Raw genomic sequence first — 63,057 nt, 5'->3', positions numbered from 1 at the left:
ATTGTCTTTCAAGCGTATCTATCTATCTATCTATCTATCTATCTATCTATCCATGTTTGTCTGTCTGAATCATTTGATTCATTGTCTTTCAAGCGTATCTATCTATCTATCTATCCATGTTTGTCTGTCTGAATCATTTGATTCATTGTCTTTCTATCTATCTATCTATCTATCTATCTATCTATCTATCTATCTATCTGTTTGTCTGAATCATTTGATTCATTGTCTTTCAAGCGTATCTATCTGTTTGTCTGAATCATTTGATTCAGTCTGTCTATCTATCTATCTATCTATCTATCTATCTGTGTTTGTCTGCCTGAATCATTTGATTCCTTGTCTATCTGTCTATCTATCTATCTATCTATCTATCTATCTGTGTTTGTCTGTCTGAATCATTTGATTCATTGTCTTTCTATCTATCTATCTATCTATCTATCTATCTATCTATCTACCCATCCATCCATCTTTTAAAACATGCAAATCTTGTTGCAAAATTGTTCACAAGTAGGTTAAGTTTGTATTAACTAAATCTATAAGAATTATCTATTTGGGATAGCAGTTTTTTTGTATACTTTTTATGTATTTGTTGTGAATTGTACAGTTCATGATAAAATTTCCAAGAATGTAAGAAATTGTCTTACCCACATTTGCCAAATTGGGTTTTCCAAATACAATTTTTTTTTAGTATTTACGTCTGCAATAACTTTAAATTGCCTCTCTATAACTATTTATGTGGGATTACAGTATTTTGTGGGCTATTTTGCATATGCGACGCCTCTGTCATTTGCATGTCTTGCTAACGCCTTAATTATTGGTTGATTTGTAACGTGATTTAAAGCTGAGACATGATTTGCATGTGTAACACTCTTTAGTATTCTGTGCATCTTGTCATGTAGTCCAAGAGGCTTTTCCACTTTCTCACATAGATTTTATTTACAAAATACTTTTTACATAATATACATATATTACAGAAATATTTGAACGGCATCATTGCATTATGCCCTTAAAACTGCCGTTCATTAATGCACAACCCCAAACCAGACATTAGGGCTGTGCAAATGATCCAATTCATGTTCCCACTGCAGTCGCTGAAGTCTTCCAGTAGGCGGCGCTGTGTTTAAGACTGACATAGACAGGAAGTGATGGCCAGAACGGTGCGGATTTGGCCGTGTTGACTGGGGAAAGTGTGGCTCTCGTAGTCTTGAGGAACACAAGCGTTGCCCTGTCCTTCCGCCCACAGCAGACATTCCCCGAGATCTGACGCACTCCTGCAGAAACACATGAAACAACAGGAGAGTGTGTTAGCGAACATCTACAAAACACTCACTGCACTCAAATCAAATCAAAGGTGCACTACATAACCTTTCCACTGTGTAAAAACTGTTTCACCCCTAAAATGAGTAATACTTTTAGCAAATCTGTTTAAAATGCTGTTCAATACTGATCAGCTGCTGATTAAACTATGCAGGACAAATGTGTCTGTGAATAGAGTATTTGCAACTTTTACTTTTGCATCTTGCTGCATCCACACTGATGGTCAGTATGAAGTCCAAGACAATCAGTCATAAAAACAATAAAAAAGCCAACATGATCAAGATGTAATATATAGCTACACATCAAACATTACTTGCCAAGTGTAAATCATTTTTCTGACAGTTTTTGATAACTCACTGTACTTAAAGGATTAGTTCACTTCAGAATTCAAATTTCCTGATAATTTACTCACTCCCATGTCATCCAAGATGTTTATGTCTTTCTTTCTTCAGTCGAAAAGAAATTAAGGTTTTTGAGGAAAACATTCCAGGATTTTTCTCCATATAGTGGACTTCACTGGGGTTCAACGGGTTGAAGGTCCAAATGTCAGTTTCAGTGCAGCTTCAAAGAGCTCTACATGATCCCAGACGAGGAATAAGAGTCTTATCTAGAGAAACAATCAGTCATTTTCTAAAAAAAATAAAAATTATGTACTTTTTAATCACAAATGCTCATCTTGCACTGCTCTGCGATGCTCCACGCGTGACGTAGGCGGAAGTACCAAGCAAGTGTTTACAAAGGAAACATGCAAAAGACTAAGTCAAACGCCCTTTACAAAAAAACAACGATGTCGGACGTTTTTGAAGTTGAAGGAGAAAATGAGATGGAGTTTTTCACCCTACCGCAGTACTTCCGCCTACGTCACGCATGACCTTTCCATGATTACGTAATGCGTGGCATTTGTGGTTAAAAAGTATATACGTTTTCTTTTTCTTTTTTTTTAGAAAATGACCAATGGCTTTTCTAGATAAGACCCTTATTCCTTGTCTGGGATCGTGTAGAGCTTTTTGAAGCTGCACTGAAACCCGTTGAAGTCCACTATATGGAGAAAAATCCTGGAATGTTTTCCTCAAAAACCTTAATTTCTTTTCAACTGAGGAAAGAAAGACATAAACATCTTGGATGACATGGTGGTGAGAAAATTATAAGAAAATTTTAATTCTAAAGTGAACTAATCCTTTAATGAAACTTTAAAAATTAAATTACCATGATACTTTTCATAATACATTAGAAAACAAAGGCAGTTTCATGTATACAAACTAACTAAAAAAAACTGTTTCTGCTTTGGATTAAAGACTGACTTAAGTGTCAAAGCAAACAGTGTTGTGTTTTAGTGTGCACTGTAAAGTGTGTGTGTGTGTTTGCTTAGCTGTGTGTAAGGTCGGATATTCCGGCGTGTACCTGAGAAGACAGCGGCTCCCTGAGGTGCAGCTTCCCAAACATCTGCCCACATCTATTTCCTGTAAGAAAATTAGCAACACAAGAGAGAGAAGCAATCAGTTCACCACCTGCTGTTAATGCGGGACGGCCTGTTAACATGCTAAGTGCTTTGATTTGGCACCTGCAGGGACCATTTGTGGCCTCCTCGCACCTTTTGCGAGTGAGGCGACAGACAGAATATCTGACACCGATGTGTTCAATAAGCACACGCTCGAGTTTGATGCAGATCGCATTAAACTTCAGAATCTGAAGACTTAACATTATTAAATGGCTCCGAATCTGTTTTAGAAATTAAATTTTACTTAATACGATATCTGGAGCTGATTTTCTGGGGCATTTTTACCTGTCTATATTTACCTATTACCTACATACATATAAAAATGTCAAAAACTTGATAGGTGTATAACAGGTCTATAACAGAATATGTTGAAAAACATAAAATATGAAGAATTCAGGAGCATTTTTTTAATGTGCATGTTAAATATTTGGGACATTTTGTCACTTTTCATAGCACTTTGCCTCATGCTGGACTCGTGTTAAATTCATGCTTTTGCATTAATCAAGGCATTTCTTATGAAATTTTAGCATGGCCTCTATGTAAGGTGTGCTATGGGATTTTCTAGCACTAAGTAGTTATTTAGTGTGTAACAACTTCATGCATATCGACACTTGAGTTCAGTGTTGTCCAATTAGGGAAATGTCAATTGGAAATGTTCGGAGGGGGGGAAATGGATCAGGATCTTGATCTTTTAGTCTAACAAATGGAAAAAACAAGTACGGATCACTTGGAAATGACTAATTTCCTCTTTGGCTGAAAGCATTTAGTGGTGTGAGATCCTTCAGCATTAGATGAGTGAATTTCAGGTCAGTAAAGACTGTAATAAAATGATATGATCAATATGTTTTTACGTTACTTTAACTCATCAAAATAAGTAAGCAATTTTCAACTTTGTTATACAAGATTCAACTCATTTTTTTAAAGTCAGTTTAATATAATTAAGTTGAAACATTCTATTTTATCATTTGCAAACATTATGGGAATGTTACTTTTGAATGTTCTCTGAACGTTCTGAAACATTAAAAAAAAAACATGATCATGAACAATGTAAAAGATATTTTGGTGCTAAAATTTTTAGGACATTATTAAAGACCAGATAACTCTCACTGAACATTCTATTAATGTTACTGGAAGAACATTTGTTCATAACTTTGAAAGAACCTTTCCAAAACGTTCTGAGAACGTTAGCTGGGACGCAACCAAATCAGACAGAGATGAAATATGAGCAAATGAACCACAATTAGAAACAATTCCCTGTTTGAAAAGCATTAAAGACTAATGCTGTGCAAAAAACACAACCTGTTTATTTACATTCACACAAGTGGAAACTCAATTTATGCAACTTGTGCAATTGTTGTTTTACTCACCCTCAGACTTTCTACTTGGACTCCATCATCGTTGTACGTGATCTCGTAATGATACTCTACATACGGGATACGGTAACATCCCTCCATCAGTTTGCATTGAGCCACTGTTTGGATCAGCTCCACTTTGTTCGGAGTTTCAATGAGGGTGGAATCAAACTTAGTGGGAACGCAGGAAAATCCCTCTGTAAGTTAAAAAAGAGGGTATAGCAATTATTATTTACTATTTAAATGTATACATAATTGTTCCTTGAACCAGTAGTATTAATTATTATGGATTTATTCTAATGCACGGTGATTGTAGAAGAACTTTGACTCTTTTTTCCCCCCCATTCTTACCCGGTGCCCCTTTGGATCCAACACATTTGCCTGCGTCTATAACGGTCTCGTACGGGGTCTCAGAGTAGTATGTTTTCAGCGATGGTGCTCGGACACACTGGCTCATTTTGGCTTCGCAGTGACAGTCCTCAATGATCTCAACCTCCCGCAGACCTTCATACAGCATCACTCGGTCCACACGAACCCCGGCCGGCTCACAGCTGGAGCTCAATCCGCAGGACGGGGAACCGCTCATGGGGTCTGAGGATGATGATGATGATGGATCCAGACGCCTCATCTATAACGGTTATTGGAAAATATTAAGTTTGGCTTCTAAGATATTTAAGCAACTAATTATTTTAGATACTTGCTGACTGATTTGAGAAATTAAATTTGACTTTACCCAGCTTTTATATATATATATATATATATATGTGTGTGTGTGTGTAATGAGGGAGGGAAGGTCAATGTTATAAAAAAATATATACCTTTTACTTTTAATTATTTGAATCTAATACACAATAATATATTGCATGCTTGTTTTAATTTCGACAAATGTCGCCATCTTGTGGTCAGCTGTAGAATCGCTTTACCTTTTTGTGTCGCAGGAAATCGAGCATTGAGGAATATTTGGAAGCCCTTAGCCCCGCCTCCAACGACGTACCACGCGCTGATTGGCCACAGTGCGTTCTGCACACGCCCACATCAACATTCACTGGACTGCCAGAAATATCTGATACATAAAAATAAAGGTTTCTATGTCATAAAAAATGTTTTTCAAATGATGCAAGCTACTCAGTACAGCAAGACAGATTTTTGGCATAATTAAAACTGCAGACTATTTCTATTGCATTTCACCCAGCAGGCTCCTGTCTCACCTTTGCCGATGTAGATGACGTGACTCTGGCGTCTGCAGCAGGCTCTCTCTGTGAACAGGTTTCTGGAATCTGTGTTTTTACCTAAAACAGCTGTGACTAAATGACACAAATAAGTTATATTAGTTCACATTAATCCTCATGGTAACCAGTTATATGTTACTCCAAAAGTATTTCATTACTAGCTACTACATCTTCAACAGTGTAATTAGATTACTGTACTAATTACTCTCTCTAAAAAGTATTGCATTATTTATTACAAATTACTTTCTAAATCCCATATCAACTTCGACCAGTTGAACAAAACAAGGATAGACATGAAACTGCTATTTTAGTTCTTTCAAATAAAAAATATAAAATTGCATAAATTATTCTTGAAATGAACAAAGTATTTAAAGGGAGAAGGTTACATTACAAACATACATTTTAACATTAGACGTTAAATTTTGATGTTAAATCCACTATTGTTTTATATAGAATTGTTCTATTGTCTATACAGTATTTAATGCAATTACATCAGAAGTAACTAATTCAATTACTGAAAAATTAAGAGTAATCCCTCACTTTTTCAAGGGAAAAGTAATTAAATTACAGTAATTAATTACTTAGTAATGTATTACACCCAACACTGATAGATAATGAGAAAAAGCAAACATTTGCAAAGAATGAAATTGCCCTAATATAAGTCGATATCAAGACTGCATGTGACCATAGTTAAAACATTAAAAAAAACATTTTAGTTAAAATATAGAAATAAAATATATATTTAAAAAAATATATATATTTCAGCTATTTGTCAAGGCTCCATTTCTCATTTTCATTTACTTTAATTTGAAGTACTAAAATAACTGAAATAAAAATTATATATTAAAAACACTAATAAAAATGACAAAAGCACAACAAAATTATTAAAACTTTAAGTAAAATGAAAATGAAAAATATAAAAATAATTCAAAATGAGTAGTGAGCGAAGGCCAAACGTATTTACCTTTTATTTTATTACTTTTATTAATTATTTTATTAAAAATAAAAACTAATTCAAAATATTTTCATTTAGTTTAAGTACTAAATAACTAAAACTGACATAAAACTGAATTAAAACTATACAGACATATTTAGAAAAAAACTAACAAAATGACAAAAACAAAAATATAAGTAAAATTACAATGAAATTTAAAATATTAATAAAAAATAGTATGATACTAAATGTGACACAGTATCTCATGAAAAAATTGTAGTCCATACAAAACATGGTACCTTATCTGTCATAAATTACTGTGGTAGTACCATGGTATCATAATGGTATGAATCATACACAAATGTCCAAAAACATGCTCATATACATTCTGTGTACTTTATTAATAACTGGGTAATAACTAACCCTGATCCTACCACTTAACCTAACCTTAACCCTTATATTACCCAGTACTTTCCTATGTAATTATACTGTAAGTACACGTACTGTAAAATAAAGTGCAACCACTTGGTCTTTCCATACCATGCATACTGAAAAATACAGTTCCTGCTCAAATTATCAAGTGTCATTTTAACTTTATATTTCAACAGTGTCATATCACATGACAGATTACATTCACATATGTCATTATATCCCTGCAGGGTTAAACAGATTAGATTGTAATCTAAGGATGATCTTGCATAATAACAATAAAATTGATCAATACTCACAGGTCTGATGGACGGCGCAGAGCAGAAGAAACACGAACAGCGGCTGTAAATCCATCGTCATGTTCTTCACACACACCACGTCAGGTCTGTCCCTTCAGTCCTGTTCCTCTGGGATATTTATACCGGCATCCACGAGTGTCCCTGGTTAAATGCTCGTGAGCGGTGTTAGGTGAACGGGAGAGAACTAATCAAATTTCCATCACTCTAATGCCTGCTGTTAGGAGGGAAGCAGATCAAAGAGCATCTCAGAAACACCTCCTCACCCGACTGTCTCTGACTGTGAGAACGCTCTGCTCGTGTGTGCTGTCAGGCCCATCCTTTCACTAATTAAGTACTTAAGGGACTTTGAGCCACTAAGCGGCCCTCATTCAAAGGTATTAATCATCTTTTATCTCAGGGGGAAGGTGTTTAGCACCTCCACTTAAAACAAAACGGGCTCAAAGCACGTAAACGGGCCCCTGCCCCCTGTAGAGAGAGAGAGAGAGAGAGAGAGAGAGAGAGGCTTTGTGTTTATTCCACATCAGGCCAAATGGTGCGTGAGTCTCTAAATGTGTCACGTGTCTTCTCTCTTTACTCTGAACATGTTCATGTTTATTAAAGATTAAAAGTTTATTAAAGACCCTGTCTGTCTGTCTGTCTATCTATCTATCTATCTATCTATTTATTTTTCTATTTATCTATCTATCTATCTATCGGTCTATACGTCTATCTATCTAATTATCTATCTATTAGTCTGTACGTCTATATAAAGCCTATCTATCTATCTATCTATCTGACCATTTCTATCTATTTATCTATCTATCTATTGGTCTATACGTCTATCTATCTATCTAAAGCCTATCTATCTATCTATATATCTATACGCCTATCTATCTATCTATCTATCTATCTATCTATCTATCTATAAGCTTATACGTCTATCTATCTATCTATCTATCTATCTATCTATCGGTCTATACGTCTATCTATCTATTTATTTATCTATCTATCAGTCTATCTATCTATCTATCTATCTATCTATCTATCATCTGACCATTTCTATCTATCTATCTATTGGTCTATACATCTATCTATCTATCTAAAGCCTATCTATCTATAAGCTTATACGTCTATCTATCTATCTATCTATCTAAAGCCTATCTATCTATCTATCTATCTATCTATCTATCTATCTATCTATCTATAAGCTTATACGTCTATCTATCTATCTATCTAAAGCCTATCTATCTATCTATCTATCTATCTATCTATCTATCTATCGGTCTATACGTCTATCTATTTATTTATCTATCTATCAGTCTATCTATCTATCTATCTATCTATCTATCTATCAGTCTATACGTCTATCTATCTATCTATCTATCTATCTATCTATCTGTCTCTGTCTAACTATCTATCAGTCTATTTATGAATTGCTATTAAAAAGTTAATTTAACACATTATTAGAAAATATAAATCATTATAAAAGTGTGAATCCATCTTCCTGTAAAAACGTATTAAACACTCATTTCAATCTCAACTCCATTGTATTTTTGATGTTGCGTTTCCTACAGTTTAATATTGTGTGTGTATTGGGTTTGTTTCTGCGCTTTGATGTTTCCTCCACTTGAGCTGTTTTCACCTCAATCATTATAATCACTAAACAGGTTACGCCTCACACAACAAAGACCAATGCTAACTGATTACTGCAATACCGGCCGCTGATTAATCCACTAATCTATTCAAAGAAACTCCAATCAATCATGATTATCTTTCAACTAGTATACCATTTGCCATGCTGTTTTCATCCTCCAGATCAGAGTAGTTTCAGACAGCAGAAGACACATGCAACAGCATAAGTGAATATGGGAATGAGCTGGTTTGGTCTCAATAGCAGCCATTTTTCCATGATAATGTCATTCCGAGAGCTCCGGGACCCTCCTCCACATAATGAATGTGAATTGAGGGAAAGTTTCAAAGAGAAAACAAGAGAAAAGCAGAGATGAATGAAGCTCAGATGCTGCTGGAGGCCCTCCGTCGCCCCAGACCCTTTGAAAGAGTGTTACTACAACAATAACGATTTCAATCGCAGGTGCAGAGGAGAGAAATTGAAATTCAAACTAGAGATTTTACCAAAAATAAACACAAACATACAAACTGGAACAAAACTATGGACTGTGGAATAATAATGAATTGACTGACTTCAAAAGAACTAAAGTTTCAACACTCTCTTCACAGGTTTTGTTACTTGGAAATTTCACATTACATACGGTTATTTTTCTTTCACTATGATCCAGGTCTAGAGTATATAGTTAATGTTATTATTTTATTTATTTTATATTTTTTTTCCCCCCTTTAATATCCTATGTATTGTAAAAATGCCATAAATAAAATTTAAAACTATGTTTTATCTAGAATTTTTCTGTGAAACAGAAGAAAAGCGTCTACCTGCTGTGACCCTCTCGGCAGAATGAACTGCAGCAGATCTGATGTGAGTCACTGTCTCTGTGATAGACAGACATCAGACAGACAGACATTAGACAGACAGACAGACACGTCCAGCTCCCTCTGATGCCAGACGTCTGGTTCTGATGGGGATTGTGGCTGTTTGTTTATCCTTCGGTCTGAAAGTGCTTAAGGACACATCCTATTAGAAACTATAGTCTTGTATAATTAGGTCACATTATGCAGTTATATGTAAGTAACCTCACATTCATGTCATTCATGTGTGAGGAGCGTACTGGAGAAATAGACATTAAAATAGTAAACTACTAGTGGTGTATGATAGCCTTGTAATAGAAGCGTGTAATAGAAGTGTGCCTTGTAATAGTGTGCTATATAGTAATAGAAGTGTGCTATTACTAATACTTTTACATTCATCTTTTACTTTTCACCCATGCAGAAAACCATAGAATCACCTAGAAACAACATAAATCACCCTAGCAAACACTTAGAACACACTATCAACTGCATAGAAACGCCTTAGCAACAACCGAGTGATGTGTAGCAACCACTCAGAACACATGTGCAACCATGCAGAAAACCATGGCAACAACCTATAAACAACTTAGAACACTCTAGCAACCACTGAGAACACCTTGGTGACTGCATAGCAACGCCCTAGCAACCACCTTTCAAATGTTGTAGCAAACACCATAAAACACCTATAAACATCACAGAACACCCTAGCAGCAACTTAAAAACACACTATCAACTACATAGAAATGCCCTAACGGCCACCTAGTGATAGCCACCACTCAGAACACCATAGCAACATTCAGAAAACCATGGCAGCCAGCTAGAAATGACACAGAACACCCTAGAAAACACTTAGAACATACGCATAGGAACACCCTAGCAACCACTAAGTGATAGCCACCACTCAGAACACATTTGCAGCCATGCAGAAAACCATGGCAACCACCTATAAACAACATAGAACACTCTAGCAACCACTGAGAACACCTTGGTGACTGCATAGCAACGCCCTAGCAACCAACTTTCAAATGTTGTAGCAAACATCATAAAAACACCTATAAACATCACAGAACACCCTAGCAACAACTTAAAACACAATATTAACTTCATAGAAACACCCTAAAAACTATCTAGTGATAGCCACCACTCAGAACACCATGGCAGCCAGCTAGAAATAACACAGAACACCCTAGCAACGACTTAGAACACACTATCAACTGCATAGAAACGCCCTAGCAACCACTAAGTGATAGCCACCACTCAGAACACATTTGCAGCCATGCAGAAAACCATGGCAACCACCTATAAACAACATAGAACACTCTAGCGACCACTGAGAACACCTTGGTGACTGCATAGCAATGCCCTAGCAACCACCTTTCAAATGTTGTAGCAAACATCATAAAAACACCTATAAACATCATAGAACACCCTAGCAACAACTTAAAAACACACTATCAACTACATAGAAATGCCCTAGCAACCACTAAGTGATAGCCACCACTCAGAACACATCAGCAACCATGGCAACGAAACCATGGCAATCATCTATAAACAACTTAGAACATTCCAGCAACCATGTAGAACACTGTAGCGACTGCATAGCAACACCCTAGCAACCACCTAACAATATTGTAGCAACCACCTCCATAAAAAAAACATGGAGCCAGACACACAAACCTAAATTCCTCTTGCACGTGGAGCGAGTGACAGACAGCTGGACGCTGTAATCCCACGGCTGGAGGGGTCAGAGGTGAGTCACCTGTCTGTAGGTGAGTGTGTGAGACAGGATTACACACACATGATCCAGCAGTGCGGAGAGGGAACAGCACTCTGTGTGACGGGAGCGAGCAGACTGTCTGTCAACACTCATACAGCAGAACGATGGAAGATTCTAGTTCATTGAGATAAACTTTAGTCTGGTTGAATAAGACTGATCTGCGGATATATGATAGACAATATTGGGATCTCATGGACTTCTGGCAACCTGGAACTATAAATGGGCAGATCTGAGTAAACTGAAGACGCATTCGGACACTACTGGACATATCTGACACTGTGAGGAGAAACCAGGATGTTTTTAAATAAGAAGAGCAGCATTTTACCCCAAAAGACTGAGAGAAATGGGAGAGCACATAATCTGTGTAAGTTGTGAAACACATTTTTAAAACCTGAATGGACTTATTTGAGTTTTTATCAGTGCTGTCAAATCGATTAATTGCGATCAATCGCATCTAACATAAAGTTTGTTTGTATGTGTGTGTGTGTGTGTATATATATATATATATAATGTATGTACGTGTGTGTGTACATATTATATATTTACAACTTTTATGTTAGATGTGATTAATCGTGATTAAATGATTTGACAGCACTAGTTTTTATTTGATGTTATTTCTCAGATGATGTTCTTTCACAGCTCAGGCAACTTAATGGAGTTCTCACAAGATTGCTTAGTAGAATAAGTAAAAAAAGACATGAAAATAGACAATTTGTAAATTTGTATAGCATAACTCAGACTACTTGGATTTGGAAGCATTTGATGAGAAATGTTTGAGTTCATATTTTAGAAGTAACATCTGAGACAAAGTTGATACTTAAATATCCTCTCTTACTGAGAAAAATGGGAGAGCACAGATCATGTGAGAGTTTGAAAACACAATTTCAAATCCAGAATGATCTTATTTGGATTTTTAGGACAAAACATGTTAGTGCTCAGAGATTGCTCTTTCATAGCTCAGGAAACTTTATGATGTTCTCAGATGTTCTCCTAAGGTTACTTAAAAGAAATAAGAATAAAAAGACCTGCAAAAGACAGTTTAGATCTATATAAATGTATATAGCATAGCTTATTTGATGAGAAATGTTTGAGTTCATATTGAGATCTCCACATAGGCAAGAAAATCTCACATTAGATATTTGGATTTTTTCACCTAGACAACAATCATGACACTAAATGGAGACGTTTGCTGAATTCTCTTGAGAAAAACACCCCAGTAATCTCAGAAAAGATCTCAAAAAGATCTCAAACTGCGCTCAGATCTCAATATGAACTCAAACGTTTCTTATTTAGTTCTCCCAAGAACTGTATGACAACTTGCTTGGGTCTGTTTTTCTCAAAAGGAATTTTATGGAAAACATCAGAGACAAAGTTCATATTGGAAAATCTCCATTAATATTATGGCAAATTCTGAGCACATTTTGAGATGTTCTCTTCTGAAAATCTAAAGGAGACGTGTGAGATTACTGCGGTCTTTTTCTCAGAGAAGCATCTGAAGAAGAAGGCGACTACAGCAAAATTCTCCATTTAATTCCATTGCTTTCTATGAGAAATACCTGGGATATTAAAGAGATCTCTTTCTCCTTACAGGGCAGGTGGCCAGGCAGACGATGCCATCTCACCGCAGAGAGCTCATGCCTCAGCTGGCCTGGATGGAGGTTGGAAAAATAACGGGAGAGAAGAAGACAAGAGGTCAAGGACTGGGCAGAAAACCTTCAGCAGTGAGTCCAGAGGACAACGAGGAGCAGACGCCTTTCGAGAGAGCCGTCTATGACCTCGGACACAAGCAGAAGCTTGTCGATGACCTCACCTTCGGCAGACGGATCGGCTTCTACGAGCTGCGTGGGGAAATAGGCAACGGAAACTTCTCCCAGGTCAAACTCGGCATTCACGACCTGACCAAAGGTGAGAGACACTTTCTGAGTATTTGTTCAATTAAGTCACTAGTCTAAATGTCGGCACATTCGATACAAAATATTTAAACTTGCCCTAAAACCATCTTGTGTTGTGGATAATAAATGAACATGTGTTCATCACGTCTGCTGCTGTAAATCAGGGGTGAGGGGGTGGTTAAATCTAGGTTAATCCAGAAGATTATAATTAATCTGTTTCAGGGTGTGTTCATTTCTATAAACGCCCCAAGACACCCACCTTAATGTCCTGTAAAAAGTGTCAACATAGGAATGTCACCTGTTCAGGAACAAAACAACAAAAAACTAGAAAAATCAAAAGGATGTGATGATTACGCGCGATCCCGAGAGCCTCTCTTCAGTTCAATCAATCTATCATAACAGCGTAATTTGAATTACCTCATCTGTCGACAGACATTGGCAATGCATTTTCTCCCCATTCTCTCTTTTATTCCTCTCTCTCAGAAAGGGTTGCTGTTAAGATCCTGGATAAGCTGCGTTTGGACAAGCGCTCACAGAGGTTGTTCTCGTCTGAGATACTATGCATGGAGAGACTGTCCCACCCCAACATCGTGCGTCTGTATGAGGTGGTGGAAACCTTTCGCCGGCTTCATCTGGTGATGGAGTACGCACCTGGAGGAGAGCTGTTCTCCAGGATCGCCACCAGAGGACGCCTGTCTGATCTGGAGACTAAACTGGTCTTCTCTCAGATACTGTCTGCTGTGAAACACATGGTAAGAGGACAATGTGCTGCTGACTTCCTCAGAGTTCAACCAATATATTTTAAACTTTTTTTATTTTAACTTACTTTATTTTTTTATATAGCCAAAGTCTAGGGCAGTCTGTGCACTACAATAATTGTGTAGCCCTACAAACTAGCAGCTATGGATGCTTGTTTCCACCATGGTATAAAAACATTTAAAAGATAAATGCGACTTTTTATCTCACAATTCTGGCATTTTTCTCAGATTTGAGATATAAAAACTATTATAAAGTTATAAAGTCAAAATTGCAGGAAATAAACTCACTATTTCAAGAAAGTCAGAATTGACTTTTTTCTCGCAATAGCGAGTTTATATCTCACAATTCTGACTTTTTTTCTCGCAATTGCGAGTTTATACATTGCAATTCTGACTGGTTTTCTCAGAAAAAAGTCAGAATTGGGAGAAGACCAGTCAGAATTGCAATGTATAAACTCGCAATTGCAACTCATAAAGTCCAATTCAGAGGACTTATATCTTGCAATTAACACACAATTGCGACTTTAGGCTATATCACGCAATTATGACTTGACAACTCGCAATTCTGACATTCTTCTCCAAATTCTGACTTTTTTCTTGCAATTATGAATTTATATCTCACAATTCTGATTTTTTCTCTTGCAAATCTGACTTTTTACTTCCAATTGTGAGTTTATATCTTGCAATTCTGACTTTTTTCTCACAATTGTGAGTTTATATCTCGCAGTTCTGACTTTATAACATGCAATTATGAGTTTATATCACACAATTGTGAGAAAAAGTCAGAATTGTGAGATATAAACTTGCAATTGCGACTTATAAAGTCCAATTCATAGGAAAAAATACTTTTTTTCTCCGAATTGCAAGTTTATATCTCGCAATTATGACTTTATAACTTGCAATTATGACTTTTTCCTTGCAATTGTGAGTTTATATTTCGCAGTTCTGACTTTATAGCATGCAGTTACGAGTTTATATCACACAATTGTGAGAAAAAAAGTCAAAATTGTGAGATAAAAATTCGCAATTACCTTTTTTTATTTTTCTTCAGTGGTGGAAACAAACTTCCATATGCAACAAACCTGCTTTTTTTTTTTTTTTTTTTTTTTTAATATCTTTATATTAATAAAAATTAAAAAAAAATATTAATTCTTTAAGTCTTTAATTCAGAGATATAAATAATATTAGAGAGACCAAATGTAAAAGTAGTCTATAAGAAAACTGCATAACTGATCCTGCAGTTTTTTTTTTTATCTTTTATCTTTAGCATGACAACAACATCATCCACCGGGACCTGAAGGCTGAAAATGTCTTCTACACCACCACATACTGCATCAAGGTGGGCGACTTTGGTTTCAGCGCTGAATGCAAACCCACCGACATTCTCACCACCTTCTGCGGCTCTCCGCCCTACGCGGCCCCTGAACTCTTTCGGGACAAGGGTTACATCGGACCACTGGTGGATATTTGGGCTCTGGGCGTCCTGCTGTACTTCATGGTGACGGCCACGTTTCCCTTCAACGGCTCTAGCATGAGAAGACTTCGCTTCTGTATCCTCAGGGGTTCCTACGCCATTCCCACCTATGTCCCTGATGTCTGCCAGTATGTTATCAAGGGCGCACTGAGGCTCGTTCCTGCCGACCGCATTTCCCTGTCGCAGATCATGTCCAGCACTTGGCTGAGGGGAATTGAGTACCCGCAGCCGTACCCACCTGCTTTGCCCACACCGGCGCACCTGGCTGACCCCTCACGGACGCTTTCTAGTGATGAGCACTCGGTCAAGCTCGCGCTCGAGGAGCTGGGCATCACCGAAATTCACCTGAGGAACAACGTGGTGTTGGACTGCCGTAGCCCACTGACAGGGATTTACCGGATACTTCTGCACCGAAACCAGAGGAACAGATCCGGAGAATCTGCGGGATATGCAACGCTCTGTCCCTCCAACACCCGCCTCGGCAGGAGATGCTGGTCTCACCCTACGACCATCTACAGGAAAGAAGAGCAGTCCGCGTTCTGTGCCATCCTATAGACAATGTAAAGAAACAGACAGAGAAATATGATTGATTGGTTGGGTCTTCTTTTGTTCTTGTTGAAAATTTTAAGTCTTTATGAGCTATTTAATGTGTTAAGTGTTCATTAATTGCATGCCAAGCTAAATTAATACATTTTAATATGTGTTGGTGCATAATAATAATAACAGCATTGACAGTAACACGGTTGAGTTTTACTGTATAATTTTATATTACAAGCCTTTATCAATCAGCATTTATCATTTACTGTAAAAATTGTATTATTTGATAAATAAATATACCTAAATATTCCATAAATCTTCTTGTGGAATATTTTATGTTTTAAAAAAGGGAAAAATATAATGAGTAAACTGGACACACAATTCCAGTCTTATTAATACACTTTTTTTTGTCATAACATCAAATTAGAAAATTCTTCTATATCTATATTTAAAAAAAGAAAGAATAAAAGGCAAGATGAAGAAAGAAGAAACACAATGAAAGATGGAGAATTAATGAAATCACAAAACACTAGCTTTAGTTTTCCATGTTTGGTATTCAAAAGGTACAATACTGATTACTAAAACTATTAAAAATTGTTTTCAGTAATTGAAATAAAGTTGAAATAAAATATACATGTTAGATTTAACTTAAAAACCTTGAATGAAAATTAGAAATGTTGCATTGGAAACTAACTAAAATAAACAAATTTTTAAATTTTTAAAAAAACAAAAAACAAATGTAGGCTATATTGAGATAAATGAGACCGATTTTGTAGTTCCACAGTGTAAAAGATATTTTAACGATACACACTGTCTATGATAAAGTATATTTTCCTAGAGAGTGCACATTTCAAATTGTGCTTTTTTATGAACTGTATTTTTTCATCAAAATTCTGAACACATCAGTCATTTAATCACAGCATTTGTTGTTTGACCTTATAACCTGACTTCAGGCTGAACTTCTCCAACACATATTGAGCTCTTATTGATTGACTTTTGAAGTGATATATGATCATTAATTTACCCAGAATAAAGTTAAAAGCAGTAAAGTAATGATACTGCACTTTAGAAGATGTTAGAGCTGTTAGAAGATGTTTCTGTGAACATTTATTTGAAATCATTAATGCCGTTAGCTGGGTCAAGCTGCATCACTATTACACTAATCATTGTGCAGTGAATTGAACAAACCGCAAACTCCCGTTCAAACCAAGAATGATAACTATAACGATAACTATATTTGCGTCCACATCAACGAACGATAACGGTCTGTTTATTATAAGCTCACGCGCTGCGGGTTCAAAGTGTTTACATTACAACATATTTTTCCTGTTCTTGTTGCATTTACACAGCTTTAACCAGCAGATGTCCTCAGCATGCTATGTTTCGAGTGAATAGCTAGTGTAATCGATCTAATCTAACAGAGAATTTAGCTGACAAAGTCAATAGAGGGTATGCATCGACGTCACTTTCCCGCCGGAAAGCGCTCCCTCAGTTTGACTGAGTGGTAAAAGAACCTGCTGCATGACTGTATTTAATAGGGGAAACTGCGAAAACGCGAGTAAAACAAACGATTACACTAAAGGTTGGGCTCGAAAGTGTTTCTTACAACTTCTAATTAAACATAATCCATGGATATTGACATGCAGCCAGGAATTGTGTTTTACTTACATTTATATGTGCCTGATTTCGACGCCGGGGAAATACATAAAGCAAATCTGCCTGTGAATATTTTATATAACTACAATATAGGTAGGTTTAAATCCGAGTAATCACTTTTATCAATGTTATATATATCGTCATACTGTCCAGCCCTAAAACTTGTATAGTTTTTGTCAGTGTTTATTTAAAAACACTCAATTATGCAGAATATAATAAGGTAAATATTTAATTGATGATTTGTCAACACAATATATAACAATACAATATATACGGCATGATTTTACCTCAAAATCCAACATTTTGACACAAAATGATAACTGCAAATCCATTTCTCTGCCTGGAGTTGTATCTGTGAATTGCAGCAATCCATTCGCTTCTTTTTTCTGTAGCTTTCGGCAGTCTTTAAAGGGTTGGTTCACCCAAAAATAAAAATTCTGTCATTTATTACTCACCCTCATGCTGTTCCACACCCATAAGACCTTTGTTCATCTTAGGAACGGAAATTGAGATATTTTTGTTGAAATCCGATGGCTCCGTGAGGCCTACATAGGGAGCAATGACATTTCCTCTCTCAAGATCCATAAAGGTACTAAAAACATATTTAAATCAGTTCATGTGAGTACAGTGGTTCAATATTAATATTATAAAGCGACGAGAATATTTTTGGTGCGCCAAAAAAACAAACAAAATAACGACTCATATAGTGATGGCCGATTTCAAAACACTGCTTCAGGAAGCTTTGAAGCGTTATGAATCAGCGTGTCGAATCAGCGGTTCGGAGCGCCAAATTCGCGTGATTTCAGCAGTTTGGCGGTTTGAAACGCGATCCGAATCATGATTCGATACGCTGATTCATTATGCTCCGAAGCTTCCTGAAGCAGTGTTTTGAAATCGGCCATCACTAAATAAATAAATAATTTTGGTTTTTTTTTGGCGCACCAAAAATATTCTCGTCGCTTTATAATATTAATATTGAACCACTGTACTCACATGAACTGATTTAAATATGTTTTTAGTACCTTTATGGATCTTGAGAGAGGAAATGTCATTGCTCCCTATGTAGGCCTCACGGAGCCATCGGATTTAAACAAAAATATCTCAATTTGTGTTCTGAAGATTAACGAAGGTCTTACGGGTCTGGAACGGCATGAGGGTGAGTAATAAATGACATTATTTTCATTTTTGGGTGAACTAACCCTTTAAATATATACCTCAGATTTTGTGTCAAAGCTATTTGTACAGTCAATCGCAAAGCTCATTCTTGTTTTGGATGTGTTTTGTGTGTTTTTCGCGGCATTCACGCTGAAAACCAATGCTGCCACTCAGTGGGCGTGACCGCAGTCATAACGGTCGACGGTGACGTCACGTGCATACCCTCTATAGTGGAATAAAAACAATGGCAACAACAGCTAGTCTTTTCACTGCAACTTCACAGGAAGCAAGATAATGTTGTCGAAACTAGCGCTGGATATCTGAGGTAAATTTACACTGTTTGCTAGCCTGGCATACTGATCTCATAGTTAATACTTCTCTCACCATTTTTTCCCTAAGGTATGACCGAATTGTTTTCCATATATCCATTTTCTTTAAAGTATCCTCGAAAAGGGTGTTAGACTTGTCAAACTGGTGGATTTTTCTGGACCTTGATTAACTTCTCCACAATGACTTCTGCCATCTTAAATTAGAATGGATTCTGATTGGCTGTCAGTGTTTTATCGTATGGAAAAAAATCGTTCTGAAAGTGATCCAAACAATATAGTTTCTGTATCGTTATCGTTATAGCTGTGGTGTGGACAGTGCTATTCTTTTATATCTAAAACTATTTTTAGAATTATATCTTTATCGTTATCTTATCGTTCTTGGTGTGAACGGGCCTTAAATACTATAATTCACATTAAAATCATGCGGAGAAAGTCAAATAGACTTACTAAATGAGGCCAGCAACCACCTGGACGCCATAGCAACACCCTAGAAACCGACCAGAACACATAGCAAACTGCTAAAAACAATCGTTTTGCACAGCAGCATCACTTATTCTTCGAGCTCATTTATGACTGACGAACAGCAGAGGGCGACAGAGACTGAAGTTAATGCACAGACACAGTTTGATGTCAATGCTGTGATAGTCATATAGAACTGATATAATGTGCATTGCATCTGTAATAATTTCCTTTAATCAGACTTACTGAAGAACATGAATTATAATAATTATCATGTCACAAAGATGAAACACTATATTGATTCATGAAAGCTACCATCAGTTGTTAGTTTACACAAACATGTTTTATGAAACATGCTTCTTGCAGTTTGATGAGGTCAAGGATAAGTGAGCATCATTTACACTGCAGGACTATTTATGGAATATGGCCAATAGCAAATATTCAAAAATAAAAGAATCAGCTAAAGAATCTAAAAATATACACTTTCTTTTAAAGTGTACATAAATGACAAAACTTGATGCTGACGTGAATGTGAACATTTGTGCATATATTTTAATATGAAGTACACCCCCTTGTAAAATAAATATACATATATATATTTGTTTAGAAATTTTAATAAAGAAATTATATTGAATGAAATCGACTACAATACATAATGTTAAAATACTTTTATTTGGAATGCATTTAACTCAGTTAACTAAGAAAAGTGGCAATTTTATGTCTACTTTACATAGAGTTTTGCATACTCTTTTGTTTAGACTTATGGGCCACATTGAAGTTTTGATAATTGGCAGAGACTTGAAGACAGGAACTGCAGGAGATTTTAAGGCTGCTGCTGTGAATGGATCAGTTAGAGACCAGCTTGTCAGGTCTGGAAATCAATTTAGGTATTCGAGGCATGGGAGGCCACACAGACGACCCATCTGACAGCCTGTCCAAAATCACACCCACATCTCAAATTACAGTCAACAAAAACTGGACAGAACCAAGTCGCTGCACCAACAGTTGTTACTTTCCCGATAATCTGTTGCGCAAAGATGTATGTCAAAATACGAGAAAACATATGAATCACTACTGTCGTTTCCTGAACATGTAGTGGAAGTTGTAAACAAGATGTTTTAACAGAAAAGGCTTCTTGCATATTTTGTTCTAAATAGCAGCAGGAATTAAACATCAATTAGCACTATAAAATATAACACAATTTTAGCAATCATGCGAGCATGAGTTTCATCAAAGCCCACAGTCAACATAAATGTGGCTTTTGCCGCATGGTTTGATGGTCAATTGGAAAGTCAATCAACTGCAATGGCCAAAAGTGATGTCCGGCATAGGAAAATTTGTAAAAATTTGTTAAAATAAGCATGTTGTGTAGCTGTGCTTGGAGTCAACTGTTTCTTGTGTGATAATGCAATGAAACATGAAATTATGCATACATTATTTTTGGCCAGGCTGTCATACAAAGACATTATGAACACATGCAAAAACAAGAGGACCAATGAAATAGTAAAAACTGATTATGTTGTAGTCAATGTGTCCTTTTTTCTGAGCTTTTTGTTTTTCTGAAACCTGTAGCTGTAGTTTGGCTTTTTTGCCAAATAAATTTGAGCAGATAAATACCTTTGCTTAGTGTTTTATTCTTCCCTCATATTTTAAAACGTTTAAATAACATAAAAAATACATTAAAAATTACATAAAAATGCCATAAAAATATTTTAATACCACTTTACAAAAAGGTTCATTAGTTAAACATTAGTTAATGTATTAACTAACATGAACTAACCATGAGTAATACATTTGTTACTGTATTTACTAATCTTCATTAACGTTAGTTAATGAAAATACAGTTGTTCATGTTAGTTCACAGTGCATTAACTAATGTTAACAAGATTTTAATAATGTATTAATAAATACTGAAATTAACATTAAAAAAGATTAATAAATGCTGTATAAGTGCAGTTCATTATTAGTTCATGTTAACTAATGTAGTTAACTAATGTTAACTAATAAACCTTATTGTACCAATATTTACCAATATTTTCCTCATATTTTGATGGTTTAAGCAAAATTGTTGGGTCATTAAAAAAAAAAAAAAAAAACAACAACTTTGTACATCAATTTTGGCCACAACTATATGTGGTAAGTTTAGCAATTGTACTATTTAAGAGCCTGTCATCACCGGTGCACTGCTGCATTTTTCCAGTCACCAAAAAATTCACTATTTTTATTTCTACGGATAGAGCATTGATTTGCAGAGTGGGATAAATTATTACATTTAAAATTATAAAAAGTTTATTCAAAGTCATTAAATTTATTCAAATGTATTAATGTATTAATTATTGTTTAAGTAATATTTATTAAATTTATGACCTTTATTTAATTAGGTCAGTTACAAAAAGAATTGTCAATCAAGTTTATAATGTTTTATCAACTCCATGTCATCATATAACTCCAATACATCAAATCTTTATTAAAAAGTGTGTGTCTCCCCTTTGCTGCCATCTTGTTACTCCTAACTAGGTTAGGAGACCTCTCCAGCACTCTTAAATAATTTAGGAGCTGAGACCTAGTCTTAACACTTAGGAACCTTTATGAATCATACTTATTCTTAAGTCTAGGAATAAGAGTAAAATTACGTCATTCTTAGAGTTTTGACACACTTAAGACGCACTTGAACGGCTTTATACATATGGCCCCTGAATTCATGTATTTGATAAAAATGATGCTTTGTTTATAGTGATTTTGTATTATATTAATATATTTTGTAGTATATTCATTTAATTGGATAGCTGAGTGGGAAACCCTCGGGTGATCTCCTACCCAAATAAAATTGGAGGGGCGTAGTCAAGACAAGAGCAGTAAAAGGGACAATATTTAGTTTTTTGCCACTAGAGGTCACCTATTCAAAACAAAGGCGTAGCTTGAGCGTGGAATCATGGGAGATGTCGTCTTCACCTTACAGCCAGGGGAAAACAATCCGACAGGCCTCGGGCAGAATTTGTGTTCATGGATGAGATTATTAACGTTAATGTAGTATGAAGTAGAGCAGGGCCGAGTGATGTTGGTGTGTAACGATGATATGATGAATGTTACAATGTTATGATGAACTATATGCCTTTCTCTACTGACGTTCTGAGTTATTCAATGCGTTTCAAAGAATACTTATTGTTAGAAGGCAGCTGTCTGACTCTGAGATGGCGAACGGAAACGTGTTTGTGTAACATTAGCAACACATTATTAGCTGTTTAATAACATATTCAATCAAAATCGAAATGGAAAAATCTACTACGATTACTTTGCACAGCCCTAATTTACAATATGTTATATTCAATTCAATTCACATTTATTTGTATAGCGCTTTTCACAATACATATCGTTTCACAGAAGCTTTACGGGGAGTGCATGTCAACATTACAATTTAGACTAATCTGTTATCAGAGTTGACGGTATCCAAATTATAATTTCAGAAATGTAAATATATAATCATGCAGTTAGCTAACAATGTAATAATTTAGGCAATTTAATTTACAGTCACTGTTAGCAAATTAATTTAAGGTAGAAACAATGAGCTCATGGAAGTAATGAATACATGTTAACAAAAATTAGGATATATAGCAATATTTCTTTCTTTCTTTCTTTCTTTCTTTCTTTCTTTCTTCTTTCTTTATGTCCCCTAGGGGCAATTGGTTTTACAGCAAGACCAGCATAGAAAAAAGTCAATTTACAATGCATTAAAAATTACATATTAAAAAAACAAGACAACAACAAGCCCAAATAACTACCTACTTCCACCTACTCCCCACATGCCTGAATTTATCAATAGAAGTAGGAATAAATTAATGTTTGTACCTGTTACTCCTTACAAAAGGAAATTTTGACCTTAATTTTTTTATTTGTTATAGATTATGTTAGTTATAGATATGTACAAACTAAAAAAAAATCTCAGTCATTAGTGTTTACTTGATTTGCTTGTAAAACCATCTCACTCATATTTATGGTCTCGAAAATTGATCTCACTGACTGTGTATTATAAATACTGTGAATGGCAAAATAAATTGCATGCAACCTGTCAGTCAATCACTGACTGACTTGTTTATCCCCTTGAATGCTATACATCAAAAAATTAATTTTTTAAATAAAAATACATTTCTGGCAGGGCAGTGTGTTATGCATACTCATATGAAATTGATGTGGAATATGGAATATTTGAATATTTGAACTTTTAAAAAATATTAAAATAAAATACATTTACAGTGCAGGACTATTTATTGTCAATAGCAATCATTCAAAAATAAAAGAAATAGTGACCAGCTATAGAATCTAAAAATATACACTTTCTCTTAAAGTTTACATAAATGACAAAACTTGATGCTGACGTGTAAACATTTGTGCTTGGATTTTAATCTGAAGTCCACCCCCTCCCAACAAAAAAAAGATTGTTTAATAACCATAACCATATAGAGAAATTTTAATACACAAATTATATTGAATGAAATTGACCACAATACGTATAGAAATAAAGGTAAAATATTTTCATTTATTTTTTTTATTTGGAATGCATTTAATTCACTTAACTACGAAAAGTGGCAACATTATGTCTGCTCAGTGAGTGATTGGCTTGGCAAGTAAGTTTTCATTTATATTTCATTTAGGCTACATTTATATTGTATGTGATTATTTATGTCCTTTATATTCTTCATTTTAACTTTATTTTTGTGTATTTAGTTCTCATGGTATCTTGAGTTGGATGGTTATCCTCATGGTGAACCAGTCAATAAATCGCCAATCATTCAGAGAAATTACTAGGGGGAGCTACACAGGCGTTCAAGGCATCCGAGGCATCCGAGGCATTTCAGGCATCCGAGGCATTTCAGGCATCCGAGGCATCCGAGGCATTTCAGGCATCCGAGGCATTTCAGGCATCCGAGGCATCCGAGGCATTTCAGGCATCCGAGGCATTTCAAAAATCCAAGGCATTTCAGGCATGCGAGGCATTGTAGGCATCCGAGGCATTGTAGGCATGCGAGGCATTGTAGGCATCCGAGGCATTGTATGCATCCGAGGCATTGAGGCATCCGAGGCCTTTGAGGCACCCGAGGCCTTTGAGGCATCCGAGGCCTTTGAGGCACCCGAGGCCTTTGAGGCATCCGAGGCCTTTGAGGCACCCGAGGCTTTTCAGGCACTCGAGGCCTTTCAGGCACCCGAGGCTTTTCAGGCACTCGAGGCCTTTCAGCCACCCGAGGCCTTTCAGGCATCCGAGGCTTTTCAGGCACTCGAGGCCTTTCAGCCACCCGAGGCCTTTCAGGCACCCAAGGCCTTTCAGACACTTGAGGCCTTTCAGGCACCCGAGGCCTTTCAGGTATCCAATGCATTTGAGGCATTTCAGTCATTAGAGGGATTTCAGTCATTTCAGTTGTTCCTAGCATTCCAGTTGTTTGAGGAATTTCAGTCATTTGAGAGATTTCAGGGATTTCAGTCATTTGAGGGATTTTAGGCATTTGAGGAGTTTGAGACATTTCAGTCATTCCAGGCATTTCAGTCGTTCCAGGTATTTCAGTCGTTCCAGGCATTTCTGTTGTTGCAGGCATTTCAGACATTTCTGTGATTCGAGGCATTTCAGCCCTTTCAGTCAGTCGAGGCATTTCAGTTGTTTGAGGCATTTCAGTCATTTGAGGCATTTCAGTCACTCGAGGCATTTTAGGCATTTCAGTTGTTCGAGGCAATTCTGTTTGAGTGATTTCAGGTATTTCAGGCATTTCAGACATTTGAGGAGTTTGAAGCATTTGAGTTGTTTGAGGCATTTCAGACATTTCAGGCATTCCAAGCATTTCAGGCATTTCAGACATTTGAGGAGTTAGAGGCATTTCAGTCGTTTGAGGCATTTTAGTTGTTCTAGGCATTTCAGGCATTTCAGTCTTTCGAGGCATTTCAGTCGTTTGAGGTATTTCAGTCGTTTGAGGCATTTTAAGCATTTCAGATATTTCAGTTGTTCGAGGCAATTCTGTTTGAGTGATTTCAGGTATTTCAGTCGTTTGAGGCATTTCGGACATTTTAGACATTCTAAGGATTTCAGTAGTTTGAGGCATTTTAGGCTTTTCAGTCATTCGAGGGATTTCAGGCATTTCAGTTGTTCGAGGTATTTCAGACATTTTAGGAGTTCGAGGCATTTCAGTCATTTGAGGGATTTCAGGCATTTCAGTTGTTCGAGAAATATCAGGCATTTCAGTCGTTCGAGGCATTTCATTAGTTTGAGGCATTTCAGGCCTTTCAGTCGTTCGAGGCATTTCATTAGTTTGAGGCATTTCAGGAATTTCTGTCGTTTGAGGGATTTCAGGCATTTCAATCATTCGAGGGATTTCGGGCGTTTTAGTTGTTTGAGACATTTGAGGAGTTTGAGGCATTTCAGTTGTTTGTGCCATTTCAGGCATTTCATTAGTTTGAGGCATTTCAGTCGTCTGAGGCATTTCAGACATTTCAGTAGTTCGAGGCATTTGAGGCATTTCGGCCGTTCGAGAGATTTTAGGCATTTCAGTTGTTCGAGGCATTTCAGACATTTCAGTAGTTCGAGGCATTTCAGTCATTTGAGGGATTTCAGGCATTTCAGTCGTTCGAAGGATTTCAGTCATTTCAGTCGTTCGAGGCATTTTAGTCGTTTGAGGCATTTCAGACATTTCAGATGTTCTAAGGATTTCCGTCGTTTCAGGCATTTCAGTTGTTTGAGGCATTTCATTAGTTTGAGGGATTTCAGACATTTCAGTCATTCGAGAGATTTCAGGCATTTCAGTCGCTCCAGGGATTTCAGGAGTTTGAGGCATTTCAGTTGTTTGAGGCATTTCAGGCATTTCAGTTGTTCGAGGCATTTCATTAGTTTGAGGCATTTCAGGCATTTTAGTCGTTCCAGGCATTTCAGTCGTTCCAGGCATTTCAGTTGTTCGTGGGATTTCATGCATTTCAGTCGTTCCAGGGATTTCAGGAGTTTGAGGCATTTCAGTTGTTCGTGGGATTTCACGCATTTCAGTCGTTCCAGGGATTTCAGTCGTTCCAGGCATTTCAGTCGTTCCAGGCATTTCAGTTGTTCGTGGGATTTCATGCATTTCAGTCGTTCCAGGGATTTCAGGAGTTTGAGGCATTTCAGTTGTTCGTGGGATTTCACGCATTTCAGTCGTTCCAGGGATTTCATTAGTTCGAGGCATTTCAGGTATTTCAGTCATTCGAGGGATTTCAGGCATTTCAGTCGTTCCAGACATTTCAGTCGTTCGAGGGATTTCAGGCATTTCAGTCATTCCAGGCATTTCAGTTGTTCGTGGGATTTCATGCATTTCAGTCGTTCCAGGGATTTCAGGAGTTTGAGGCATTTCAGTTGTTTGAGGCATTTCAGTTGTTTGAGGCATTTCAGGCATTTCAGTTGTTCGAGGCATTTCATTAGTTCGAGGCATTTCAGGCATTTTAGTCATTCGAGGGATTTCAGGCATTTCAGTCGTTCCAGGGATTTCAGTTGTTTGAGGCATTTCAGTTGTTTGAGGCATTTCAGTTGTTTGAGGCATTTCATTAGTTCGAGGCATTTCAGGCATTTTAGTCATTCGAGGGATTTCAGGCATTTCAGTCGTTCCAGGCATTTCAGTTGTTCGTGGGATTTCATGCATTTCAGTCGTTCCAGGGATTTCAGGAGTTTGAGGCATTTCAGTTGTTTGAGGCATTTCAGGCATTTCAGTTGTTCGAGGCATTTCATTAGTTCGAGGCATTTCAGGTATTTTAGTCATTCGAGGGATTTCAGGCATTTCAGTCGTTCCAGGCATTTCAGTCGTTCGAGGGATTTCAGGCATTTCAGTCGTTCCAGGCATTTCAGTTGTTCGTGGGATTTCATGCATTTCAGTCGTTCCAGGCATTTCAGTTGTTTGAGGCATTTCAGTTGTTTGAGGCATTTCAGTTGTTCGAGGCATTTCATTAGTTCGAGGCATTTCAGGCATTTTAGTCATTCGAGGGATTTCAGGCATTTCAGTCGTTCCAGGCATTTCAGTTGTTCGTGGGATTTCATGCATTTTAGTCGTTCCAGGGATTTCAGGAGTTTGAGGCATTTCAGTTGTTTGAGGCATTTCAGGTATTTTAGTCATTCGAGGGATTTCAGGCATTTCAGTCGTTCCAGGCATTTCAGTCGTTCGAGGGATTTCAGTCGTTCGAGAGATTTCAGGCATTTCAGTCGTTCCAGGGATTTCAGGAGTTTGAGGCATTTCAGTTGTTTGAGGCATTTCAAGCATTTCAGTTGTTCGAGGCATTTCATTAGTTCGAGGCATTTCAGGCATTTTAGTCATTCGAGGGATTTCAGGCATTTCAGTCATTCCAGGCATTTCAGTTGTTCGTGGGATTTCATGCATTTCAGTCGTTCCAGGGATTTCAGGAGTTTGAGGCATTTCAGTTGTTTGAGGCATTTCAGGCATTTCAGTTGTTCGAGGCATTTCATTAGTTCGAGGCATTTCAGGCATTTTAGTCATTCGAGGGATTTCAGGCATTTCAGTCATTCCAGGCATTTCAGTCGTTCGAGGGATTTCGGTCATTTCACTTGTTACAGGCACTTCAGTTGTTCCAGGCATTTTAGGCATTTCAGTCATTTCAGGTATTTTAGGCATTGCCGACGTTCGAGGCATTTCAGGCATTGCAGTCGTTCGAGGCATTTCAGTCGTTCGAGGCATTTTAATTGTTAGAGGGATTTCAGTCATTTCAGTCGTTCCAGGCATTTCTGGTCTTTGAGGCATTGCAGTAGCTTGAGGCATTGGAGGCACTGGAGGCTCCGGAATTCTCAGAGGCACTAAAGGCCCTGGAGGCGGCGGAAACCACTTAGGCCATTCAAGACCTGACAGTCCCTCCACCCACTCCATGAGGGAACGGACCCATCTTTTCCTGGGATTAGCACAGAACTTATGGCCATTATCCAATATGAATCTGCAGGACAATTGCATTAAACATCACTAATTGTGTTGTCTGAAAGAATCATAAAAGTTTTTCAAACAACTTCACATATGGAAAATGGGACAAACTTCCGATATGGAAAAGATATATGAATATGAGTATCATTTAAACGAGTAAGAGAAAGAAACATAAATTCTAATTCTAAATTCTAATTTCACATAAACATTTTCTTTCCAAATTATATCATCAGTGAAACAATCTGAATAAAAAGTTTAATTAATTGTGAAACTTTTTTGTTTTGGGGTAGCTAAAATCTGAATAGAAATGGTGGATGTATGTGTCCAATAAACATACCAATGCATAGAAAATAATACAGCTCATTATGGGAAACACAATTTCTTTACATTACTTGCAATTTCTTTATAACAGTTAGATTTGATTCATATTGTATGAACAAGTTTCATACCATTTTCATAGTGCTACTTATACAGACGGGTATTTCTTACACAATAGCAGCGATCCTGCAGCGTCTGCTCGGATATTGTATTATGTAGCTGGTCACTCTATTCCTTATGGACAGGTTAACACTTGTGGCATACTGCAGACAACAGCCACCATCTAAGGGACACACAACAAAGACATTAGATGTGTTAACATTCATTTACACAAACTCACATGCAATACAACTACTTTTATAGTCCACTAGAGATGGATGATTTAGTGCCTCATAAAACTGTAAATATCTGCAAATGATGTTGTGCAATGAAAAGATGGAAAACCAACAGATATAAGGACTGTAAGCAGAGCCTCCCAGATGATTTTCACAGAAGTGAAAGTAAATTCAGTGACTATTTAAAGTACACATATGTTTGAGAGATGAGATTTACACTGCAAAGAAAACGAAATGTTTGGTAACCAGTGAGGCTGAGCTTTAAAACATCATTAGAGGAACATGGAGAGGTGGACACACTGTCCAGTTTTGTTTTGTTTGTTTTTTTTTCCAGGATTTTTCTATAATAATAATTTTTATAATTTATTTTATTTATTTTTATATATTATTTTCCATAAGTGCTCTTCAACAGAGAATGAAGTATTTATCTGTAATTTAATTCAAAGCTTGTATCAAAACACCGAAACATCTCAGAGTGAAGCACTGTTCCGGAGCTTGATTCATTTTGCCATAACCACGTGATCTGTGACGTCCGAAGCTTTGTTTTCACACACAACCATGTGACTGCTTCGTATTCTGATTCAAAAATAGCACAAACTCCTTTGCGCAGATTTCAAGAGTCATTCGCCTCTTTTATTAGAATAAATCATAATGCAAATTTACATGTGTAGTTTTGTGCATGTTCAATTTGTAATAATGCCTAGTTCACAAAGCACTTTCAACTGACAACTGAAATGAAGTTTGAGCACCTGTTAGACAAGGTTAACGGAGGCCGATCGGAACGAAACGGTGGGCATGTTCGACTCATGGCCTTAGAGGTCTGTAAGAACTTTGAAAGAAATAGGCCACTAGGTGGCGCTAACGAGTTTTACGCCTCTGTAATCACGTGGTGTTTCACAGATCTACACAATATGCATATCATTTGATAGATCGCCTCATGCTGAACAACTTTGCCTCAATAACTACTGCTGTCAAAATCAAATCATTCATTAAATATTTGGGATGCAAAGGCAGCTTTCCCCCCTTTTGACCACAAGATATCGTTAGTGTGCACCGTGTTGAAAAGCATTAAGTAATGAATCATTTTATGATACAGTTGAGGGGAAAGCTTCTGTGCTTCACAAAGCTTCATTTCATCATCAGTTTTACTCTTATATGTTCCCTGTGTCTCATCTGTGTCTCAACTTCCTGTTGCCTGTCCCTGGTTCCATGTTTGTAGTCCCTTGTAATCTGATTGTTCCAAGGTGTGTCTTGTTTTCTTATTAGCTCCCTATGTATATTAAGCTCTTGTTTCCAATGTTCTTTGTCAGTCGACGTTTGCTGTAGGTTTGTTCATGATGCATATTCCTGTTCCCTGTACACCCTGGTTCTCTGTGTTCCTTTGTTTCTGTTTTATGTTTCTGTTTATTTAATAAATACCCCTTGCCCTTAGATCCGCTTTACGCCTGCCATCTTTTCTGTTTCTGCCAGACATTACAAATATTACATATTTTTACTTTTTGTATTCAATCCATTTTGTTCATTACTGTTCAGATGTACAGTATGTCTGCAGTTTCAAAGTATATTTCATTCTTAAACTAAGTTATTATGAATTTCTTGCCCAAAATATTTTGAATATTTGAATTTGCAACTATTTTGCAGCTTCCTAACCATGAACAACCCTGGAAACAATCTGTGATAGCAATCTAATTTTCTTCATGTGTGAGCGTGATTTGAACTCGAATAACATCCTGTAGTCCAGTAACTTCCTTTAAAGTTTAATAACAAAATTAACTGGAAAAAATGTTACACGGTCAAAAAACTGTATCGCTCCAATATTGCACACACACACACAAAAATAAACAGTCATTGCCAGAAGTGACATCATCGTCATTATGAAATATAATACACATTAAATTATTTACTTTTCGGATCCCCTGTTACCAATTAATGTCACACTTTGTATTACACTATTATATGCTATGCTATGCTATGTTTGTTAATTGTTCTATTTTCAATAATAATAAAAAAACATTAAATTATTTACTCATAATTATTTAACAATTGCTTAACACACACAATTATGTATTCCACATCTATATAAGAAACAAATAACATGGCTCTTACACAGTCTGTTCACCCTCATCACGAGATCGCTGACCCAGCGGTCTGTAGGATCAGCGCAAAACTCGGAATTATCCAATTTGAAGCTGCGGAGAGAGAATTGCATTAAACGTCATGATCTGTGATATTTGAAAGAATCACATACAAAAGCCATATAGAAAGCTTTTGTAACAATTCTTACTGACCCTGAACTTTTGAACGGAAGTGTAGCCTTCTGTTTAAGATAAATACTGTTCTTTTGAAATTTCTGTTTATCAAAGAATCATGAAAAATCAGAAACTTTTTTTTTTTTTTTTTTTTTTTGAGCAGCAAATCAGCATATTAGATTGATTTCTGAAAGATCATGTGACACTGAAGCCTGGAGTAATGATGCTGAAAATTCAGCTTTGATGACAGAAATAAACTATATTTTACAAAATATTCACATAGAAAATGGGTATTTTAAACTGTAAAAAAAAAAAAAATTAAAAAAAAATCACAACATCACAACACATACTGTTTTACTGTATTTTGGATAAAATAAATACAGCCTTGGTGAGCAGAAGAGACTTCTTTTAAAAACATTAAAAAATCTTACCGACCCCAAACTTTTGAACAGTATGTATGTGGTGTTTCTTACATGACAGCAGGGAACGTGCAGTGTTTGCCCATCTCTTGTATTCTGTAGCCTGTCACTCTTTTCTTTTCAGAGGGTTCAATTTTAGAGACATAGTGCCAACAGCAGCCCTTAACTGAGAGACGCACAACAAAGACATTACACATGCTGATAAACATTGACCCAAAACTAGTGTTACTTTAATATCACTTTAATATAGTTTATTATTATTATTATTATTATTATTATTTATTTAGTTGTTGTAGTACATCAAGTGAAACTAAATGAAAATGAGAAATGTTCCCATGGTAACTAGCTGAAATAAATTTATTTTATTTTATTTCATTTAAACTTTATTTTACTTCAAGTAACAAAATTTTTTTTATGTAGTTTTAGTTAACTATACCCAACCCAAAACTGTATGCAGTTGAACTACTTTATACTTCAGTATGTTCCAGTATGTTTTTTATACTTCAGCATTGCCATTTCTAAAATCATTTTCTGCATAAGGCAGCTCAAATATCTACTTCATATGAGGTGTTTTACCTTGAGCCAGTGTGAAGTTGATGAAGCCCAGCAGAACGATGATGAAGATGCTAAACCGCATGATATTCCAGTATCTTTACTTTACAATTACTTTACTCAAAATCATGAACTGCTTCACTAGATACGCTTACAATAATGAGGAAAATCACACCCACATCTCAAATTTCAGTCAACAACAGCTGGACAGAGCCAAGTCATGCTTCTACAGTTGTTCCTTTCCCGAAACTGTTGCACAAAGATGCAAGTCAAAATATGAGGAAAAAATATGAATCACTACTTTCGTTTCCTGATCATATAGCGGAAGTTGTGAATAAGATGTTTTGACAGAAAAGGCTTCTTGTATGTTTTGTTCTAATTAACAGCTAAAATTTTTAATCTATACATTTTAGGACCACACAAAGTATGCAACTTCCTGGACTACTGGATAATATGTTATGCATTTGCGTAAAAATCGCAAAATCCAAAAATACATTTTTGTTTGTTTTCTTTGTTTGTTTGTTTTGTTTTTTTGTTTTTTACAATCACTGGAACCCAATTCTCGATTTCAGTAAGCAGAATAGCAGTCTATGTGGGCTATGATCAGAAATGGCTGTCCCCGAAATCGCCCCCATACCCTTAAATAGGGAACTATTTGAGGGGACAATCATTTGTAGAGTTGTCCGAAATCATAGTGAATGTTATTGAGTCGAGTGCACTCATTCAATCCCATAATGCACTGCAAAAAAAACAAATGTACAACCGATATACGCTCAATTGCTAAAGAATACCCATAATTCACTGTGAGGATCGCGCCGAATGAATTCCTGTGTCTTGCCAGAGGATGTCACCTGCAGCTGAATCATTTATCCATCCATCCATTTTCCAAACCGCTGGCCTAATATGGCTACATTGTAATATCATACAGGTATATATAAATATTTCTTTTTAAATGATTATTTCATGACAGAGATCAAGATAAATGTTTTCATTACTGAAGGTGCCAGTTTGCAAAGTTTCAAATATTTATTAAATAGCAAGCACAAACTATTCAAAAGCGGCAGCTCTTCTGGTGCACAAATTGTGCTTGTATTGCAGATCATTTTAGAAATTCCTGCAGAAACAGCAAAAGCGCGCGCACCACTGATCTATATAATGGCTTATTTCCACCGAGTATGGTACAATTTGGGACGGTAAACCCTGATCTGGCTTGCGTTTCCACCGCCAACAGTACTCTTACTTGATAGGCGTGGTGTGATTCTCTGTCAACCAATCAACGTTCTGCGTTCTGTATTTCTTACCTGAATAATAGCCTGAACCTGAATAATCCATGATGCCATGTATCTGAACAAAATGTCCAAGACCTCTGACAGAAAACTAGGCCCACAACATTAAAGATACAGCAGTGTATTTCATTTTACACATGGGGTACTTTTTTTATCCTTGTGTGCACCAAACCCATCTTAAAGTCGTCATGAAATCAAAATTGACCCTATTTACTTTGTTAGCACATATTACTAGTTTTGTGGTGAACAATTAATCCGTGCAAGTTAATACACAAAAAAAAATTGTTTGTCGTGGTAATCTTTAATCAAAAACTGAAAAGTTACTTCCGGTCTGGAATGCCGTTCCTCCTCTGATGACGTCAGTTTACGGCTTGGGTTAAAAACACTTAAACCACTCCCCTCCAAGTGTTAGTCTGCTATGACCAAGAGATGGAGAGGAGGAGCGCTAAAATAAAACCCTGCCCTTTATTCAGTATTCTGTTTCACTTAGAAATAAGTCACAACACTGAAGAAAAGTTCCGAGGGAGAACAATCCAGTGTCCTGCAGTGAGACAACTTTCAGTCAACTTTCACTCCCTCTAAAACAATTTTTATATAGTATTAATAATTTTATGCATATTCATAGTAAATTGAGCAACTATGTGGAATATTTGAACTTTTATAAATATTAAAATAAAATAAATTTGCAATGCAGGACAATTTACTGTTGTCACAACGCTGTGTTGTAGAATACTCATGAACATGCTGATGTTTATGAAAACTTTTGTGCATAGATTTTAATCAGAAGTCCCCCCGCCCCCAACAAAAAAGATTGTTTAATAACCATAACCATATATAGAAATTTTAATACACAAATTATATTGAATTAAATTGACCACAATATGTATAGAAATAAAGGTAAAATATTTTTTTTTAAAATGCATTTAATTCACTTAACTAAGAAAAGCAGCTAAATTATGTAACATTAAGTGGCAACATAACTCAATAAGTTATCGGCTCGGTAGGTCTGGGATGTCTGGGATGCAGTTGAGGCATGGAAGGCATTTGAGGAATTTGAGGTATTCCAGGTGTTTCAGGCATTTTATGCGTTTCAGGCATTCGAGGCATCCAAGGCATTTTAGGCATCTGAGGCATTTCAGGCATCCAAGGGTTTTTTGGCGTCTGAGGCTTTTTAGGCATCTAAATCATTTCAGGGATCCGGAGCATTTTAGGCATTCGAGGCATTTTAGGCATTTCAGTTGTTCGAGGGATTTCAGGCATTTCAGTCATTCAAGGCATTTCTGGCATTCCAGGGATTTCAGGCATCCCAGGCGTTTGAGGCATTTCAGTCATTTGAGTCATTTCAGTTGTTCCAGGCATTTATGTTGTTCAAGGCATTTCAGGCATTTCTGTCATTCGAGGGAATTCCGTCATTTCAGACTTTTGAGGCATTTCAGACATTTCAGGAGTTCGAAGGATTTCGGTAGTTTGAGGCATTTTAGGCATTTCAGTCGATCGAGACATTTCAGGCATTTCGGTAGTTTCAGGCATTTTAGACATTTCAGTCATTCTAGGCATTTCAGGCATTTCAGTTATGCGAGGCATTTCAGACCTTTCAGTTGTTCGAGGCTTTTCAGTCATTTGAGGCATTTCAGTTGTTTGAGGCATTTCAGTTGTTTGAGTTATTTGAGGCATTTCATTCGTTCCAGGCATTTTAGTCGTTTGAGGGATTTCAGGCATTTCAGTAGTTCGAGGCATTTTAGGCACTCCAGTTGATAAAGGCATTTCAGGTGTTCGAAGGATTTCAGGAATTCCAGTCGTTCGAGTCATTTTAGGCATTTCATTCATTCGAGGCATTTCAGTAGTTCGAGGCATTTTAGGCATTTCAGTTGTTCGAAGGATTTCATACATTTCAGTCATTCAAAGGAATTCAGGCCTTTCAGTTGTTCAAGGCATTTCAGTCATTTCAGGCATTTCAGTCACTCGAGGCAATTCAGTCGTTCGAGGCATTTCAGACATTTGAGGAGTTTGAGGCATTTCAGTAATTTCAGTTGCTCAAGGCATTTCAGTCACTCGAGGCGTTTCAGTCGTTTGAGGCATTTCAGTCACTCGATGCACTTCAGTTCTAGGCATTTCAAGCATTTCAGTCGTGCAAGGCATTTCAGACATTTCAGGCATTTCAGTCATTCGAGACAGTTTCAGTTGCTTGAGGGGTTTCAGTAGCTTGAGGGATTTCAGTCATTTCAGTCACTCGAGGCGTTTCAGACATTTCAGACATTTCAGTTGTTCGATGAATTTGAGGCATTTCAGTCGTTTGAGTCATTTTTGGCATTTCAGTCATTCGAGGCATTTTAGGCATTTCAGTAGTTTCAGCGATTTCAGTCATTTCGTTTGTTTGAGGCATTTCATTGGTTTGAGGCATTTCAGTCATCCAAGACATTTCAGGCATATCAGTTGTTCGAGGCATTTTAGGCATTTCAGTCCTTTCAGTCAATTGAGTCATTTCAGGCATTTCAGTCGTTTGAGGCATTTCAGATATTTGAGGAGTTTGAGGCATTTCAGTAATTTCAGTGGCTCGAGGCGTTTCAGTCATTTGAGGCATATCAGTCACTTGAGGGGTTTCAGTCGTTTGAGGCATTTCAGGCATTTCAGTCGTTTTAGGCATTTCAGTCATTCGAGGGATTTTAGTCATTTCAGTCATTCGAGGCATTTCAGTTGCTCGAGGCGTTTCAGTCGTTTGAGGAATTTCAGGCATTTCAGTCGTTCGAGGCATTTCAGTCGCTTGAGGGGTTTCAGTCGTTTGAGGCATTTCAGTCATTTGAGGCATTTCAGTCATTTGAGGAATTTCAGGCATTTCAGTCACTCGAGGCATTTCAGTTGTTCTAGGCATTTCAAGCATTTCAGTCATGCAAGGCATTTCAGGCTTTTCAGTCGTGCGAGGTATTTTAGGCATTTCAGTTATTCGAGGGATTTTAGTCATTTCAGTCATTCGAGGCATTTCAGTCGATCGAGGCATTTCAGGCATTGAAGTCATTTCAGTCGTTCGAGGCATTTCAGACCTTTTAGTCTTTCGAGGCATTTCAGTTATTTCAGTCGTTCGAGGCGTTTCAGTTATTTCAGTCGTTCCAGGCATTTCAGTCATTTCAGTTTTTTGAGGCATTTCAGGCATATCAGTTGTTCGAGGCATTTCAGACCATTCAGTCGTTCGTTGCATTTCAGTAATTTCAGTTGTTCGAGGCATTTTAGGCATTTCAGTCATTCGAGGCATTTCAGGCATATCAGTCGTTCGAGGCATTTCAGGCATATCATTAGTTCGAGGCATTTCAGTCATTTCAGTTGTTTGAGGCATTTCAGGCATTTCAGTCATTCGAGGCATTTCAGGCATATCAGTCGTTCGAGGCATTTCAGACCTTTCAGTTGTTTGAGGCATTTCAGTCATTTCAGTTGTTTGAGGCATTTCAGGCATATCAGTTGTTCGAGGCATTTTAGGTATTTCAGTCGTTCGAGGCATTTCAGGCATATCAGTCGTTTGAGGCATTTCAGACCTTTCAGTCGTTTGAGGCATTTCAGACATTCGAGGAGTTTGAGGCATTTCAGTAACTTCAGTTGCTCGAGGTATCTCAGTCGCTCGAGGCGTTTCAGTCGTTTGAGGAATTTCAGTCGCTTGAGGGGTTTCAGTCGTTTGAGGCATTTCAGGCATTTCAGTCGTTTGAGGCATTTCAGTCACTCGAGGGATTTCAGTTGTTCTATGCATTTCAAGCATTTCAGTCGTTCGAGGTATTTTAGGCATTTCAGTCATTTGAGGGATTTTAGTCATTTCAGTCATTCGAGGCGTTTCAGTCGTTTGAGGAATTTCAGGCATTTCAGTCGTTCGAGGCATTTCAGTCGCTTGAGGGGTTTCAGTTGTTTGAGGCATTTCAGGCATTTCAGTCGTTTGAGGCATTTCAGTCACTTGAGGAATTTCAGGCATTTCAGTCACTCGAGGCATTTCAGTTGTTCTAGGCATTTCAAGCATTTCAGTCGTGTGAGGCATTTCAGGCATTTCAGTCGTCCAAGGTATTTTAGGCATTTCAGTCATTCGAGTGATTTTAGTCATTTCAGTCATTCGAGGCATTTCAGGCATATCTGTCATTTGAGGCATTTCAGACCTTTCAGTCTTTCGAGGCATTTCAGTTATTTCAGTCGTTCGAGGCATTTCAGTCATTTCAGTTGTTTGAGGCATTTCAGGCATATCAGTTGTTCGAGGCATTTCAGACCTTTCAGTCGTTCGTTGCATTTCAGTAATTTCAGTTGTTCGAGGCATTTTAGGCATTTCAGTCATTCGAGGCATTTCAGGCATATCATTAGTTCGAGGCATTTCAGACCTTTCAGTCGTTCGAGGCATTTCCGTCATTTCAGTTGTTTGAGGCATTTCAGGCATATCAGTTGTTCGAGGCATTTCAGACCTTTCAGTCGTTCGTTGCATTTCAGTCATTTCAGTTGTTTGAGGCATTTCAGGCATATCAGTTGTTCGAGGCATTTTAGGTATTTCAGTCGTTCGAGGCATTTCAGGCATATCAGTCGTTCGAGGCATTTCAGACCTTTCAGTCGTTTGAGGCATTTCAGTAACTTCAGTTGCTCGAGGTATTTCAGTCGTTCGAAGCATTTCAGTTGTTTGAGGCATTTCAGTATCTTCAGTTGCTCGAGGTATCTCAGTCGCTCCAGGCGTTTCAGTCGTTTGAGGAATTTCAGTCGCTTGAGGGGTTTCAGTCGTTTGAGGCATTTCAGTCACTCGAGGGATTTCAGTTGTTCTATGCATTTCAAGCATTTCGGTTGTTCGAGGTATTTTAGGCATTTCAGTCATTTGAGGGATTTTAGTCATTTCAGTCATTCGAGGCATTTCAGTCGCTTGAGGCGTTTCAGTCGTTTGAGTAATTTCAGGCATTTCAGTCGTTCGAGGCATTTCAGTCGCTTGAGGCGTTTCAGTCGTTTGAGTAATTTCAGGCATTTCAGTTGTTTGAGGCATTTCAGGCATTTCAGTCGTTTGTGGCATTTCAGTAATTTCAGTCGTTCGAGGCATTTCAGTCATTTCAGTTGTTTGAGGCATTTCAGGCATATCAGTTGTTCGAGGCATTTCAGACCTTGCAGTCGTTCGTTGCATTTCAGTAATTTCAGTTGTTCGAGGCATTTTAGCTATTTCAGTCGTTCGAGGCATTTCAGGCATATCAGTCGTTCGAGGCATTTCAGACCTTTCAGTCGTTTGAGGCATTTCAGACATTTGAGGAGTTTGAGGCATTTCAGTAACTTCAGTTGCTCGAGGTATTTCAGTCGCTCGAGGCGTTTCAGTCGTTTGAGGCATTTCAGTAACTTTAGTTGGTCGAGGTATCTCAGTCACTCGAGGCATTTCAGTCGTTTGAGGAATTTCAGGCATTTCAGTCGTTCGAGGCATTTCAGTCGCTTGAGGGGTTTCAGTTGTTTGAGGCATTTCAGGCATTTCAGTCGTTTGAGGCATTTCAGTCATTTGAGGAATTTCAGGCATTTCAGTCACTCGAGGCATTTCAGTTGTTCTAGGCATTTCAAGCATTTCAGTCGTGCGAGGCATTTCAGGCATTTCAGTCGTCCAAGGTATTTTAGGCATTTCAGTCATTCGAGGCATTTCAGTTGATTGAGGCATTTCAGGCATTAAAGTCATTTCAGTCGTTCGAGGCATTTCAGGCATATCTGTCGTTCGAGGCATTTCAGACCTTTCAGTCGTTTGAGGCATTTCAGTTATTTCAGTCGTTCGAGGCATTTCAGTCATTTCAGTTGTTTGAGGCATTTCAAGCATATCAGTCGTTCGAGGCATTTCAGGCATATCAGTCGTTCGAGGCATTTCAGACCTTTCAGTCGTTTGAGGCATTTCAGACATTTGAGAAGTTTGAGGCATTTCAGTAACTTCAGTTGCTCGAGATATTTCAGTCGCTCGAGGCGTTTCAGTCGTTTGAGGCATTTCAGTAACTTCAGTTGGTCGAGGTATCTCAGTCACTCGAGGCATTTCAGTCGTTTGAGGAATTTCAGGCATTTCAGTCGTTCGAGGCATTTCAGTCGCTTGAGGGGTTTCAGTTGTTTGAGGCATTTCAGGCATTTCAGTCATTTGAGGCATTTCAGTCATTTGAGGAATTTCAGGCATTTCAGTTGTTCTAGGCATTTCAAGCATTTCAGTCGTGCGAGGCATTTCAGGCATTTCAGTTGTCCAAGGTATTTTAGGCATTTCAGTCATTCGAGGCATTTCAGTCGATTGAGGCATTTCAGGCATTGAAGTCATTTCAGTCGTTCGAGGCATTTCAGGCATATCTGTCGTTCGAGGCATTTCAGACCTTTCAGTCGTTTGAGGCATTTCAGTTATTTCAGTCGTTCGAGGCATTTCAGTCATTTCAGTTGTTTGAGGCATTTCAAGTATATCAGTCGTTCGAGGCATTTCAGGAATATCAGTCGTTCGAGGCATTTCAGACCTTTCAGTCGTTCGAGGCATTTCAGTTATTTCAGTCGTTCGAGGCATTTCAGTTATTTCAGTCGTTCGAGGCATTTCAGATATTTCAGTCATTCGAGGCATTTCAGTCATTTCAGTTGTTTGAGGCATTTCAGGCATATCAGTCGTTCGAGGCATTTCAGGCATATCAGTCGTTCGAGGCATTTCAGACCTTTCAGTCGTTTGAGGCATTTCAGTCATTTCAGTTGTTTGAGGCATTTCAGGCATATCAGTCGTTCGAGGCATTTCAGACCTTTCAGTCGTTTGAGGCATTTCAGTCATTTCAGTTGTTTGAGGCATTTCAGGCATATCAGTCGTTCGAGGCATTTCAGACCTTTCAGTCGTTTGAGGCATTTCAGGCATATCAGTTGTTCGAGGCATTTCAGACCTTTCAGTCGTTCGTGGCATTTCAGTAATTTCAGTTGTTCGAGGCATTTTAGCTATTTCAGTCGTTCGAGGCATTTCAGGCATATCAGTCGTTTGAGGCATTTCAGACATTTGAGGAGTTTGAGGCATTTCAGTAACTTCAGTTGCTCGAGGTATTTCAGTTGTTTGAGGCATTTCAGTCGCTTGAGGGGTTTCAGTCGTTTGAGGCATTTCAGGCATTTCAGTCGTTTGAGGCATTTCAGTCACTCGAGGGATTTCAGTTGTTCTATGCATTTCAAGCATTTCGGTCGTTCGAGGTATTTTAGGCATTTCAGTCATTCGAGGGATTTTAGTCATTTCAGTCATTCGAGGCATTTCAGTTGCTCGAGGCGTTTCAGTTGTTTGAGGAATTTCAGGCATTTCAGTCGTTCGAGGCATTTCAGTCGCTTGAGGGGTTTCAGTTGTTTGAGGCATTTCAGGCATTTCAGTCGTTTGAGGAATTTCCGTCACTCGGGCATTTTCAGTTGTTCTAGGCATTTCAAGCATTTCAGTCGTGTGAGGCATTTCAGTCGTCCAAGGTATTTTAGGCATTTCAGTCGATCGAGGCATTTCAGGCATTGAAGTCATTTCAGTCGTTCGAAGCATTTCAGGCATATCTGTCGTTCGAAGGCATTTCAGACCTTTCAGTCGTTCGAGGCATTTCAGTTATTTCAGTCGTTCGAGGCATTTCAGTCATTTCAGTTGTTTGAGGCATTTCAGGCATATCAGTCGTTCGAGGCATTTCAGACCTTTCAGTCGTTCGTGGCATTTCAGTTGTTCGAGGCATTTTAGGCATTTCAGTCGTTCGAGGCATCTTAGGCATATCAGTCGTTCGAGTCATTTCAGACCTTTCAGTTGTTTGAGGCATTTCAGACATTTGAGGAGTTTGAGGCATTTCAGGCATTTCGGTAGTTTGAGTCATTTTAGACCTTTCAGTCGTTCGAGTCATTTCAGGCATTTCTGGCCTTTGAGGCATTGCTGTAGTTCGAGGCTTTGGAGGCACCAGAGGCCTCTGAGGCTTTTGATGCACTGGGATCACCGGAAGTGTAGGAGGCCTCGAAAGCTCTGGAGGCCTTGGAGGGCTCGGAGGCCTTGGAGGTCTCGGAGGCTCCGGAGGCCTTGGAGGTCTCGGAGGCCTCGGAGGCTCCGGAAACCACACAGGCCACCCATCTGACAGCCCGTCCAGCCTCTGCATGAGAGAATTGACCCATCTTTCCATGGGATCAGCACAGAACTCCTGGTCATTTTCCAATGTGAATCTGCAGGACAATTGCATTAAACATCATTAATTGTGATGTCTGAAAGAATCATAAAAGTTTCTAATATTTACTACGGTTCAAAGCATTTTATTGCACCACTGTCTCAATTGCTCTCCAGTGACGTGAATACATTTATCTAGTAATTATTTCACAGTCAGACACTCTGGGCCCAAACATCTTATGAACACATTTCCCAAATGGAAAATATATATGAATATGAGAATTATTTAAATGAGTAAAAAAAAAAGAAATTCTAATTTCACCTAAAAATTTTAATTCCAAATGATATCATCAGCGTAACAGTCTGAATAAAAAGTTGAATTAATCTTAAAACGTTCTGTGGTTCTATACATCTGAATAGAAAAGGTGGATGTTTGTGTGTCCAATGGATAGAAAATAATAAAACTCATCATGAGAAACTTAATTTCTTTACATTACTTGCAATTTCTGTATAACAGTCAGATTTGATTCATACATGCACTGTATTGACAAGTTTCATACCACTTTGATAGTGCTACATATACAGACGGGTATTTCTTACACAATAGCAGCGATCCTGCAGCGTCTGCTCGGATTTTGTCTTCTGTAGCTGGTCACTCTATTCCTTGTGGACAGTTTAACACTCGTGGCATACTGCAGACAACAGCCACCATCTAAGAGACACACAACAAAGACATTAAATGTGTTATCATGCATTGACCCAAACTCACATGCAATACAACTACTTTCATAGTTCACTAGAGGCAGATGATTTTGTGACTGTATCACCTCACATCATAAAACCGTAAATATCTGCAAATGATGTTGTGCAATGAAAAGATGGAAAACCAACAGATATAAGGACTGTAAGCAGAGCCTCCCAGATGATTTTCACAGAAGTGAAAGTGAATTCAGTGACTATTTAAAGTACACACGTTTGAAAGATGAGATTTACACTGCAAAGAAAACAAAATGTTCAATAACTAGTGACTGAGTTTTAAAACATCATTAGAGGAACATGGACACACTGTCCAGTTTTGTTGTTTTGTTTTTTTGTTTTATTATTTATTTTATTTATTTTTATATATTATTTTCCATAAGTGCTCTTCAACAGAGAATGAAGTATCTGTAATTTAATCTTTTAAATGAATTTAAAATGATTTAGTTTAAAAAAAGGCCAGAACTACTTTTAATTTTACTTTTATATGTTCAGTGTCTTATCCGCATTTTTTTAAACTTCCTGTTGCCTGTCCCTGGTTCCATGTTTGTAGTCCCTTATAGTCTGATTGTTACCAGGTGTGTCTTGTTAGCTTATTAGCTCCCTATGTATATAATGCCTTTGTGTTTCCTGTGTTTCCAATGTTCTTTGTCAGTCGACGTTTGCTGTAGGTTTGTTCATGCATATGCATGCATTCCCGTTCTCCATGTTCCTTTGTTTCTGGTTTATGTTTGTTTATATATTGTTTATTTTGTTTGTAATATTACATAACTTATTATATTCAATCCATTTTGTTCATTACTGTTCAGATGTATATGTCTGACGATTCAAAGAAAGCTTTTCTCCATTAGAAAAATATCTTTCATGCACCATCTTAATTTTGAATTAGTACATTTCATTCTTAAACACTCTTTCTAAATCATTCAAATATTTTTGGCAAGAAATTCATAATCTGCACTATTTTGCAGCTTCTTACCCATAAACGACCCTGGAAACAATTTGTTCACCCTCCTCACGAGATTGTGGACCCAACGTTCTGTAGGATCAGCACAAAACTCGGAATTATCCAATTTGAAGCTGCGGAGAGAGAATTGCATTAAACATCATGAACTGTGATATTTGAAAGAATCACACATAAAAGCCATATAGAAAGCTTTTGCAATTCTTACTGACCCCAAACTTTTAAAGAGTAGTGTAGAATTTTACAAAAGCCTTCTATTTCAGATAAATACTGTTCTTTTGAACTTTATTCATCAAAGAATCATGAAAAATCAGAAAAGAGCAGCAAATACGAATGATTTCTGAAGGATCATGTGACACTGAAGACTGGAGTAATGATGCTGAAAATTCAGCTTTGATCACAGGAATAAATTATAGTTTACAAAATATTCACATAGAAAACAGTTATTTTAAATTATAATAAAATTTCACAAAATTACTGTTTTTACTGTATTTTGGATCAAATAAATGCAGCATTGGTGAGCAGACGAAACTTCTTCATTAAAAAATCTGACCAATCCCAAACTTTTGAACAGTATGTATATGGTGTTTCTTACATGACAGCAGGGAACGTGCAGTGTTTGCCCATCTCTTGTATTCTGTAGCTGGTCACTCTTTTCTTTTCAAAAAGTCTTATTTTAGAGACATAGCGCTGACAGCAGCCCTTAACTGAGAGACACACGACAAAGATATTACACATGCTGATAAACATTGACCCAAAACTAGTGTTACTTTAGTATCACTGAGATACTATTATATATTTTTTATTAATATTCTGTATTAATTTTTATTTTTTAATAGTTCCTTTTAGTAATTTTGTTGTGTTTCTGTTATTATTTAAAATATAGTTTTTATTCATTTTTATTTGAGTTTTAGTTGTTTAGTACATCAAGTTAGGAAATGTTGCCTTGGTATAATAAAAAATGTTTTAATTTTTTATTTTATTTCATTTAAACTTTATTTTACTTCAAGTAACAACATTTTTTTTTTAATGTAGTTTTAGTTAACTATACCCAACCCAAAACTGTATGCAGTTGTACTTTATACTTCACTATGTTCCAGTATGTTTTTTATACTTCAGCATTGCCATTTCTAAAATCATTTTCTGCATAAGGCAACTCAAATATCTACTTCATATGAGGTGTTTTACCTTGAGCCAGTGTGAAGTTGATGAAGCCCAGCAGAACGATGATGAAGATGCTAAACCGCATGATATTCCAGTATCTTTACTTTACAATTATTTTACTCAAAATCATGAACCGCTTCACTAGATACGCTTACAATAATGAGGAAAATGATGACGAATAATGGGCAAATCACGCCCACATCTCAAATTTCAGTCAACAACAGCTGGACAGAGCCAAGTCATCCTTCTACAGTTGTTCCTTTCCCGAAACTGTTGCACAAAGATGCAAGTCAAAATATGAGGAAAAAATATGAATCACTACTTTCGTTTCCTGATCATATAGCGGAAGTTGTGAATAAGATGTTTTGACAGAAAAGGCTTCTTGCATATTTTGTTTCTAAATAACAGCTGAAATTAAACATATATTTTTAATCGATACATTTCAGGACCACACAAAGTATGCAACTTCCACGCAGGATGTGGGAAACCCTGAATCCCACTCTCTACAGGCCATCCTTCAACAGGTAGTCCTTTGGATGCATGAAAAATTGTTATATTTATTGCCTGTATCTACTGGATAATGTTATAATTGGAACACAATACTTGACTACAATTGAACTATAATTTTTATCATGTAATTTGCAAACAGTAACAAACTGGTATATGAGAAAATAAATGAAGTGTAAAGAATTTAACTGATCTGACCTAATTTTATCTGATATGGAACTTAAACGCAATGAGCTTCTGACCCATTTTCAAAACAATAAAACTCATCGTTTCCTCAGTAAAATTACATTCTTGGACATTGTGTTCAAGGTCAAGACACTTCAGGGTGTTTAATAGGAAACAAACAAAACGTCTCGGGTTACGTCTGTAACCCTGGTTCCCTGAATAGGGAACAAGACGCTGCGTCGAGCGCTTTGGGAATGCCTCTGCGTGATTGCGTCGTGAAGCACTTGTGAAATTGAACCAATAGGGTGACGGGACGTCAGAGCGGGTGACGTCACGGACCAGGAAACTATAAAGCACTCCTGAGAACAAAGAACGCCAGCTTCTGATTGGCTGAAGCAAGATGTTTACAGGCGTGCAGGGAGTATGGCTAGGCGACGCAGCGTCTCGTTCACTATTCAGGGAACCAGGGTTACAGACGTAACCCGAGACGTCCCCTTTCATGGGAACATCGACGCTGCTTCGAGCGCTTTGGGAACCCTATCCCAACTACGCCATAATTCCAAGTGTCTGTCTGTTATCCTTAAGACGAGAGCACCGAGGACCCCGGAGTGGAGCCCAAGTCAAGGTTGTAAAACCTAATAAAGGTATGCTGAGGGGGGACCCCCGAGATCAAAGCCTTTGAGGCAGCCATACCCCTGTAGAGTGAGCCCGGACAGCCAAAAGTGAAGGTTGGATCTGACATGTGAAGGCAGAGAAAGGGCTGGGCCCGTCTCTAACCCCTCCGTCAGATCCATCTGTGAACCCCACAAACGAAGCCGCCGCTCTGCCTCGGCAGAAGCAGGACCCGATCCGCGGGGAACACTGGCCCTCCTCAAAGAGCGCCCAAGCGAGAGCGGAGTGTACGGAGCGTTAACTTCTCACAATGCACACAGACAGCTTCCTCAAGAGCTGCCTGGGCATGCAAACAACACACATCTCATGTGTATCCCCACCCGTGATAAAACGAGGTCAGGGATGAACACACTTGACAAACTGCTGTTTGCTCGATATTTTGTGTCTTTAAATATATATATATATTGGAATATATGCTTGTGGTGTGAAAATACTCTTGTCCTCAGGCGAAGAGATATATTGAACTGTATATGTAGCTGACAGACAACACCAAATAAGACACACAATAACACAGAGCGCTTGCTGAAGACACAGAAGCTGGCGTTCTTTGTTCTCAGGAGTGCTTTATAGTTTCCTGGTCCGTGACGTCACCCGCCCTGACGTCCCGTCACCCTATTGGTTCGATTTCACAAGTGCTTCACGACGCAATCATGCAGAGGCGTTCCCAAAGCGCTTGACGTAGCATCGATGTTCCCATGAAAGGGAACTAAACATGCTCAAATGTGGGTGTATTTCAGCTAAGAGTCCTTTAAACCATAAAATGAATATATATAGGCCTCTATGAGCTCTCTCCAGCTATTATAGACCTCATTGGAATTCATAGAGAGAGTGCAATGCAATAACCTAAACCTAAATTAACCTAAATTAACGCTCTCTCTATGTATCATGCTAGACAGTGTGTTAAATAATTTTTGTAATATTTTTTTTCCTGTTTTTATGTGTTTGCATATGATGATCTGAAGTTCCATTTCATGGAAAAGGAGTCGTACGTCCTGCAGCATTTAATTTGCCTGATTAACCAACATTTAATCTTACTAAGATTTAATAAAATTGCACATTTTATAAATACACTTTATATTTAATGCATTTAATAGATTACACTTTTATTAAAGCATTTGCAATATATCAAATAGTCTTTTCTTTCCTATTGTGGCGTATATTCAAGTGAAACGGCTTCTGGAACAAGAACAAATGTCGGGTGGGGCTTGATTTTGTCCATTGGGGACAGATAAATCATTTATAATAAATACTGCAATATTCCAAAAAAGAAAATAAGAATTGTCAATTTTGATTTCATGGTGACTTTAACCTGACCCACATATTCGGACTCTGTTTGCTTTTCTAATAGTTGTCTTATTATCTCTGAAAGGAGAAGCTTAAAGTAGATTTCAATTAGTATTTTTTGCATTAAAGGTTCTATAGTTGCTCCTGATCATCTGGAGGTTATTTACAGGATAAATTAACATGCTGTCATATATGTATATGTTATCCAGCAAAGAAAAAACAAAACAAAAGTTGTTTCAAATATTTTTAAGAATAAATAATTAGAAATTCTTAAAAATAAATGAGATCAATAAAAATTAAAATCAATGAAAAAATCAGTAAATAGGTAACAAGTTTTCACGCTAAGTTTTTTGTAACAAAGTTACAAATCATTATTTACTAACTCAAAAAAATCACTTCTTTGTCATTATTTGCTTTGCATGCAACTTTAGTGTAAAATTTTTTTAACATCACACTGTTTACACACTTTGGGGCAGAAAGCAGTAAATCAAAGTGGGTAAAATGAAAGTTTATTGTACGATAACGATACCACCCTCATGGCGACGCTGTCCGCATAAGCTCTTTGGGACAATGATGGTTCCATTTCCTTCTCCACATTACAAATGTCACTTCTATTTATATTATTAGTATTATTACATAGCCACCAAAAACCCTCTGTTTCTGTTGGCTTAAGACTGAAGACAGCATGAGGATAGGTGTCTGACTCACAAGCAAATGACTCTTAGGAGGCGGTTCTTCTTTGTGATTCAGATCAAGTCTGATTCATGAGCAAATGACTGCAGTTGTTTTGTGTTCTTAAGGTATGTCATGTTATTGTTTTGTAGCACAATAAGAATATATCACACCATCAAGATCGATAGACAGATATGTATAGAGAGAGAAGCAGACAGAAAGGTATAAAACTGATGCAGATGTTACAAAGTTCAAGGATCAACATTTCGTGCCAGGAACATGCACGATAGTAACCCAAGCCACCACCCAATTAAACAAAAACATGCAGTAATTAAGATTGTTTAAGCAGCCCCAAATGCATTAAAATGTGCATTAATTCATAAATAATGAAAGCAGCATTTCCCAAAAGCATCCTAGGCCTAAGTTGATATTAAGATATTTTTGATAAAATCCATTGGCTCAGTGAGGCCTCTGTTTCCAGCAAGTTAATTCACACTTTCAGTGCCCAGAAAGGAACTAAAACATATTTAAAACAGTTCATGTGACTACAGTGGTTCAACTTTAATATTATAAAGCGATGAGAATACTTTTTGTGCGCCAAAAACAAACAAAATAACGACTTTTCAACAATATCTAGTGATGGGCGATTTCAAAACACTGCTTTGAATCTTTTGTTTCAAATCATCGGTTCGGATCGCGTGTCAAACTACCAAACTGCTGAAATCACGTGACTTTGGCGCTCCGAACCGTTGATTCGAAACAAAAGATTCGAAGCAGTATTTTGAAATCGCCCATTTTTGGGTGAACTAACCCTTTAAAAATATTCAACTTTTTTGAGTTCTGACAACTTATTAGGGTTTACAGTGAAAGTAAATAACTCATTTGATTTGCAAGAACTCAAAATAAAAAACTAACTAAATATTTTATGTTAATTGCTATCAAAATGTATGAGTTAGCTAACTCAGTACTTCAAGTTAGGAGCAATTAACATGCATGAGTACTGCTAACTCAAAACTTAGTTCTGCTTACTTAAAATTGGGATAATCAAAGTTAAAAAAATTGATGTAACTGATTACTTCTAATTTTTTTGTGTTAGCTCAACTTATTCGGGTAAATTAATTTGTAAAGCAAAATGTTCAAGTATTGTAAAGTTATGTTTACCACAGACAAAACCTCATCATAACAATCCAGTGGTGAATTACTCTTCCAGGTTTTGACGTGTGAAAGACCAGGTGATAACTTTGAACAAACGTTCTATTATTGTTGGTGGAAGAATGTTTGTTCAGAACTTTGATAGGACCTTGGCAGAATGTTAGCCAAAGTTCTGAGAACGTTCCCTGTTAGCTGTGGTACTCATTAAAAAAATAAATAAATAAACAAACCCAAGCATAAAGACATAAAGTATTTAACTGCCATTTATTGCTGTTTTAATGTAAAAAAAATCAAAAATCAATTTTATGTCTATATTTGTAAAGATTTGCATACTTTTTTGTTTAGACTTTTGAGCCACAAAACTGTTTTGATGATTAGAGGAGCAATAGTCAGGAACAGGAACCTTTTAAGGCCTGACAAGGCTGGGTTTGATTGGCTTGACAGGTTTTGGCCTGATAGGTTGAGGCTTGACAGGTTTTGGCCTGATAGGTTTAGGCTTGACAGGTTTTGGCCTGATAGTTGGAGGCCTGACAGGTTTTGGCCTGATAGGTCCTACCCTGATAGCCCTGGTAGGTCCTATATGTTGAGGCATTAAATGTCTGACAGGTTTAGGATGTTGTTCCTCCTCAAGCGGCTGCTCAGATCGCCTAAACCTGGATGCACTGCGCACATCCCTCCTCACAGACGACCCTTCTGACAGTCCACCGTCCACCCTCTTCATGAGATCTTGGACCCATTGTAGTCTGGGGTCACTGCAAAACTCTCCAAGATCCCATTTGAAGCTGCGGAGAGACAATTGCATTAAACATCATGAATTGTGATGTCTGAGTATATGTGTCTTGTATTCATTGTGCTTCAAGGCATTTTATTGCATCACTGTGTGTCTCAATTGCTCTCTTCATTTATCTAGTAATAATTTCACAGACAGATTTTATGAACACACTTCCCATATGTAAAAGATACATGAAAACTGAACCAGATTCTTATATTTTCTACCTAAAATGTATATATGGTAATAAATGAACATACAACATTCAAAGCAGATATTCTTTTCCTATTTATCCAGTGAAATATATAATACTTAAATGTAATATTTTTATAAGAATCCACATAAAAATGTTGCATGAATGTGTCCTATAAACATACACAGGATAAATAATAATGAAGCCCATTTTGTAAGCACAATGTGCTTTAAATGAAAGACATTTTGACAACAGTTAGATGTGATTCATAGTGCCTTCATATAAAAAAATACAGTAAACGACTGTCAGATAGACAGGTGTTTCTTACACAACAGCATGGTAACAGTGTGGTTTAGCAAACTCCTGTATTCTGTAGCTGGTCACTCTTTCCTGTATGGACATTCTAACTCTATAGACGAACAGCTCACAGCAGTCTTCATCTAAGAGACACACAAAACAGACATTAGACTTACTGACCCAAATCCATATGCAACTAAACTATTTATAGTCCATTATAGATGGGTGATATAGTGAAAAAACATACATTTCCAATTATTTGAAAAGGTAAAATATATGGAAGCTTGTTTCCGCCACTAAATAAAAAAAATAAAAAAGGTAATTGCAACTTTTTATCTCACACTTCTGACTTTTTTTTTCACAGAATTGCTGATTTAAACTCGTAATTGCAAGTTATAAAGTCAGAATTGCAAGAAAAAATTCAGAATTGTGTGATATAAACTCACAATTCTGACTTTTTCTCGCAATTGTGAGTTTATATCATGCAATTCCGAGAAAAAAAGTCAAAATTGCGAGATAAAAAGTCGCAATTACCTTTTTTATTTTTTATTTCATGGTGGAAACAAGTTTCCATACACATCCTTGAGAGAAATTTCATTTTGGAATTTATTTAGAAAAGGTATTTAAAGGTGGTTGTTGTTCTGAATCTCAACATGAAAACTAGAGATGATGCTGTATGACGCAAAGCTTCTGACAATGTGTTTCAGCATGTTTTAAAGCTTCAACGGTGCAACTTCAAAAAGTATTTTCAGTGTAAAAGAACCTGACTATTTGAAACCCCATCATCATCATCACATGTGGTGTTTTACCTTGAGCCGATGTGAGACAGATGAAGCCCAGCAGGACGATGAAGAAGATGAACCGCATGATATTCCAGTGTCCCTACTATGAGACAGACAATCATTATACATTTACAAACACATGTAGAGCTTCTATAAACCGTATAATATTAGACTTCTCACCTTGTTTGTAATGAAAAGCGTAACGTCGTTTCTTCCCTGTTTTCTGTGCACGTTTCCCAGCTGCATTTATTTATAACAGACCCAACCCTGATACCTGAGCCAGGTAAAGCCACATCTCTCAAGGAAATGATGGGAAATTATAAGATAAGCTTTCACGTGTTGTTGTTTATGTTGTTAATGATTGGTCAGTCTGTAGATATAGTATTTATTGCTTTGGAAAATTATCTGATTAATCTAGAAGAGCTTTATTAGACATTGATCTATACAAAAACCACAATAATGTTAGTCAATAACTTTGGCTAACATTCTGCCAAGGTTCTCTTAAAGTTGTAGAGCATTTGTTCAAAGTTATCTGGCATTTAAAAGTACAGTATGTACACTATGTAAAAAAAAAAAAACTGCATGCATTTTGCAGAAGAACATTGTTTTGGTTGTGCTTCGGTCTCTGCGTGACTGTGTGGATGAATATGGATCCTGCTGCTCGTAAAACATTACTTGCCTTATGAAAAGGATCTCAAGCTGACTAGCTGAAGACGTTACTGTAGTTTTACCCTTTAACCCTTATGCTGTGTTGAAAACCCTGTAACACCTGTGACGTTACTGGTCAAAAATGACCGACCTTTTAAAAAACGCTTGAAAATCACTCTTTATTCCATATTATCACCAAATATTGGACTCAATATCTTTTTATCAATTTGTTTTCTTTCACTTAGGACAGGTTTTGTATTTCCTTTTGGAACTGATTGATCATTGGCCTCATTAATCTGAACTTATGCACCTCAGTTTTTGAGTAAAAAAAGCATTATTTGTGGATAATTTTGTCAATATTCAACAAAATATGGAAAAAAATGTGCACAGTTTATCACACCAGTGTGCTTTAATGTTTAACCAGAAAGTTTGTTTTGAAATGCTTTTATTTTGTACAAAATGGCACAAAGTCACACTTGTGTTCCCGGTCAAAAATGAGCAGCATACAAAAATAATATCAAAAATGAACAAAAAGAAGAAAAGCATAATATCAAAAATAAACATATCTAAATAAACTCTCATAAAGTCTGAGGGATGAAATTATAGAGTTGAATTCAAGAAGAAAAGTTTGTTAGACACAAAGGAGAATATGACAGTTTGAATTTTTGTTTGTGAATGAAACAATTCGCATACAATATAAAGAAGTTGGCGACATATTCAAGAGATAAATGATCAAGGTTTTCATAATAAAATATCTCCAGTAGGGCTGAAAATGAAAGAAAAAATCAGCTTAAAATGTATGTAATATCAAAGAATAAACGAGTTTTGCACAGCAGCATCTTCCAGCTGATTTATGACTGATGAGCAGCAGAGGGCGACAGAGACTGTTTGATGTCAATGCTGTGAAGTAGAACTGATGTGTGGAGCATCTGTAATCATTTCCTTATTTATGTGGACAGAACAGTTTTAATATAAATATGAATTATCATTGTCAAAATAATAAACATAGTAATGGTCTGATCTGATCCATGAAAATACATTTTTAAAAGGTTTTAAACATTTAATGAGTCAAATGTGCTTCTATCAAAAATACTCTAAGAACGTTTTGCTAACGTTTTCATTAAGTTATGGAATCGTTATTACTGAATGTAAACAAGGGTATATTCTCAGAGCATCTGTATGTTTTGTAAACATTCACACATTGTTCATACAGATCTGCAGTGTGTTAGTTGAGAATAACCGTCCATGAGTGTGAACACATCCAACATGCTTGTACTTACAGGCAGAAAGACATGATACATGGCATAAAATATTCATTATTAGATGAGAAAAGTGGGCATTTAAAAACAGTATGTTAGACTTAAGGTTATCTCTAAGCTAGTGTGTTCAAAACAATGGCAAAATTCACATTTGGGAGATTTATGGGTCCTTCTATGGAAATGTCAATTTTTCTGTCCCTAGCCTTTACAGAAATATTACACTTGAAAAACACTTTAGGGTTTATATTTTAAAATGAATGATTGATTAAAAGAAGAGACTGACCAGATTTTACAGTAAACTTGTTAAGTATTTATTTGCATCTCTTTGAGATATAAAAAATATATTTTTCATATATGCTGCATTTTTAATTGATGCATCTGAATTTAAACCCAAATCTTTTTTATCTGTATGTTGTTAGTTAGTTAACATCAAATTATTGATATAAAAGATGATGAATAAAATCAATAAAATAACAATTTTTTACATTTTGTAGTTTTATTTGGTATGTTCCTCATTTGTAAGTCACTTTTGATAAAAGAAAAAAATACATTTGAAGAAAAATGGTGAGAAAAAATACATTACAGACATTTAGCAAATGTAACACATTCAACACACAGATCTTTAGTTGCTGACTCAGAGGAAAGCAAAAGCAGAATCAGCAGTTTATAATCATCAGCTCTTTCTGGTTGATGTGAAGAAATCTCTAGTTCTGTGTCAGACAGAAACGTACTAAAAACATATTTAAATCAGTTCATGTGAGTACAGTGGTTCAATATTAATGTTATAAAGCGACGAGAATATTTTTGGTGCGCCAAAAACAAAACAAAATAATGACTTATATAGTGATGGCCGATTTCAAAACACTGCTTCAGGAAGCTTCGGAGTGTTATGAATCTTTTGTGTCGAATCATGATTCGGATCGCGTGTCAAACCGCCAAACTGCTGAAATCACGTGACTTTGGCGCTCCGAACCGCTGATTCGACACGCTGATTGAATAAATGACATTATTTTCATTTTTGGGTGAACTAACCCTTTAAATAAAAAAAATAAATAAATAAAAAAACTCAGAGTTTAGTCTCTGGAGAGGATCAGTGAATCAACCAAACAACCAAATTCATCTGATCAGAATTTTTCTTGCAATTTTTGCTGTAACAAGTGAGTTTTGGAAACACAGTTAAAGTTAAAGCTTGAGCCCCTGCCCCTTTGATCGTGAAAGTGAAAGTGCCCTTTGCAGTCGCATCGCGGTGCCCCCCGGAACGCAATTTCTACCATGGGAGAACAATCGATCCACATCGTGACCGTCTCTGAATGTACTGGGAACGTTACTAGACAACGTCCTTAACACCAGTGGGGACGTTCTGAGAATGTTCTGGGAACGTAAAATTTCTAGTGGGGTAACCTGTCACCTAGTAACGCTCCCAGAACGTTCAGAGACGGTCACGATGTGGAGTTCTTTTAAGGGTTGGGGGACATTATCTGGTGGACCTTCAGGGAACATTCAGGACGTTCTGGGAATGTTTAGGGGACTATTATGCTGCGTTCCAGGCAGGTTTTTGAGCCCGTAAGTCACGACTTCAAATCACGACTTTGTAGTGTTCCAGGCAAGTCAAGCCAAATACTGCCTGAGTATAAACAAACCAACATGGCGGACCGTACGGGGCTTATGCTCATTAACATTATTTCTATTACCAAAGGTGCTTATCCTTGCTTATTTGAGGGAAACGGAGGAGGAAAACGGCGCATAAGGCAAGAGAAGCTGTTATACCTTGTATTTTATGTTATTTTACCGTGCACTTGCATAAACACCGCATCCGTAGGGGCTGCCATTGTTGTTTCGCGGGCTATGTGACGTCAGAACCCGTAACTGGGAGTACATCGATCTGGTATGAGTTCACGGGTGGGAAGTCACGGGTTTAACTGCTGTTCCAGTGCACTTTCACGGGTAGAAGGTTGGAAAAACACGGGTTACGGGTTGCCTGGAACGACACATTACTATAGGACGTTCTGGTAACTTCCCAAATGTCCTCTTTGTAACGTTCTCGCACGACCATAAAATAACCAAAATAGAACATCCCCCTAAACTCATATCGGAACGTTATTAAATGACTAACAGAGGACCATGTGGGAACGTTCTGTTAACGTCTCAAATGTGCTCTTTGTAACGTTCTTTTTTGACCATAAAATAACCAAAATGGAACGTCCCCCTAAAGTCATATAAGGAACCTTAAACTGCAGCACTTTCATTACCAAAAGAGGACGTTTTAGGAACGTCCCGAATGTTCTGTAAAGGTTCAGAATTTTCTTCACCTTTAGAGAACTTTTAGGGAACGTTGCACAAGGTCCTGAGAACGTCGCCTTCCTATGTGGGATGAACAGCTGAGCATAAAATGTAATTTTAAAATCATAAACAGGATACATTAGAAACAAACACAGAACCACATTTAATACTCACCTAAAATGAGCCAAAACACGACCGAAATGTAGAATAATTTTGCATTTGCATATGCGGCAATTGCGTTTCTTCTTGCTTGTGTTTCCTGTGTGAGATTTTCACTGCAGTACAGCAGAACAACTGCTAAACTTCTGCTTTCTGTCCTCATATTATCATAGACGGAAGAGAAGATGCTCTTAGATGTCTTGCTCCACCTGACTAAGGCGTGTACAGACTCATAAAATAAAGTGCAATCAATATTTCTTCCATTGTTTGATGGGTGTTCAGTATCAGTTATCAAAAATATAAAAGTTTCAATTTGTGAACATTAATTAAAGCTTCAGATTTCTGCATATACTAATACACAAGTTGTATAAATTAACATTAATGTATCATGAACAAAAATGAACTGCAAACAAATGTATATTAAAACAAACCTACATAAGTAAAAAAAAATAAGTTTAAAAAAATTCATTGTTAGTTTACAGTTTTTTTCAACTGCTTACACACAAAATCCTTACTTGTCACACAATTTCTGAAACCTGACAATCAAACAGCAGAACCACACACCAAATCTGCAAAACCATACACTAATTCTTGGCATTCGACTCAGTTTTCAATTTCATTAAACACTTTTTGCAAAACACAACACACAGTTCTCTATGTAACACACAAAAACCTAACAGGAAGTATCTTGATTTCCTTTTTCAAACACAATCACTGTTTCTGTCCAACTACACACTGATGTATTTCTTTTCTTTCATGCTGTAATACTGTATTCACAACCACAAATGCTCACAGTAAAAACTAAATCATCTCTCTGCCAACTACTTTCAGTCTTGTACAGAAATGTAGGAGCTCATGAAAGACGAGCTTTAGGTTTTGAATAACTGTGTGTATATGATATATCCAAAGGCAGAATATTATGACAAAGGCGTTTGCAACGTAAGACAAATGTTTGCTTTTGAGATGTGTTTGTGATATTTTGAATGCAGTGCTTCATTTTGCAAGAGATGTGAGGAATTTTGCATTTTGTGTGTGCAATTCTTGGATTTGTGTGTAAAGTTTTGAAAAAAAGAGGCAAAGTTTTGAAAATGTGTGTAAGCAGTTGAAAAAAAACTATAATGCATTAACTAATTGTAATGAACAGAACAATACTGTAAAGTACTACCAACTAATTTTTTTTTCTTTTATGCATGTCTGTCACAGGTAGTAATGCATCTTCAGCTTTTTGCTTTTCTCATTCCGGCGTAATAATCAAGGAACTTTGCTGCCGTACCATGGCTGCAGCAGATGCAGTGATATTACGCAGCGCCTGTGACCCCAGGGAGCGTGCCTTGCAACCATGGAGACATTTGTGAGAGACGCTGCGTAATATCATTGCGCCTGCTGCACCCATGGTACGGCAGCAAAGTACCTGTTTGTTTGGCTAACCATCATACTCCTCATGGCCCCGTGGCCTGTTGCATGAAGCTAGTTGAACAAACTCTGAGTTTCAGAGTAGGTTTGGAGTTGACAAATCCAGATAAATCCAACCTGGTTTAGATCAGGATCAACTGTTGCACAACGCTTGGTATAAACCTTCTCTGTCAACTCAGGTTTAATCCAGAGTTTGCAAAGCGCGTGCACATGAAAGTCTGACACGTGCGGCAAACAGCCATTCACACGGAACAAGGAGAACGTCAGTTTGATTCACTTCTCGCGAGAGAGCTGCGCAATTCATGTCTCTTCCGAAGATTAAGAGATCGTTATGAAAAATATGAAATTAAACACATTTACAAAGCAGGAATATATATAAAATATATACAAAATATATGACTATATCAATGCATGTCAATCAAACAAATAGACCAAATAATTAATATAGTTTCACAAAGAGCTCAAAAGAATACATGTAAGCTTAATCTGTTTAAAAGCTTTATATATTATGCATGTATTATATTTATTTTAATTTTAAAAGCAAAGTTTAATATTGTCAATTAATATAATAGGCCTAATTATACGAATGTGTCATGAATTATTCATAATTTTAATTTGTTTAATATAAATATAATGAATAATTAACAGCAAATTTGTCTCTAAAATCTTTTCACTATAAACTGATTTAATTTGGAGCGAGAGATACAGGGGGAGTGGCTTTATTGCACCAGATACATGTCACTTTACTCAAAGCTGATTGGTCGAGTTTGGGTTTGCGATCTCTAACTCAGAATAAAACCTGCTGAAATACTACTCATACAGGTCAGTTTATCTGACGAATTAAAATTGTGAGGTAACGCAGCACTGTTTCACTTGGTCTCACGTTACACCATCATACTAAAGTGCATTTAAGTGTGTTGAAAGTTGTAATGTTATTCTATGAATTAGTTTGTTGGCTGTATGAGACTTAACAGTAAGCTAGATCAACATTAGAATATCATACTGATGATATTCTAACATTTCATCGTGTTGAGCAATATAACATTGATTAGTCTTATGTAGCCTGCTGCCTACATTTGCTTACCTTGTCTAATAACGTGCAAGAGCGGCATCTCTGTCAAGTCAAAGTTGTTGCAAAGCTCTCACCGTCTCGGAAACGCCACTCCGATATTAATCCTCGTTTTATTTCTCCTTTTGTCCCAAAGTTCGCTTGACATGGTCCATAATGTTTGAACGAAACAACAACAGCGTGCCGCTAGATGTTACGCAGCTGTCCGCGTCTGTTGCCATGGTTACTATGCAGCACAAGATAAAAATCTTACAAACTGTGCCTTTAAAGAGTAGCATATTCGTATTGGGCGTGCATTATTGTGGCGGTGAGTTTTGCACAGCAGCATCACTTATTCTGATGAGCGGCAGAGGGCGACAGAGACTGTTTGATGTCAAGAACTAATAATGTGCAGTGCATTTAATCATTTTCTATTTGGAAGAAACATTTTTAATTATAAATATGAATCAACATTGTTAAAATATTAAAGACTGGTCTGATGTCTGATCTGATCCATAAAAAAGTTAATTTTTAAAAGGTTTTTAACATTTCATGAGTCAAATGTGTTCCCAGCTAGCAAAAATTATACAGTTCCCTCCACAAATATTGCCACCCTTAGTAAATATGAGCAAAGGCGGCTGTGAAAATAAATCTACATTGTTTATCATTTTGATCTTTCATTAAAAAAATTCACAAAATTCTAACCTTTCATCGAAGTAAAACAATTGAAAGTGGGGGAAAACTCACATTATGAAATAAATGTTTTTCTCCAATACATGTTGGCCACAATTATTGGCACCCCTAGAAATTCTTCAGTAAAATGTCTCTGAAGTATATTCCCATTCATATTTACATTTTTTTTAGCACACCAGAGTGATCATGAACATGAAATTGTCCAACCATGACTTCCTGTTCCACAGGAGTAAAAACATGAGGAAACACAAAGGCCAAATTCTCTTAATCATTCATCACAATGAGAAAAAAACAAAGAATATAGTTCTGATGTGCAGCAAAAGATTGTTGAGCTTCACAAAATAGAAAGTGGCTGTAAGAAAATAGCTAAAGCATTAAAAATCCCCATTTTTTGTTTTCCACCTTCAGGGCAATAATTAAGAAGTTCCAATCAACTAAAGATGTTACAAATCTGCCTGGAAGAGGACGTGTGTCTAAATCGTCCTAATGCGTGGTGAGGAGGAAAGTTTGAGTGGACAAAGACTCTCCAAGGATCACAGCTGGAGAATTGCAGAGATTAGTTGAGTCTTGAGTCTCAGAAAGCCTAAAAAAATGATCAAACAGCACCTACATCCCCACAAGTTGTTCGGGAGGGTTTCAAGAAAAATCCCCCTCGCTCATCCATAAACAATTTCCAGCATATTTAGTTGTCAGACAAAACTGGAACTTCAAACAGGACCGGCTTCTGTGGTCAGATGAAACTAAAAAAGAGCTTTTTGGCAGCAAACCCACCAGATGGGTTTGGTGCACACATGGATAAAAAGTACCCCATGCACACGGTTAAATATACTGCTGGATCTTTAATGTTGTGTGGGCCTATTTTTCTGCCGGAGGTCCTGGACATCTTGTTCAGATACATGGTATCATGGATTCTATAAAATACTAACAGATAAAAATAAAAACCTGACCGCTTCTGCTAGAAATCCAATAATGGGCCGTGATTGGAACATCCATCAGGACAATGATCCAAAACAAACATCAAAATCAATACAAAAATGTGTCACTGAGCACAAAATGAAGCTTCTGCCATGGCCGTCCCAGTCCCCTGACCTGAACCCTAAAGAAAATTAGTGGAGTGAACTGAAGAGAAGAAGCACCAACATGGAGCTGCGAATCTGAAGGATCTGGAGAGATTCTGCATGAAGGAATGGTCTCTGATCTCTTGTCAGGTTCTCCAAACTCATCAGGCATTATAGGTGAAGACTCAGAGCTGTTATCTTGGCAAATGGACGTTGCAATAATTGGGTGCCAATAATTGTGGCCAACGTGAACTAGAGAAAAACATTTATTTCATAATGAGATTTCTCCCCCATTTTCAATTGTTTTACTTATATGAAAGGTTAGAATTTTTTTTTTTTTTTTTTTTTAATAAAAGATCAAAAGGATAAACAATGCAGATTTATTTTCACAGCCACCTTTGCTCATATTTACCAAGGGTGCCAATATTAGTGGAGGGCACTGTATTCTAAGGTTTTGCTAAGGTTTCCATTGGGTAATGAAACGTTATTACTAAATGTTCTATGAATGTTCAAAGGTTTTTTATTTTATTTTTTTATTTTTACATTTCTTGGTTATGTAAATGTTAAGGGAAAATTCCATTTTATAATTTTGGGAGAAAAAAACATTGTGGGATTGATACTTTTGAATGTCCTCTGAACATTTTTTCCCAAAAAAAAATTCTATGAATGACGTATAAATCATGTTTTTGTGCTAAAATTTTGAGAACATTATTAAACCCCAGATAACTTTGAACAAACGTTCTATTAATGTTATGGAACACCGTTTGTTCATAACTTTGAGAGAACTTTGAACATGAGCCAAAGTTCTGAGAACGTTCCCTGTTAGCTGCTAAATACTGTGCCATCAGAAAAGTAACAGGACTAACTGTTTCACAGTTTAATATGATATTACAAGCTCCTTGTTTTCAAAGTCAAGGCACTTGAGGTGTTTATTAAAATAAGAATTTAATGCTGATATTTACTTTTCAGTGATCAGTGTTTTACTATTCAAAATCATGGTAAGAGATGGACGTTTAAGATGCTCCCCTGCTGACGAGTGATAAAAAAGAGGACACTTAAAAAGTATGCAGGTCAAATAAGCATCCTTTTTAATGCAAGAAAGAAAAAACATTTTAAAAATACAACAAAGTTTTGAAAGTGATATCTAGCATAGTAAGCAAAAACTGTCGTCAGTTCTTCATTCTTGAGCTCATTTTACACACATGTGTTTGAGGTACATAAATGGCCCCTAATGACCCGTCAGGCACAATTTATGGCTTTTAATAGTTCATCTGTTGACAAAACAAATTCAGTGTGATTACTGTCATTCACATGAAACGCTGCGATGAAGCAGTTAATGTCATCCTATCAAGACTTTCACACCCGCGTTTGAATAACCATAATACAGCCGAAATCTGTGCCAAATACTTTTCATTTTGATTCACTGTAATTTTATGAATTCTAAGGCCCAGAGATGAAAACACATGAGTCACGCTCACCCTCTCTAATGTTTGATCAGTCGAGCCCTGCAGTGATACTGTACCAAAACACATCCAGATCTGAGCTTCAGCTTGACATTTACCTGCTTAATTTATTGAGCAACTAAAGATCCAGACATGCAGATCTTTTACAGAAACAGCATGTTCCTTGCTCTGTGTTTAAACATGCCAAAAGCCCCAATAATCCGTATTATCAGCATAAATACAAGGTTGGGAAATTTAGGGAGATAATAGAGTTTTGAGGAAATGTGCTTTCATGATTCTAAATATTCATTTTAAAGAAATTAAAACTTTATTTCAGCAAGGATGCATTAAATTGATCAAAACTGACAATAAAAACATTTATAATGTTGCAAACATTTCAAATAAATGCTGTTCTTTTGAACTTTCTATTCATCGAAGAATCCTGAAAAATGCTGAAAATTCAAGTTTGATCACAGGAATAAATTACATTTTAGAACAAAACAAGATTGTGTGCAGTCTATATTGCACAGGTCACTTCATAAACCCTCTCGTTCTCCTTGCTGATGCCATCAGATGTGTTCATTGTCATGTGTCAAAAATTGTAATTATTGTTCATGGAGTCAATTATTACATTTCTGCTGCAAAACCGATTCATTATGACTTGTGAACAGGTATGAAATTAAAGAATTTTCGTAATTATCAGAGAGGATTATACATCTTGTTTAAAACTTATCAACCCATTCCCCAGAGCAACTGCTTTTATCATGTTTTAGCCGGCACACATTTTTGGCAAGGAGATTGCTGCAGATCTTGGAGTTCCCCGGATATTTTGATATTTATAAAACAGCAAATAGGTATATTTTAGCTAACTGAGGTCTAAATACTCTTACTTTCTTTTTTACAATAATTTAATCTTTCTGTTTGCATATGATCCTCTGAGTTTCCATTTCATGGAAAATAAAAATCTAGTCATATTTCTGTTAACAAAACAAGCATATTACTGAATACATAACTGAAACAAAATATTACAAAATTCATGACTCCACTCTAAGAATTCAAGCCAGGTCGATGCATCATATGTAGCCTATTTATTGTGTGTTTACTGGACAGCATGTTAGGATTAGAAGTAATTTGCAAATGCAAAGTCAAAGTCAGTGAATTTTAGAGCATATGCTCAACACCAAAGTCATGGGTTTGATTCTCTAGTAATGCATGAACTGATAATATTTGAATCTAATACATTTATGCATTTGGCAGATGCTTTTATCCAAAGTAACTTACATTGCATTCAAGGTATATTTTATCAGTTTATGCATTCCCTGGGAATCAAACTCATGACCTGTCAGAGCTACAGAAATGATGCTTGTATGTAATTTAAGTTGCTTTGGATAAAAGCATCTGCCAAATGCATTAATGCAAATGATACTACAGGGCTGTTGAATGCTTGAATCTGATTGGTTGACGAACGTTCTAAGGTGTGCATTTATTTTCCGGGGAAACGCACAGCTAAAGTAGTTCCAGGCAGGTCTTGACCGCATTACATGTCCATATCAATTCGCCAAATGATTTCAGTTATTTCAAGGGTCCTTAAAGCAGAAAAGAGCAAAAAACAAAACAAAACAAAAAACCAACAATAACACTGACCAAGCAAATAAACATAGTAAACAATAGGATAAAATCGACAAATTGTTTCCATGTTTTTTTGCCACAAAATTACGTTTTATTGTGTTCAGAAAGGACATACTTTCTTTCTCCCGGACACACACTCGAACAGAAATGTAATAACGGCGCTATTCTTGAAGCAGATAAACTTACAGTTTCGCCATTAGTAGAGACGCTGCTGCTGAACACCGTTGAGAGACTTGGGTAATTCACACACACTTGATCTCTCTCTCTGTCTTTCTCTCTAATAACTGTATTAATAACTGCATTATTCTGCTATCAATGGCTCAAGCCTCCGTTACTAGCTCTAAAACGGCGTTT

The 63,057-nt window shown here is 36.9% G+C and overlaps 5 protein-coding genes across 12 annotated transcripts; 1 reads left to right on the top strand and 4 right to left on the bottom strand.

Annotated features, from left to right (window-relative positions):
* Window positions 1-922: 922 nt before the first annotated feature.
* On the bottom strand, window positions 923-7,738 carry pnhd (pinhead). The gene is made up of 7 exons (XM_051859802.1): window positions 7,056-7,738; window positions 5,373-5,468; window positions 5,088-5,227; window positions 4,516-4,792; window positions 4,180-4,361; window positions 2,716-2,774; window positions 923-1,268 (listed from the first exon to the last, which is right to left on the bottom strand). Exons 1-7 carry the CDS (start codon window positions 7,114-7,116, stop codon window positions 1,118-1,120), a joined length of 966 nt encoding a protein of 321 aa, XP_051715762.1. The 5' UTR covers window positions 7,117-7,738; the 3' UTR covers window positions 923-1,117.
* A 4,397-nt stretch (window positions 7,739-12,135) lies between these two features.
* On the top strand, window positions 12,136-15,971 carry LOC127502077 (serine/threonine-protein kinase NIM1). The gene is made up of 4 exons (XM_051874606.1): window positions 12,136-12,154; window positions 12,883-13,197; window positions 13,668-13,936; window positions 15,210-15,971. The coding sequence occupies exons 1-4, from the start codon at window positions 12,136-12,138 to the stop codon at window positions 15,969-15,971; spliced, it is 1,365 nt and encodes a 454-aa protein (XP_051730566.1).
* A 9,284-nt stretch (window positions 15,972-25,255) lies between these two features.
* Window positions 25,256-34,341, bottom strand: LOC127502039 (mucin-2). The gene is made up of 6 exons (XM_051874489.1): window positions 32,368-34,341; window positions 31,846-31,957; window positions 31,230-31,312; window positions 28,960-29,071; window positions 26,300-28,486; window positions 25,256-25,274 (listed from the first exon to the last, which is right to left on the bottom strand). Exons 1-6 carry the CDS (start codon window positions 32,426-32,428, stop codon window positions 25,256-25,258), a joined length of 2,574 nt encoding a protein of 857 aa, XP_051730449.1. The 5' UTR covers window positions 32,429-34,341.
* A 113-nt stretch (window positions 34,342-34,454) lies between these two features.
* Window positions 34,455-45,417, bottom strand: LOC127500245 (mucin-2-like). 8 transcript variants are annotated; one of them, XM_051871308.1, is made up of 6 exons: window positions 44,606-45,417; window positions 44,013-44,124; window positions 43,433-43,533; window positions 42,301-42,412; window positions 41,142-41,759; window positions 34,455-39,943 (listed from the first exon to the last, which is right to left on the bottom strand). In XM_051871308.1, the coding sequence occupies exons 1-6, from the start codon at window positions 44,664-44,666 to the stop codon at window positions 35,788-35,790; spliced, it is 5,160 nt and encodes a 1,719-aa protein (XP_051727268.1). In that variant the 5' UTR covers window positions 44,667-45,417; the 3' UTR covers window positions 34,455-35,787. The 8 variants fall into 8 exon arrangements, with proteins under 8 accessions (XP_051727268.1, XP_051727248.1, XP_051727276.1 ...); XM_051871331.1 differs by lacking the exon at window positions 34,455-39,943 and having other exon boundaries at window positions 41,108-41,759; XM_051871288.1 differs by lacking the exons at window positions 41,142-41,759; window positions 42,301-42,412; window positions 43,433-43,533; window positions 44,013-44,124; window positions 44,606-45,417 and having other exon boundaries at window positions 34,455-36,667; window positions 36,803-41,115.
* A 3,861-nt stretch (window positions 45,418-49,278) lies between these two features.
* On the bottom strand, window positions 49,279-51,344 carry LOC127497704 (uncharacterized). Its single transcript, XM_051866394.1, has 4 exons — window positions 51,255-51,344; window positions 51,102-51,177; window positions 50,324-50,435; window positions 49,279-49,815 (listed from the first exon to the last, which is right to left on the bottom strand). Exons 2-4 carry the CDS (start codon window positions 51,157-51,159, stop codon window positions 49,440-49,442), a joined length of 546 nt encoding a protein of 181 aa, XP_051722354.1. The 5' UTR covers window positions 51,160-51,177; window positions 51,255-51,344; the 3' UTR covers window positions 49,279-49,439.
* Window positions 51,345-63,057: the final 11,713 nt, after the last annotated feature.

The sequence above is a fragment of the Ctenopharyngodon idella genome, chromosome 2 (genome assembly GCF_019924925.1).
Source record: "Ctenopharyngodon idella isolate HZGC_01 chromosome 2, HZGC01, whole genome shotgun sequence".
NCBI classification, from domain to species: Eukaryota; Metazoa; Chordata; class Actinopteri; order Cypriniformes; family Xenocyprididae; genus Ctenopharyngodon; species Ctenopharyngodon idella.
Note: the sequence above shows the minus strand (reverse complement) of the source record. Positions and strands in the feature narration are given on the sequence as shown.

What these genes read in the sequence shown, in the direction of transcription:
- pnhd (XM_051859802.1), bottom strand. Translation starts at nt 7,116, where the DNA reads ATGACGATGGATTTACAGCCGCTGTTCGTGTTTCTTCTGCTCTGCGCC. An exon ending in CTGCGCCGTCCATCAGACCT is followed by an intron (nt 5,469 to 7,055) that starts GTGAGTATTGAT and finishes TGTGTCATTTAG; the next exon opens with TCACAGCTGTTTTAGGTAAA. An exon ending in GGGAGCCGCTGTCTTCTCAG is followed by an intron (nt 1,269 to 2,715) that starts GTACACGCCGGA and finishes GTGTTTCTGCAG; the next exon opens with GAGTGCGTCAGATCTCGGGG.
- LOC127502077 (XM_051874606.1), top strand. An exon ending in CATTCACGACCTGACCAAAG is followed by an intron (nt 13,198 to 13,667) that starts GTGAGAGACACT and finishes CCTCTCTCTCAG; the next exon opens with AAAGGGTTGCTGTTAAGATC. An exon ending in TGTCTGCTGTGAAACACATG is followed by an intron (nt 13,937 to 15,209) that starts GTAAGAGGACAA and finishes TTTTATCTTTAG; the next exon opens with CATGACAACAACATCATCCA.
- LOC127502039 (XM_051874489.1), bottom strand. Translation starts at nt 32,428, where the DNA reads ATGCGGTTTAGCATCTTCATCATCGTTCTGCTGGGCTTCATCAACTTC. An exon ending in CAACTTCACACTGGCTCAAG is followed by an intron (nt 31,958 to 32,367) that starts GTAAAACACCTC and finishes TGCGTCTCTCAG; the next exon opens with TTAAGGGCTGCTGTTGGCAC. An exon ending in TGCACGTTCCCTGCTGTCAT is followed by an intron (nt 31,313 to 31,845) that starts GTAAGAAACACC and finishes CTCTCTCCGCAG; the next exon opens with CTTCAAATTGGATAATTCCG.
- LOC127500245 (XM_051871265.1), bottom strand. Translation starts at nt 41,115, where the DNA reads ATGCCTGAAATGCTTCGAACGACTGAAATGACTTCAATGCCTGAAATG. An exon ending in ATGCCACGAACGACTGAAAG is followed by an intron (nt 40,430 to 40,483) that starts GTCTGAAATGCC and finishes AACGACTGAAAG; the next exon opens with GTCTGAAATGCCTCGAACGA.
- LOC127497704 (XM_051866394.1), bottom strand. Translation starts at nt 51,159, where the DNA reads ATGCGGTTCATCTTCTTCATCGTCCTGCTGGGCTTCATCTGTCTCACA. An exon ending in CTGTCTCACATCGGCTCAAG is followed by an intron (nt 50,436 to 51,101) that starts GTAAAACACCAC and finishes TGTGTCTCTTAG; the next exon opens with ATGAAGACTGCTGTGAGCTG. An exon ending in CACTGTTACCATGCTGTTGT is followed by an intron (nt 49,816 to 50,323) that starts GTAAGAAACACC and finishes GTCTCTCCGCAG; the next exon opens with CTTCAAATGGGATCTTGGAG.